The 72089-nt window shown below is 38.0% G+C and overlaps 1 protein-coding gene and 3 long non-coding RNA genes across 4 annotated transcripts in view; 3 read left to right on the plus strand and 1 right to left on the minus strand.

Annotated features, from left to right (window-relative positions):
• LOC142163234 (uncharacterized) overlaps window positions 1–2577 on the plus strand; it is a 2784-nt gene extending 207 nt beyond the window's left edge. The window contains exons 1-4 of the mRNA XM_075220499.1: window positions 1–389; window positions 756–1306; window positions 1398–2008; window positions 2449–2577. The exon at window positions 1–389 is cut by the window's left edge and continues 207 nt beyond it. Of these exons, the coding sequence (XP_075076600.1) occupies window positions 1–389; window positions 756–1306; window positions 1398–2008; window positions 2449–2577 (1680 nt within the window). The remainder of the gene's footprint in view (window positions 390–755; window positions 1307–1397; window positions 2009–2448) is intronic.
• A 16576-nt stretch (window positions 2578–19153) lies between these two features.
• LOC142162773 (uncharacterized) lies at window positions 19154–23685 on the minus strand. Its single transcript, XR_012694163.1, has 4 exons — window positions 23414–23685; window positions 23247–23318; window positions 22070–22120; window positions 19154–20982 (listed from the first exon to the last, which is right to left on the minus strand). It is a non-coding gene; the product is annotated as an uncharacterized LOC142162773 (long non-coding RNA).
• Window positions 23686–50006: 26321 nt separating this feature from the next.
• Window positions 50007–54899, plus strand: LOC142162774 (uncharacterized). The gene is made up of 2 exons (XR_012694164.1): window positions 50007–50652; window positions 54660–54899. It is a non-coding gene; the product is annotated as an uncharacterized LOC142162774 (long non-coding RNA).
• A 7726-nt stretch (window positions 54900–62625) lies between these two features.
• Window positions 62626–66966, plus strand: LOC142162775 (uncharacterized). The gene is made up of 2 exons (XR_012694165.1): window positions 62626–63684; window positions 66720–66966. It is a non-coding gene; the product is annotated as an uncharacterized LOC142162775 (long non-coding RNA).
• Window positions 66967–72089: the final 5123 nt, after the last annotated feature.

The raw sequence follows: 72089 nt of genomic DNA on the forward strand, positions 1-72089 counted from the left end.
GAAATACACAATGATATGGGTTACAGAGTGTATGTAAAATTGAAAAAAGAGAACAGAGAATTTGGGATGTATCCTCTGTGCATTACAACTATGGAAAAAGAGCTTATCTCTGGAGATGGTTTAAATCAAGGCGACATTGTGCAGATAGACGAAGCAGTTCAAATGTACGATTCTGATACAGATTATACACTAGCTATAGAACTTGCCAATTCAGGAGAAGCGATTGGAGTGTTCGAACTCCACAAGGATTGGATAATTTCAAAAACTAATCAAAAGGAGGTTATGGCTGGACAAGTGTATACGGATAAGGCTACATTGAAAGAGGTGATGAATAATTATGCTATAGCTCAAAGGTTTCAATTCCGTGTTGATCAATCTAATGCTGTCAGGTTTGATGTTTGTTTAACTTTGTTGTATTTAGTTGTAGTTGTGTGTTTCCTCCAGATGATGAACACCTTTGAAAATTTATATTTGTTTAGTGTTCTTAATAATATGTATTCAGGTGTATTTTACTATTGAAAAAATACAACAGTGGCTATGATTATTTTCATATTATGTCTATAATGTTACTAAGTGTTTGATTATTCATACGAATGTATTTAGTTGTATTTATTGTATTTAATCACATCTAACAATATTGGAATTCGTTAGTATACAAAATTACATATACACAGATATCAATTTGGTACTTTATGAATAGGAAGTATATATGTCAGATTCGTTAAGTTGTCTGATGTATGAACTTTTCTGTCCAGCTATGCATTAATATGTATTTCAGAAGATTGTGATTGGAGGTTTAAGGCTTCAAGCATTAACAAATCGGAATTATTCAAGGTGAAAGAATTCAATGACAACCATACATGTCCGTTGAAGGATAAAGTGTACGAGCAGCGGCAAGCTAGTAGCAGCCTTGTAAGTGGTATTATAAGGACAAAGCTTACAAACCATAAGAGGAAATACACTCCGAGGGACATTATTGATGACGTGAAATCAGATCTAGGTGTTGATGTTAGCTATATGTTGTCATGGAGGGCTAAAGAAAAGGCAATGAATTTTCTTAGAGGTGAACCGGCTGATTCATACAAAAAATTACCAGGATACTTATATACAATGGATAAGACATATCCAGGTTCTCACATAAGAATGGAAAAATCGTCAAAGAATGAATTCATGTACGTGTATATATCATTGTATGCATTTATAAGGGGGTTTGATCATTGTAGACCAATTATTGTAGTGAACGGAAGTCATCTAAAATCCTACTACACCGGGACATTTGTTTCTGCAAGCACGTTGGATGGGGCAGGTGAGTACCTCAATAATAATACGATTTGTTAATATTTAAAGCATTGGAAAACATGTATTTAAAAACAATTATATTCAATTGTATTAAACAGGTCATATATTGCCACTAGCATACGGTGTTATTGATTCAGAGAACGATGCTGCTTGGACGTGGTTCTTTGAGCAATTCAAGATAGCGTACGGTGTAAGGGAAAACATGTGCATTGTTTCGGATAGAAATGAGAGCATCATTAAATCTGTATCGAGAGTATATCCGGATTTACCGCATTGTGCTTGCATATGGCATCTATGGAATAACGTATACAAGAAATTCAAAAAGAGTCATGCCAAGTTGAGTGAGATATACTTCTCGATGGCAAAAGCATACACACAAACTGAATTTGATAGTCTGATGGAGAAGATTGAGAAGGTAGACATTAGGGTGAAAGAATACTTAGAGTTAGCTGGTTACGAAAAGTGGGCCAGGTTGTATGCACCTGTTAACAGGGGATGGACAATGACGTCAAATATCGCTGAGTCAATCAATGCAGCACTAGTTTCAGCAAGGGAATTGCCAATATATGACTTCCTCGAAGAAGTTAGGAAGATGTTTGGTCGTTGGAATTGTAGTAACCGTAAAGAAGCTACTCAGACATACAAGACGCTTGGGAAAAAATACCAGGAAATGCTGGAGTTGAATGAGACCATGTGTACCCGTATGACTGTAAGTTAATTTTTTATGGCATTGTTGTATACAACTGAATACATTTTTTTAGGCAGAACTACTGGTATGCATTTTTATGAATATTTGCTTGAACTAGTAAATAATATATAGATGAATACAGGTAAATACATGTTATTATTAAGACTGTATGCATGTGATAATGATTACAATGGAATTCAGGTGATTGATACAGTTTAAATTGATTGGAAATACCTGAAAACATCTGCTAAAAAAAGGTTGAATACAAATGCATACAAATGCAGACTGTAGAGTAATACAGTTGAATACAGTTGCATACAGTTGCTGGAATCAGCTGAATTTAACTGAAATTGAATGAAGTTGCAATTTTTGAAGTTGATAGTAACCATTTAACTCAGTAGTATATATTTGTTAATTCATGTAAATGTGTTCAAAACGTATATTTCTGTTTTTAAATGTAGGTGGTACCCTCAACTGAATACTTACATACTGTTAACGATGGTGGGAGGAATTACACAGTCTGTCTGCTCGAGAGAAAATGTGTTTGTGGGAGATTCCAAATTGATGAATTGCCATGCCCACATGCCTGAGCTGTATTGAAGAGCAAGTTTTTAATGCCCGAAGAATATTGCTCTAGCTATTACAAGCCAAGTACAATTGTAATGACATACGATGTGCCAGTGTACCCGCTACCGGACAAAAATGACTGGAATATACCAGAGCATGTTGCAGAGGAGGTTGTACTACCACCCAAATGGAAAAGACCTCCTGGAAGGCCAAAGAAGAAGCGCGACAAAAATTTAAGTGAATTGTTGTTGCCGAAAAATCAACATTCATGTAGCATATGTGGGCAGGGAGGACATAACAAGCGAACTTGTAGGAATGCTCCACGTAATAAATAGTTGTATTCTGACATGTATTGGTGACTCGACAATTTCTCAACACTTATTATGACATTATCAGCTATAATGAATTCTTTTTTCGAAGTAATATATTGTGGAATGACTTTCGTTAATATTTTATGAATTTATTTAGTTGAAGTATTTTTATATATATAAATATATATGATTTGGCTGTGAGAGTATCTTAGTATAGTTGAATACAACTATATCAATTCCTTAATACAGGTGAATACAACATGTTGAACATAGTTGAATATAGGTTAATAATACAGTTTAATTCAATTGACTTTGGAGGAATACAATATAATACAGTTGAATAAAGATCTGGACATCTGGTTGAAACAGTTGAATTTAACTGACATTGGATGAATATAGGTAATTCAATTGTTTAATACATTTGAATACAACATGTTCAATAATGTTGACTATAGGTTAATACTACAGTTCAATTAAATTGACTATAGCTGAATACATATGAAATCAGAGAAAAATACAGCTGTATAATAATACAACTAAATACAAGTTAATCAATACAACTTGTATTGTTTCTAGTCAATTCAAAGTTACATCTGAATGGATGCAGCTGAATATACTTGCATACCAACTGTAGACAACTGATAAATACACTTTAATACAACTGAATTGAACTGAATAATATAGATTAATACAATAAGCTAAACAGAATAATACAACTAAATATAACTGCTTAATACTGCAAGATAAAGCTGATCTTATGCAGCTGAATACAATTCAAAAATTGGCATTAACAAAAATCATTCAGCATACATAAAGTTTCAGAAATTTTAACTAACATGTGCGTTAGCTAAAACTTGTTCAAGCAAACTTAACCAAATTTCAGCATGTAAGTAAATAGCATCTACGACCAAAACCACTACAATCAGTATCATTGTTCAAGCTAATCTAAAAAAAAACCTAAAGCTATTCTAAAACTATCTGCATCTTTGCCTCCGACTCAGAGATTTGCCTTTCAATCTTTGAAGGTGCTTCACTCTCGCTTATTGCATCAGCATCTATCTTGCGCATAGCATAGTCCCATAACAGAGCACCATATCTTTGACGGAGAAGAGTGACATCAAATGGTGTTTTTTGTGTAATCTCTCCAATAGTGCTCAGAAACTCCGCGAATGCTGCAACATGCACTCCACAATCCCTAAACAATAATTGATTGAAATAGAATATAAATTAATTAATCCATATACTGTGTATAAAACATATAAGAATGCTGATTGGATACTTACATGCTGCCCGCTTTCTGTTGAGGCAGATTTGGAACGAAGATAACTTCAAAAGGTTCGTTATGATCCTTGTTTGTGTATGCGGGATAAGCATACCAGTCAATGCCTTGACTATCTCTGTAAAAGCCACTAAATGACAGATACAGAGGTAATAGCTTAGCTAGCTTTACAATCTCAGAGACTACGTATGCATCATGATCGGAAGACATGTACGAGTCGTACACTTTGATACATCTATCTTTGAAAGTCACAACAACGAACACCCAATGAAGTTTTTCCTTCAAGTTCACTAGTATCAAGACATTATCCACTGTATGCCAGGGTACATTAGCATGTAATTTGTAGCCCCTAATATACTCATATACAACGTCTTCTTGTTTTGCTACATTAGCATTACTATCTGTATCTTCATACCTGTCATATATTTCATCTATTCTTGTCTTGAATATACAATCAACAGTAGTAAACGTGAAGTCCCTATGCTGATTGTACTTGCCCATCTTTCGCAAATAGTAGAATATGACATCCATATGCTATAAACAAAAGAGGTTGGTAGATAGTGTGAGTTTATTTGCTTGAACTAAGAAATAATATATAAGAATACCTCAATACAGATGCTAAAAAAAGTTGAATACAACTGAATACAGAAAATAGAGGAATACACTGTAATACAGGTGAATACAATTGTATTCAGCTTATGGACTACAGTTGAATTCAACTGACATTGAATGAATACAACTAATTCAATTCCTTAATATAGGTGAATACAACATGTAGAATAGAGTTGAATATAGGTTAATAACACAGTTCAATTCAACTGACTTTGGTGGAATACACTGTAATACAGTTGAATACAGATCTGGACAACTGGTTGAAACAGTTGAATTTAACTGCCATTGGATGAATATAGGTAATTCAATTGTTCAATACAGTTGAATACAGAAAATAGAGGAATACACTGTAATACAGGTGAATACAACTGTATTCAGCTTATGGACTACAGTTGAATTCAACTGACATTGAATGAATACAACTAATTCAATTCCTTAATATAGGTGAATACAACATGTAGAATAGAGTTGAATATAGGTTAATAACACAGTTCAATTCAACTAACTTTGGTGGAATACACTGTAATACAGTTGAATACAGATCTGGACAGCTGGTTGAAACAGTTGAATTTAACTGCCATTGGATGAATACAGGTAATTCAATTGTTCAATACAGTTGAATACCACAGTATCAATAAAGTTAATTTAACTGTAATACAGGTGAATACAACTGTATTCAGCTTATGGACTACAATTGAATTCAACTGACATTGAATGAATACAACTAATTCAATTCCTTAATATAGGTGAATACAACATGTAGAATAGAGTTGAATATAGGTTAATAACACAGTTTAATTCAACTGACTTTGGTGGAATACACTGTAATACAGTTGAATACAGATCTGGACAGCTGGTTGAAACAGTTGAATTTAACTGCCATTGGATGAATACAGGTAATTCAATTGTTCAATACAGTTGAATACCACAGTATCAATAAAGTTAATTTAACTGTAATACAGGTGAATACAACTGTATTCAACTTATGGACTACAGTTGAATTCAACTGACATTGAATGAATACAACTAATTCAATTCCTTAATATAGGTGAATACAACATGTAGAATAGAGTTGAATATAGGTTAATAACACAGTTCAATTCAACTGACTTTGGTGGAATACACTGTAATACAGTTGAATACAGATCTGGACAGCTGGTTGAAACAGTTGAATTTAACTGCCATTGGATGAATGCAGGTAATTCAATTGTTCAATACAGTTAAATACAACGGTATCAATAAATTTAATTATATGTTAATAATACAGTTCAATTCAATTGACTATAGCTGAATACATAGGAAATAAGAGAAAAATACAGCTGAATAATACAACTAAATACAAGTTAATAAAACAACATGTTATTATTTAAAGATAAGATTATCATTTTTGGGAAAGACTCACATTGTCATCCCATAACTTCCCGTAAATGGATAGAAGGTAAAACCAGTTTTTGGAATCAACTTGATCAACTCCAAAATCCAATGGAATGTGAAGTATAGACTTGTTTTTCTTGTAATGGTCGTCGAGATTACCTCTACAAGTATGATATAAAACTCATTATGTACATACATTAAAAAAATGAAAACATAATACAATGAACGGGGGAAAACTCACTTCTGATCATGTCTTGCTAGAAGACCTTCACGAACCCACTTGTCATATTCTTGAATGAGTAACATAGGATGTGGACCCGTTATTGGATCTTCCTCAAACGGGTGTCTTTTTTCAAAGATGGGTGTCATCTTTACAGAGGAACATGCTGTAAATAGAACATGCTATAAATAATCACGATGAATGCTGATTATTACGTTTGTAAAATCACTTACCTCCTGAGTCGAAGTTAGACTGATAAGGCGAAGAGTTCCATCTACTTGGTCGCCTATTTCGTTGAGGTTGCACTGGTGTGGCTTCATCTTTTTTTGCACTTGCGTGAACAACTATTCTAGTTTCTGGAATTTGACTGGATAGAAACTTGTCGTCCAGTTCAAATTGAGAAACATAGAATTCTTTAGATACATCCTCTTGGTTTGTGGTAGATAGTATGATGGACGGAACCTCTGAAATAGTTTTCTGGTAGATGTATGTATCATTGTTAGCATGGTAACTTAATGTTAGAAAAAGATTAAATACATATAAGTAGCTAGTATACATTACAGAAAATGCAGATTAACCAAGCAGAATACATGTAAATACAATTGAAATAAAAATAAATACGACAGTTTAAAGTGATATTACAGATTAAGTGTAACACAGTTATGAATACATTTAAAAAAATATGCTCAATATGTTAAGATTTAAAAGTCAGAATACATATATATAGAGCTGAATAACAGTTAAATACATCAGTAAAATGGCTAGATTAAAACATATATGAATACAGCTAAATACATATGTTCAATATGATAACTGCTTTTATACCTCATTATTATCTCCGACATCTGTGTCAATGCCACCATCATGTCTCACTATGGGTTCAGTTTGCTGATTTTGTTGAAGTTGGTCTGAAATCATCTTGAAGTTATCATTGATCAATGTCCTTAGAGACTTGAACTCTCCAACAACCTTAACAGTACAAAATAGTTAGAAAAATACTAAAACACATAGCTATCAAACTTTATTGATTAATCGGTGGGTAAATACTCACGTATTCTTTGAATGATTTTAGGTCTTTCCTCAAAGAAGATGGGTCCTCATTTTGGCCTTCTGGGAGCTGATGGTCATGCACAACTTTATGTCCAATGTCAGAAAGACAAATAGGAGGGACTTTGGGCTGATATTCTGGTTCTTTTGTAGGAATCTTGGGTTATTCCTTGACCTTCTTATGTGGCGGTGATGAAGATGGACCAACACTTTCAACATGTTTCTTCTTAGATTGAAGATTGGGTGTAGGAGAAAAATCATCTGTATCCTGTCCCGATTTGTCTGAATGCGCAGGAGTAGGTATTTTCTCAATATCGGCGCACACTTGAGGAATCTGAAAAACAACAAGCTCTATATCTAGAGGAGTGATGTCCTTGAACACAATCTGTGAACAAAAATAAGTTATGACGTACAAAAAACATATTAATGCATAACTGTATAATGTTATATTCAGGTGTATTTAACTCTGTTGTATTCTGAATGTATTAAAATGTATTAATATGTATGCAAGTATTCATGTATATAAGCTTATGAATCCAATGAATACAACAGTAGGCTTCCCCTCTAACTGAATGCAAATGTATGCAAATTATAGATGTATTTGTGTTCAATTATCTTCAGAATATTGATAACATTTGTATATTACCGTGTTTCCGGTGTCTTTGAACATGCCGTTCATCAGATAAGAAAATGTTGGCTGATTTCCGGTGGTTCTCCAATTGAGTATTCTGGGGACCACGTCGCAGACTCGGACTGCAATTTTGGAATCAACAGAAGAACAGCACTCATAAAACCACACCTGCATAGCTAGGGGCATCCCAACTATCCTGTAATACTTCTTCAAAGCATCTATCTTCTTGCTAATCGAGTTTATCAACAGCTCAAATGCTTTAATACCCCAATGATATTCAGAATAGTTCCCACTCTCTACTAAGTCAAAATCTAGCCTCGGTATAGTTGCACTATTCTTCTCAGATGAAAATAGAAAGGTGTGGATGAAATACAACAAAGATATCTTCAAAGCATCCTCATCATTGTCGGGGCCCCATGCCTTGTCATTGAAGCATTGTCTTAAGTGTTTCTTCTTTACAATATTAGCACTTCCAAAATAAGTCGCAATAAGCCGGTTAGGAGGAGTTTCACTAAACTCAAAATCTTCATCTTTACCTACACATTTGAGGCCAGTCACAAGTGCAAACTCCCTTAATGTGAAATGTAATTCAGTACCATTGACGTATACTGCAAATACATTGTTTGGAGTGTCGCTTAACTGTCGAGCCATGAAGCATCTGAAGAGTTGATGTTGAACATCAAATCGCTTCATTTGAATAAATGAGCCAAAGCATGTATTGCCGAATTGTTGGAACTGATCGGGAGTGAGCTTATCTTTTAGCTGGGATACTATATTAGTGTTAGTGTAACTACTAATATGGGGAGCTAATTTTGGCTGGTGTTTCACAAACAAATCAATTCCCTGCAATGAACATTGAAAGATACATGTTAATACAGATGAATACATTGCAAAAATACATATTAAGATTTTTTGGAATACATGTAAGACATGATACAGTGACAAAGCCAAATGCATGTCAGACAACTACAAACACTTACAGAAGACTAGATACAGTGACAAGGCTAAATATATGCTAACATACTTTGTAACATACATATATAATACAAAATATTTCAGATGAATATAACTGAATACATATGAATGCATATGAATACATTTGAGGTCAAACTGGACAATTGAATTATCGCAAATATATATTAGCAAACGCTAAATACACATGAATACATATGAATACATGTAAGATTACATTAAAAATGAACTGTTGGAAACAACCAAATACATATGAATACATAAACATACTGTAGAAGAAACAGAATACACTATACAAAAAGGTACAAAAATACAAGAAGATAGATATGAATACAACAGAATACATGTAACAAATACCAATTACCTTTTGGTTTCTTGAATCTTTCATAGGTTTTTTCCTCTTTGAGCCAAGTTGATTTTTGGTTTCTTTTGAAGCTTCATCAACTTGAACTTCTTTCAACTTGTCCTTGTGTATTTTACTTCTTCTTTCATCAACTTTGGATGCTGATAAACCTGCAAAATCTTTCTCCGCTTGAGTCAGTTGCAACGAGAAAGAGGTCCCATCAAAATAGAGAATTTTGGTGGGTATACCTCTGGGTAGTCTGTTGAGTGGCGTTGCATCCGACATTAGAGAGAAAACTCAAAGAATCCTGGTGATTAACAATACAAATGGAAGATATATCAGAAAATTGTGTAAATTCGCTAAAAAAACTTATAGAAACAAACTAATGAAAAAGCAATTTCGAAGTAGTTGAATTACCTACGGGGAGAAAATTTCCAAAATACAACAGTGAAGCTTGCGAAGAAGAATAGCCTTTGGGGCGATAATGGCAGAAGAGGGTTTTGGAAGTGTATGGAACGTGTGTTTGTGGGAGAAGAGGGAAAAGTGTATTGAAGAAGAGAGAGAAAAGTTGATGAGAGGAGATATACGCAAATTAGGTGAGAGAAAATAAAAAAAATGAGATTAGAAAAATATTTTGTAGCATATATTAAGCCTTAATTTTAGGATGAAACTAAATTTAGATTTTTTGCTATAAACTAAAAAGGGTATTTATAGAATGTAATATTTTAAAAGGGTATTTATAGAATATAAATAGGGTACTAACCTATTCTATAGGTGGTAAAATTTCCATTAATCAACGTTAACGGGCCACGACTTTTAATAGGGAGGAAAGAATAAACATGGGCTGAATTGAGTATAAATCTACCAAGCCCAATAGGCTTAGTCAATAGATTAAGATAAATGTCTCATAATTTTAAAGATAAAATAGGTAACTCCTTCCAAAATTCCCATGACCTCACAACAATTTCAAAGTAGTTAAGGAAAATAATCATGAACATCCGTAGTTCACTTTAATTGAGTACAATCTTCTAAAATAAATCAACGTGTGCCATTCATAATTGAATCACCTAATTTATGGCCCTCCCATCAATATTATAACTTAGGTATTTAACAATCTTGAACATTCGTAGCTTGCTTTAGGCACGATTTAGTCTATTATTATTGTTATGTATACGTTCGCATAACATAATTATAATTTTTTCTTAAAAAAATAAATCGAGGTATGCATTCGCGCAACTTCGGCCTAACTTTCTTAATATTAATAAAGCGTGATTGATGTTGGACACGTACGCGTGACATGATTCTTGACGCACCAAATGAAATGTGTACACGTACGTGTGACTCCTTTTGAGATAATTTTAAAATTACGAATAATCAAACAACTAAAAGCGGTTAAAGGGATAAATGCACATAGGTCCTAAAATGAGTAATTAAACAATTTATTTAAGCCAAGTATAAACTGCTAAGAGACCGTGCTAGAACCACGGAACCCAAAAATGCCTAACACCTTCTCCTGGGTTAACAGAATTCCTTACTTAGAATTTCTGGTTCGCAGACTTTTAAATAAAGTCGATTTTCCTCGATTTGAGATTTTAAAATAAACCGTTGACTTGGGACACCAAATAAATTATTCCAAGTGGCGACTCAGAAATTAAATAAATAATCCCATATCGAATAATGTCACTTAAATTCGAAAAACTCCCTTATATACCCCTTCGGGCGGTAAAAAAAGAAGGTGTGACAGCTCTGGCGACTCTGTTGGGGACAAGAACCCAGAACTTCTGGTTCAGGGTTCAAGAATTCGAGCTTGTTAATGTGATTTTTATTTGGCTTTATTTATTGTTGATATTAGTGTATTTTGTGTACCTAATGTGCTAATTGTCGTTTATTTACCGCTTTGATATTACTTGAACTGTATTTAAATGTCTTCTTACGCCTCCCTCCTGAGTCTTCTAAAAAACGGTGCACACGTTCGCGTGGCCCACTTTTTATGTTAGAAGTTATACCAAATAGAACGAGGTTGGGCCAGCAACAAGGCCGGGCAGACTTTCGTGCTCCCGGTACGTTTTTCCCTCTTCGGCTCGAGTTTGTTCGCTCGGGTAAGCCAGGTCTAGAACACAATCCCAGGTTTAAACATAGAATAACGTAACCTCATGCCGGATCCCTAGTAGGAACGTTTATTTGCATCACGTGCATTTGACCTTGGGGACTCAACATAGGGGTTGGGTTTCGTCTAGGACAGGTGGACCCAAAACAACCAACCATCCTGATGCATCCTACGTGATATATGAATATTTCTTTATTTCGGCTTGCATGTTGACCGGCTAGGAAAAGAAAATCAAGAGAAAAACCAAGAGCGAGGTAGGATAGATAATTCACCCGGTTCTAAAAATCCCGATATTTGAAAATGTCTCGAAACTCTACCAAAATTTTTGAAAAAGAAAAAAAAGGAAAATGTATTTCAAGAAATAAAAGTGAGTCAATATCATATTTTTTATTATGTCAAAACTGACCGAACTACACGGATCTGATTCTCACCGGATGTGAGATACGTAGGCAAACCTCATTGGTTCCGACCCCAATTTTTAAAAAATCCAAAAATATTTTCCTTTAATCCCTTCTTTAGAAGTATTTCCTTTGAAAATTCAAAAAAAAGAAAAGATTTTTTTTTAACTCAAAAAAAAGAGTTTCCTTCTTTCCAAAGTCTTTCATATGTAAAAAAAAAAGATAAAAAAGAAAAATCAGTCAAAAACTAAAATATGAGATTCCTTCATTTTGAAGTATTTTTCCCAAAAAATTCAAAAAAAACAAATCAAAACACCAAAAAAAAAAAATCTTTCCCTTGTTTAAAAGTCTCTCTTTCAAACAAAAAAAATTTAAAATTAAAGTCCAAAAATATTTTCGTTTTTCTTTAGAAGTACTTTTGTAAATTTAAAAAAAACTCATAAATCCTAATTATATTTTCTTAAAATTCCCTCTTTCAAAAATTAAGAGGCAACATCCAAAAGTCAAAAATATTTTTTTTTTCTTTAGAAAAAGAGAAAACAAATGAAAATTCAAACAAAAATATTTTCCTTTTACTTTTGAAATTCCTAAAGTTCCAATCAAAAGAAAAGGAATTTTCAGAATTCTTTCTTTCAAAAATCAAAATTAAAAATCCAAAAAAAAATTCCTTTCTTCTTTTAAAGTATTTCTTTCAAAAATTCTAGAAAAAAGAAAAACAAAAAAAATTCAAAAAAATATATTTTTCTTTTTCTTAAAGTTTTCATGGTCTGAGTTTTATAAAAGTAAAAAAAAAGTTAGTTTATTTACTCCATTCTCGATCTCCCGAACTACGCTAGATCTGATTTATGCGGCATCATGATACGTTGGCAATCCCTATCAGATTCGATCATAGTTATAGAATAAATTGAGTGAAAAAATAAACTGAAAAAAAAGAGAGAAAAATTGAGTGAAAAGAAAAGAAAAGAGTAAAAGAAAAAGAAAAAAAAAGAGCGACAAGAAATAAAAAGTGACAAACAAAAAGAGAAAAAGAGAATGCCAAAAATAAAATAGCGGCAAAAACGAGATGAAAAATCAAGAGTGATTAAAAAGAGGCAGAAATGAAGAAAAGAAGTACATACTGAAAGGGTTAACTATGGCCGGGATGAAACATGCAATCGTTCAAACACATGGTAGAAACGTTTAACTGTATAGGTGCATTGCATCCAAACGTGCGATTTCCTATCTGTTAAGTGTCTCAAAACTAACAAGGTTGTTGGGTGTGCAAACTAGCCAGGTTTTGGTGGTTGGTTTTTTTTGGTAGTCTAGCCTCCACTCCTTCACAAGATTCAAAGGCACATATGACCTCCGCAATCAATCTACCAATCATCGGTCTTGAGGATAACCCGGCATCGGCTATTCTGCAGCTAGAATTAGCAGCTGCTGAAGAGAATAAGATGTTGCGTCTCCGCATATTGAAAATGTGGGATGCCTGGTCTAATGGTAGGGAACAGCCAAGTGCAATCACTAGGTTCCCTGAGTTGATCCCCAGGTCAGGTGAGGTTACCAATGCCCCTGTGCCCAACCCGCTCATCCCATGCGGGCACCCTCCAATGCTATCCAATGTTCCTGGCATGCCTTCTATGGTTCGCCCCCAGGTGCTAGTTTCCAAGGTACCTCCAATATTGTTCTCTACAACACCAATCTGTACCAGAGCACAACCAACTTTACCACGGGCGTATATTAAGCTTCCAATGTTCACCTTTCAGGGTCCACAAATTCAATCAGAAATAACATATGTGACCCCGTACTCTTTCACTCGACCTCCACAGTATGATCTCTCGGGGGAGCAAGAAAAGGTTGTTAAAAATCCTGATCAAGAGGAAATGGCTCAGAAGATGAAGAGCCTAGAACAAAGTCTGAAAAATATGCAAGGTCTAAGTGGCCAAATAAGTGTCTCATACTCTGACCTCTGTATGTTTTCCCATGTCCACTTGCCAGCTGGCTTCAAGATGCCAAAATTTGAAAAGTACGACGGGTATGGAGACTCGGTCGCTCACCTGAAATGATATTGTAACCAGTTGAGAGGCGCTGGTGGAAAAGAGGAGCTGCTAATGGCCTATTTTAGGAAAAGCCTCACCGGAATCGCTTCTGAGTGGTATACGGATCAAGAAATTACCCATTGGCACGTGTAGGATGATATGGCCCGAGATTTTGTCCGCCAGTTCTAGTATAATGTGGATATCGCTCCCGACAGAAACACTTTGTCCAATTTGAAAAAGAAAACTATGAAAAGCTTTCGCGAATATGTTGTCAAATGTCATTGCAGCCATTGCCGAGACAGAAGAAAAGCCAAAAATAGTCGCCAAGCATGAAAGTTCCCCATCAGACGGGAGTCCTAGTAGCCAGTCTTGCTGTCCTTTCTACGTCCGGATTATCTCAGGGTGTGATCCGGATGTTTCACTTTATTGTCTTACTTTCTGATCTAAACCCTTCTATCTTCAAAAAATCGAAAAAAAATCAAAATAAAAAAGAATCAAAAAAATCAAATCAAATTAATATTTCATTGTCCAGGAATGTCTCTTTTCTTAATCTTGTCATTTTTCTTATTCTCTTTTTAGTTTTGTTAAATGCAGATTTCAATAACATGACATGCTTGCGGACTTCATTTCCAGATCATAAAATGATGTCCAACTCCGAAATAATGAATCAAGTATTAGAATGCAATGAAAATAAGTTCAAGAAAAGAAAACAAAGACTCGGAGCAACTAAAGGAAAATTAGCTCCAGATTGGAAAGGTCCATATGTTGCAACAAGAGTACTGCTAGAAAGAGAGTGTTGTACTTGGGACACATCGAAAAAATGTCCCTGAAACAACTGTCAATGCAAATGAGGGTACTATATTGGATCCTCTATACATCATTAATGTTCTCCGGTTGGGATGAAGAAGACGTTCTTTCTTAGTATCCAAATATTCAACCCTTTGCAAACCTTTTGAGTCGGCTCCCATTCTTTGATTACCCTCTTTGGAACCTGGGAGTTATTATTGAAAATAATGAATGAAAAAAAAATGAAAAGAGAAGAAAAGAAAATTACAAAAAAAAAAAGAAAGAAAAAAGAAGAAAAAGGGGAAAGAGAAATGGAAATGAAAAAATGAATGAAAAAAAAGAAAGGAAAAAAAAGAAAGGAAAGAAAAGAAAAACAAAGAAAATCAAATAAAAATAAACAAAGTTCCCTGAACTACGTTCGACTTGATTCCGAAAGGATACGTAGGCAGCCTCTCGTTGGGGTTCAGTCACACTAAAATAAAAATCCAAATTCCCCCAAAGTGAAACTAGGGCAGATGTTATATTGGTTCGGCGATGATCCCGCCTGAGTGGTTTGTAATTTAGTCAAATCATCTTTTACACAAATCCTTTCAAGTCCTTTCGATCAATCGGAGAGAATGTTCAAGGATCAGAGAATACATCTACTTGGATCTGATGCAATCAAAATGAGAGAAATAAAATGAGAGAGTCTTATTGGTGAAAACCTACACGGGCACCGTGAGGCGACAGTAAGTAGAGAAATGGAAAATAAGAGAGTCTTGTTAGTGAAAACTCGCAAAGAGAACTATAAGGCGATGATGAGAAGAGAAATGAGAAAGGTCAGCTCGTGAAAACTCGCAAAGGGCACCCCTGGTCGAAAGAGGATCCTCACAGCCATCGGCATCGACAAGGTCCTAGCAAGGTTTCTCGATTTTGAGGCAAAAGTTATGATGAATTTCTGAGGGTCGAACGGTTTACACAGATCAGGCATCCAGTACAAAAGGCATGTCATGTTCATTGAAGTCCGCATGTACTCCAGATAAGTCTTTCTTTCCTTTCCCGAAAGGGACACTTCTTGTTTTAAACTCATTCTCCATTCCATTGTTTGTTTTCTTTGAATCCCTTTCGGTCTAACTCTGTTCCTAAACGAAGACAAAGAAAGGATGGTAAGACTGATTTACAGGGTTCTCATTTGATACAAGCTAATATGCAAAAAGGCACCCAGCCTCGTCAGGTGCATAAGTCGACCTCGACTGGCCATAGCGGCCGATGCTTCAAAATCAAAACTCTTGGAAGGAGAAAATCAAATTGAAGTGCCTATAAAGACAAATGAAGTTGAAAAGGTTGAGTCCCACGTGGCTAACCGTCTCGGCAAGGTTTGAAAAGCGAATATACCGCAAATGTTCTGAAATGACAGTTGGAAGAAAGAAACCAGAAATGAAAGGCATATGAAAGCGAAATAAAGTTGGAAAAGGTTAAGTCCCATGCGACTAACCGTTGCGACAAAGTTTGAGGAGCCAAAAGTTTTCCAATGCTTTGAAGTTAAAAGAAAGAAAGAGAGAGTCAGAAGTAAAAGGCCTACAAAGGCAAAATAAAGTCGAAAAGGTTGAGTTCCACGTGACCAACTGTCATGGCAAAGTCTGGAAAAGCTAGAGGTTCTCCGGTTCCAGAAATGAAATCGGTCCTCAGAGAACAAACAGTTGTAGTTGAAATCTTCATCAAAGAAGCTAGGCCGAGATCAAGTGACTGAAACGCTAAAGGCCACAAAACCAACCACCGTTTCAAACTAATAAATTGTTCTTTGTTTGAAAAACATGAAACAGGTGCAATCCAAAGCTACCTTGCAAGAAGCAGGTACAACCAAGAGGAAACTGCGCAAGGGCTAGAAACAGCTCTACGACAAGCAACAACTCCAGAAAGGGAAGTCTCCTCCAAAATTCTTTCCTGCATTCACTCATTCTCTGAAATAAAAAAAATGATGATGAAATGAAATGAAAAGAAAAAGAAGAAGAAAAAAATTCAAAATCATGGTAGCATTGGGTCTCCAATCCCTAGTTATGACTTTTCCAACATAGGGTCTCACTCCCTAACTGATGTCAGCATAACCTGGTAATCTTTCCAACATAGGATCTCACCCCCTAGTTGATCCCCGGCATAATCCGAGGACCTTTCCGGCATAACCCGATGACTTCCCCAACATAACCCGAGGACCTTTTCCGGCATAACCCGATGACTCTCCCGGCATAACCCGATGACTTTCCCAGCATAACCCGTGGACCTCCCCGGCATAACCCGAGGACCTTTTCCGGCATAACCCGATGACTTTTCCGACATAATCCGCGGACCTCCCCGGCATAACCCGATGACCTTTTCCGGCATAACCCGATGAATTTCCCGGCATAACCCGTGGACCTCCCCGGCATAACCGGAGGACCATTTCCGGCATAACCGGATGACTTTTCCGACATAACCCGTGAACCTCCCCAGCATAACTCGAGGACCTTCTCCGGCATAACCCGATGACTTCCCGGCATAATTCGTGGACCTCCCCGGCATAACTCGAGGACCTTTTCCGGCATAACCTGATGACTTTTCCGGCATAACCCGTGGACCTCCCCAGCATAACCCGAGGACCTTTTCCATTATACTGCGATGACTTTCCCGACATAACCCGTGGACCTCCCCGGCATAACCCGAGGACCTTTTTCAGCATAACCCGATGACTTTTCCGGCATAACGCGATGACCTTCCCCCGCATAACTCAAGGTCCTTTTCCGGCATAACCCGATTACTTTTCCCGGCATAACCTGAGGACTTTTTTCCGGTATAGCCCGATGACTTCCCCGGCATAACCCGAGGACCTTTTTCGGCATAACCCGATAAATTTTTCCAGCATAACCTGGTAATTTTTTCCAACATAGTGTCCCATTTCCTAGCTGATGCCAGTATAACCTGGTAATCTTTTCCAACATAGGGTCCCACTCCCTAACTTTGCCAGCATAACCTGGTAATCTTTTCTGCCACAGGGTCCCATTCCTTAGTTGATGCCAGCATAACCTAATAATCTTTCCAACTTAGGACCTCCGATCCCCATTTGATTTCAGTTTAGATATAGGGCTCCACTTCCTAATCTATTTTCTCCCAAGGATACACAATTCTGATTTTATTGCTTTCAATAAAGAAGTAGTTTAGATTTTTGTTACAATAACTCACGAAATTTTTGTAGTGAAAACTGGGGTAGAAAAATTTCGTTCGTTTGTTTGTTTTGGTGCCTGAACAAGTTTTTACCGTAAGGCACGAGGTTGAGATGACCAAAATAAGAAGTCTCGATTCAAATAAAAGAAAAGCAAAACAAGAAAAGAAGTGAACTCTAAGTGTAGAAGCCAAGAAAAGATGCGGACTGCTCAAGATATTATTGAAGTCACAAGCTTTGCATGTCCCACCTTGATCCGAAAAGATAGAGAAAAATGAACCAGCATTCGCAGCTAACGAGCATCAAGATTCAGGTGAGAGTCTGCATGAAGAACCAGCCAAGACTCAAGATCAAGTTTCAGAAGATTTATAGATAGGAATCTTGTAACTCGTAGCTGGTAGGCTTAGTTAGTCTTTTTAATTTTGAATTTGATATAATAACGGGACCGCGGACCGGAACCTCGACGGAACAACACCTCAATCGGCTCTCCGCCTCAGTATACTCCATCACTGTTCTTGCTTCAGAACTACACTGACCTGATTCCTTTATAGCCAAGAATATATAGGCAACCTCCGAAGCAAGGTTCAGTCAGACTTTTAAAAAAAATGCTTCCCATGGAGTTTCAAACGGACAAAAATTGCTCGTAATTACGAACTTTTTCTTTGCCCGAAAACTCTTCATGTTTCCGAGCAAAGAGGGGCAGCTGTGAGCACCTAATATTTTCCCTACATGAAAATAACTCCTAAAAAATAGACCAAAAATAATTTTAATTGATTTTTAGGGGTTTTTCTTTATTTAGTTGCATTCCATGCATTTTAATTATTTCAAAATCATAAAAAAATATCACGTTTTAATTTCATGCGATCTTAGGTTCAATTTGCATGTAGGAATTAATTTTATTAAGCAAAAAAACACAAAAATGGTCATATTTAGATTTTAGCATTTAAAATTAGCATTTTTTATTTGGTTTTAAGTTAATTAGTTGTTTGAATGTTAAAAATAAATAATTTTTTTTAATTTCTACAAAAATAAATTGATTTAGGATCTTATAATTTAATAAGAATTCAAAATCAAACAAAAGAAAAAGAAAAAAAAGAAAAAAAGAAAAATAGGAAGAATATATATTTTGGTCTTGCTTCTTTTAAAATTGGGCCAATTCCTAAAATGACCCAATTAATTTTTATGACCCAAACCCCTTCAAACCAATCCCCATTCTTAACCCTAGACCCATTCTCGTAAATACACACATTTAAGAGACAATAAAAATACCTAGGGACAATATCAGATTCACCTCCTCCTTTCCCAAAATGAACAACGACGCACCCCCATCCCCAATTCTCCGAAAAACAAAAACCTCGCCTCTTTACATATCAAGAGATCCCCCAAACCGAGACCTAGACTAAAAACAAAAATAGGCCGATTCCCAAAAAGAGAAAAGGGCAAACTACCAAATCCTTAAGATAACGCCTCCCCCATTCTAATATCTTCTTTTGTTCTCCAAAAATCAAAGAAAAAATACATACACACAGTCACAAAGAAGAGGCAGAGAACGAATCCTTCTCATCTTCCATGGTTGTCGTTCCAAAACTCCAAGAAACAAGCAGCAACCCTTTTCGCCAACCCCCAATTCAAAAATTCCAGCCACATAACTTTCAAAATACCATTATTTCAGTCCAAAACCCAGCTCAAAAATAGCCGAAAAACAACCTCAAATCAGCTGGAGTTCAGCTTCGTCGTTTTGGTTTAGTTCGAGTTTTCCGGCGAATTTCGAGCGCGATTTGGAGTCGAGGTTCGCGGTTACATTCGAGTTGCTCGCTGTTTCAAATTTTTATTGAAGTTGTGGTTTTCTTTTGTTGGTGTTATTGCCGTAAACCCTTTATTAATCGAAAATTTGTTGTTCTCAGGTTCGTGTCTGTTTCTTACTCTGTTTTTTTCTGGTAGCATTAAAAATATGATGTTGATGACTTAATTAATTTATGGCTCTTTTTAACAGCCAAAATGGCTAATGTTCTTGTTGTAGTATTTTTTTTTCTTCTCCTTTTGTTTTTATCGACTTTATCCAGTGAAATGTTAAAAATGATGTTAGTTTCTCTGGAAAAGTTCCATATTTGCTTACTAGCTGAAACTCTTACTTCAATTAACATTGTATTAGTATAAATTTGAGAGGATTCTAAAACACTAATTTATTAAGGTAGTAGTAGTAAACTAGTGTTTCTTGATTTTGCTGTTTGTCTTACTAATTGTTTGAATTAATGTTTTGTTGATTATTTGTTCTGTTTTTGGTGGAAAGTTCAATGTTTTTTTTTGGTTTGTTCCATTTTTGTGGTTATTTGGATTACAGTATGGGGTTAGAAGATTAACGTGGCTTGGTGAAAGGGAATTAATGAACGTTAACAGGCCATGACTTTTGATAGGGAGGAAAGAATAAACATGGGCTGGATTGAATATAAATCTGCCAGGCCCAATAAGCTTAGTCAATAGATTAAGATAAATGTCTCACAATTTTAAAGATAAAACTAGTATACGTACCCGCGCGATGTGCAGATTAGTTCAAAGGGAAAAAGAGCTGAGAGAGATAATAGAAAAAGAAGTATATATAGCATTAGCCACGGGAAAGAACAAAGTCCTCTCCATTGTTGCATCAATTAAAGGCGTATTATTTTTGCCTTTAAGAGTACATTTCGAACATTTATGCATAATCTTTTCTTCCATATTCTTGATAGTAATATATTGCATAGACGCTTCAAATCATATGTCAGTCGTCTAATATTCTTGACTTGCATAAAATTAACAGTATCATATCCTTGACTTGCATAAAACTAACAGTACCATAATGATTCTGAAAAATTACATGGGAAATTCACTCGTTTCTTTTTTGGTTCTTTTGCCTAATTGAAAGAAAAACTTCCTAGTTCTCTTCGAGATATCCAATTTAAAAAAGAATGAAAAGCTCTGAAGAACATGTAAGATTGATTTTTACCAATAGCCATGAGACCAAGAAGAAAAGAAAGAGAGCTTACTGAGCAAATATTATTCACTTTATATTAAGCAAGCTAGCTTTATTGTGGGGCCTCAAGGGTCTTCTCCAACAACCTATTTATGCCCATGCTCACCTAATTTGGCATGACCCTTCTTCTGCACTGAAAACTTCAATATATCTGGAGAACGAAAAAGACCTTATGGGTGTTTGATTTGGAATTAAAGAGGCATTAATTGATAGTATCCTATTGCTTTAATGTAAATTAAAGGAACATGTATCCTTCTGTAGAAGATTCTAAAACATTAGTCAAAATACTTATGAAATTATTCAACCTGTAATAGTTGAGGCAATATGATAGAAAGAAATGGCATAACCATAATTGTTACACTTTTGGCCCTAGGTATTGCCGCCAGAAGAAAGCAAAATAAGTAAATTATGTTAGTTTGAGAAAATTGGGAATACCAGAGAGGCTAAATCATCAGTTTCTCATGTTTTAAATTAACGCAATCCATATAGTATGACTTTAGTTCTTTTCTATCACATTATTATTTTATCATCATTATAAGTCGAGACGAATTATTATCTCATATAGGGCTATTTCTAAATAAACATGTATTTACAGATGAAGCTCTTTATGATTTTCATCACGAGTTGTAAGTAGGAAGGGATTGAATATTGTAATGATGATGATGATAGATAAATAACAAATGAAGTTAGAAAATTAGTAAATAAAGAATTTTTTAGATTCATTTATTTATAATTTATTCGTTTTGAATCATCTTATATTTTCATATTATTTGTAGCACGTCCTATATAATTACAATATTTGAGTATCATTCAAAAGTTATTTGATAATTGTATGAGTTGTTTATATAATTACAATTAAATATTACCACAATTAGCCACTACACAATGCATCTTATACAAAAGAAACATGTTTCAAACCTGATTGTGCCCTCTTAGAATAAAGAAACAGATAATAATTGACTAACTCATCCTTCTTACAAAAATAGCAGCAATTTATCACAAAACACAATCTTGTGATACAAATATTAATGCAGTTTATGAAGTTTTAATACATCATATATGCCTACTTACTACTGAATATAAATCCTTGTATTATAATTATCAAGTTATTTAGTGTATCCTTCGAAGAATCCGGGTTTGACCAGATCTAAAATTTTATTATCAAATATATCTATCCACATATATAAGTAAAATAAGTGTCATCTTAAAGAACAAATTAAAAGTGAGCATGTACTTACATCGCATTCCTTCTCTTTATCTTCGCCTTGAATAGTATTGAAGTCAGGATCCTAACAAATATAAAAAAATTATTGAGTTCGAAAAAGACTTGAAATAGTAGATTTAACAAAATCTGCAACTTAACTACATGTTTTTGCTATTGATTCCCATGAATATGCACATAGAAATTTAAAAAATACACGAAGATCAAATAAAAAAATTCAGATTTGAAAATAATAAAACGTAGAAGCAAACGTGATATATGGTGTGGTATATCACTGAGTAACATATTTGAGGATACATATGTTTGGTGCATAAATTCTTCAATCGAGTTTTGGTACTGATTATCCCATGAATACACACATGCAAATTAAAAGACACAGTTACCAAAACAAATTTTTAATACATTTTCATCTTATAGAACCTATTCAAGCGAGAAAGTAGCGTCTAAATTGTAACGATCTGGTTCTTCCAAAATATTGCATTTTTGAAATTTTTATAGCTTTGATTCAATTTTTGCAGAAATCGTATGGTTTCTTGAATTTTTTATAGCAGTGGAAAATTTGAATTTAAGAACACTATCAATCAGAGAAATAGAAGTTGGGCGGCAGTTTGTTTTTGTGAGTTTCATGTGCGTATGTTTCATGAGTTATGCATGGTTGAGCAACTGTCCATTATCCTTAGATTGGGTTTTGTAGAGAAAATTTAGGGAAAAGTGAGTTTAAAATATGTAACTTCTTTTGTTTTAATTTACAACAATTTTCTCTTTTTAAAGTGAAAGAGTACGTATATTTTAAAATTAGTTAATGTGTTGTAATTAAAGAAATATGAAATTTGAAGTAAATAAAGCTGAAATTTTGAATTAAATAAAGCTCTTTAAAAAAAGTTCGCTCTTCATGGTTCAGAGTTAAAGAGTAAAAAATATATTTTTAAAATGTGCACCTTTTAATTTTTTAATAATAGTGTAAATCAAAATTATTTATTAAAAGTTAAAGATTAAAAAATATATATTTAAAATCAGTTAATTTTTTTAAAAATAAAAGAATTCTTTTTTTTTTTAAAAAAGAAACCTGAAATTTGCACAAAGGAAGAAATAGAAGAAGATCCAAAAAAGTTGCTAGTATAAAATTTAACTGTATGAGAAGAATAATACCCAAATTAAATAAATAATGGGAAAAGAAGCAAAATAGAACTTACCTTATTACTGAATATAAAATCCCTTCGTCGATCACATTAGAAGAATCTCATAGATCTTCCTTATAAAAAATACTGCAAAAATACAAAACAAACAGAACTTACTTAGAAGTAAATTAATTAAACTTGAAATGCAGGACCTGCACTTTTTCAAATAAAAAAAAGAGCACCTTTTTCTGGATGAAATTGTGAACCGATGATTTCGAATCCATAACCATGGTTTAACAATGTTGTCGCCGATGAACTTTTAGCAATTCAAATTGTTACTTCATAATTGAACTCCGGAGCGCATTAATGTAGAATCACTACGGATACTTTGAGCGGGAGATGTGAAATTGCAGAAATTTCAAGCCCACACATTGAATAAAGTTCCTGATTAAGAAAAATAGGAAGAGAATCATTTATGAGGGAGATGGTGCGGATGAATAGTCCAGAATGCGGGTCTTGTTTCAGTTTTTTTTAATACCATTTTTATCTTTTCCGTTTTTATGAGAGAGAGAGTGTGTTTGAGTTAGTTTAGGATATTATTTCCCATGTTTGAGAACACGATCAATCGTGGCTTAATGAGGGGCTTTTATCCTCCGCTTTTAATTATAGATTAATTCGAAGACAATCTTTACCGGCGGTTTTAGAAGAATTTTGCAAAAAAAAATTTGAGTAAATAAGTTCTATCGAAAATACCTAATGTAATTAAGATTGTACTTCGTTAGTTTATTCCTAATATGTAGGAGTCTTGTCCGAATGTGACATGTGTCGTGCTTGTATTGTGACACTTGGCTTAATGAGGGGCTTTTATCCTCTGCTTTTAATTATAGATAGATAGGTAACTCCTTCCAAAATTCCCATGACCTCACAACAATGTCAAAGTAGTTAAGGAAAATAATCATGAGCATCCGTAGTTCGCTTTAGTTGAGTACAATCTTCTAAAATAAATCGAGGTGTGCCATTCATAATTGAACCACCTAATTTATGGCCCTCCCATCAATATTATAACTTAGGTATTAAATCATCTTGAACATTCGTAGCTTGCTTTAGGCTTGATATAGTCTATTATCGTGGTTATGTATACGTTCGCGTAACATAATTATGATTTTTCTAAAAAAAAAACGTTCGCACAACTTCGGCCAAATTTTATTAATATTAATAAAGCGTGGTTAATTGTGGACACGTACGCGTGACATGATTCTTGATGCGCCAAACGAAATGAGTACACGTACGCGCGACTCCTTTTGAGATAATTTCAAAATTACAAATAATCAAGCAACTAAAAGCGGTTAAAGGGATAAATGCACATAGGTCCTAAAATGAGTAATTAAACAATTTATTTAAGCCAAGTATAAATTGCTAAGCGACCGTGCTAGAACCACGGAGCTCGAGAATGCGTAACACCTTCTCTCGGGTTAACAGAATTCCTTACTTAGAATTTCTGGTTCGCAGACTTTTAAATAAAGTCGATTTTCCTCGATTTGGGATTTTAAAATAAATCGGTGACTTGGGACACCAAATAAATTATTCCAAGTGGCGACTCTGAAATTAAATAAATAATACCATATCGAATAATATCACTTAAATTAGAAAAACTCCCTTATATTCCCCCTTCGGGTGTAAAAAGGAGGTGTGACAATCCCTATAATGAACTAACACATGATCCTCGTACTGGCGTTCCTTCACTTCCGTTACTAATGAGGATGCTGTTGTATCCTGAATAGTAATTCCAATATCACCTGTGTCTAATAACCGAACTCCAAGACTAGCTAGCTGATAAATCTCATGGGCTTTTCCCCTCTTTTCTGACTGTAAATATGATAGACTACCCATCGATATACTGCTGAGGGCGTCGGCTACCATGTTCGCCTTCCCCGGATGGTATAAAATATCAACGTCGTAGTTTTTATGTAGCTCCAACCATCTTTTTTGACGTAAATTCAATTCCTTTTGCCTGAAGATATACTGGAGGCTCTTATGATCCGTATAGATATCAACATGAATGCCATACAAGTAGTGCCTCCACATCTTTAGTGCATGAATCACTGCGGATAACTCTAAATCGTGGGTCGGGTAATTATTCTCGTTCTTTCTTAGTTGTCTAGAAGCATAAGCTACAACCTTACCATGCTGCATCAGAACACAACCAAGCCCGATGCCTGAATCGTCACAATAGATAATGTAACCATCGGTCCCTTCTTGAAGCTTTAGAACCGGTGCTGAAGTTAACCTGTCCTTCAATGCATGGAAACTCTGTTCACTTGAAACTTTGCTCCATTCTAAGTCAACTTTGTCAAAGGTGCTGAAAGGGAAGAAAATCCCTCTACAAATCTCCTGCAATAGCCTGCCAAACCGAGAAAGCTACGAACCTCCATCGGTGTTGTGGGTCTAGGCCAGGTCTTTACTGCCTCAATCTTTTGTGTATCCACCCGGATGCCTTCGCCCGAAACGATATGCTCAAGGAAAGCTATGGAGTTCAACCAGAATTCACATTTAGAAAATTTTGCATAAAACTTCCCATTTTCTAGAACTCTGAGCACAGTACGCAGATGATCTGCATGCTCTGCCTCTGAATAAGAATACACCAATATATCGTCGATAAATATAATTAAAAACCAGATCTAAAAAGGGCCTCAACACATGGTTCATCAAATCCATGAATACTGCTGGGGCATTGGTCAAACAAAACGACATAACACGAAACTCAAAGTGCCCATATCTGGTCTTGAATGTTGTCTTCGGAATATCTTCCCTTACCTGATGGTACCCGAACCTCAAGTCTATTTTTGAAAAATACTTCGCACCTTGCAACTGATCAAATAAATCGTCAATCCTCGGGAGCGAGTACTTATTCTTGATTGTCACCTTATTCAGTTGTCTATAATCGATACACATCCGTAAGGAACCATCTTTCTTCCTCACAAATAACACAGGTGCCCCCCACAATAATGTACTAGGCCTGATAAAGCCTTTTTCAAGCAAGTTCTTTAGTTGTTCCTTTAACTCTTTCAGCTCTACAGGGGCCATTCTATAGGGAGGAATGGATATTGGATGAGTACCTGGTAGTAGGTCAATAGCAAACTCAATTTCTGGTTCTGCTGGAAGACCTGGAAACTCATCGGAAAAAATAATGGGAAATTCATTAACCACAGGGATGGACTGATAGTTGGTGACTCTACTTCCATATCATGAACCCGAACTAAGTGATAAATACAGCCCTTTCTAATCATCTTCCTTGCATTGAGATAGGAAATAAATCTTCCTCTCGGTGACGCTGTATTACCTTTCCACTCCAAAACAGGCTCCCCTGGAAATTGAAATCAGACTATCTTTGATCTACAATCGACGTTGGCATGACAAGAAGCCAATCAATCCATACCCATTATAACATCAAATTCTACCATATGTAACTCGATTAGGTCTGCTACGATAGATCGACTATGAACTACTATTATACAACCCCTATATACTCGCTTAGCTATCACTGAGTCCCCAACAAGTGTAGAAACCTCGAAAGGTTTAACCAATTCAAGTTTTATTCCAAACTTACTAGCAACCAACGGAGTAATGTATGATAAGGTGCAACCCGGGTCAATCAGTGCATATACATCATATGAGGAGTCTGATAATATACATGTAACAACATCAGGCGATGACTCCTGGTCCTATCGTCCTGCTAACAAATAAATGTGGTTCCGAGGACTGCTCGAGCTAAATGCTCCGCCTCTGACTCTACCACGACTCATTGGTGTTTTTGGATCTTGCTTAGGCGGGTGTACTAATGATGAAAAACCAGCTACAGATCCCGCTGACTGAGCTATGCTTGCATCACCTCTCGTCAGACAATCCCTCATAACGTGGCCAGGATAACCTCAAGTATAACAAACACCTAATCCCATACGGCACTGCCCGGTATGCTGCTTACCACATTGAGAACATCGTGGCAAGGGCGGCCTCATCTGACTTGACTCACCCAATACGGAGAACCCCAGGCCCTGAAATTCTCACCAGACCCTGAATATGTGGAACGATTAAATCTCTTACCGCCAAACTGATGGGCGCGCTAGCCGATGGCTAGGCTGGATACCTCGGGTACTGTTTCATCTGACCACCTCGAAACTCACTAGAAGGACCCGAAGACCTCGCTATCTTATTCTAGGCCCTATCATGCTCATGATCGGCCCTCATTTTCTGCTTATGCTCTTCTATACCCTGAGCGTATGCTTGAATATGAGAAATATCCATGTCTGGCTGAAGTGAGACCGACATACAATCGTTAAGCAAGTGAGGCTCTAATCCCATCATGAACCGGTGAACCCAATCCTCCATTTTAGATACAATAGTGGGAGCATACCTAGCTAATGAATCAAACTGAAGACTGTACTCCCGAACACTCATGTTACCCTGCCGAAGGGACAAGAACCTATCAACTCTGGCCTGTCTAAGCTCTGGTGGCAGATAATGACGAAAAAAAGCTTCTGTAAACTCCTACCATACTGTTGGAGGGGCATCCACCTCTGGACAATTTCCAAGACTCATACCAATTAACTGCAACATCTTGGAGTCAATAGGAAGCTAGCTCAACTGACTCAGTCATAGTGGCCTTCATTACCCTTAACGTCCTCTGCATCCTATCAATAAATACCTGAGGGTCCTTGTTTGGATCTGCCCCAGTGAATACCAGAGGGTCTAAATTAATGAAGTCACGAACCCTCGCACTGACCGACCTATCTGCATGACCAATATCTACTTCCTAACGCCGAGCATGTACGGCTACTAATCGGATTAATAGCTGAATAGCATCTCTCATCTCCTGACCTGGTGCATCTGGCTGAGGAGCTGGACGTACAGGGGCGGGCGTTGGAGCTAGTGCCCCTCACAGCTCTTTTGGAAAGGGCGGGGTATATGAAGTCTGAGATGGAATCTTACTATGAGACTCTCTCCGAGCCCTGGTAACTCATGGCGCTTGACTAGTAGTCTCACTAGCCACGAAATTTCCCTTCTGGGCGGCTGTAATCTACGGAGGCATCATTGAAAACATAACATATTGTTAGGAACATGAATTCTTATCTCGCACGATCTGAGATAAAAAGAGAGGATAACATCATATATGTCCTATAGCCTCCTGTTTATAAGTGTGGTGCACAACACACCCATAAACAAGAATCTACTAGACACAGTCTGTAGATAACCCTAGGACAGAACTGCTCTGATACCACTTTTGTCACGACCCAAGCTGATGGGATGCGACGAGTGCCCGAGTCCTACTTGTCAAACACCCTTAAGCATGCGACTAAGATATAAACATGCATAATATGTGCTGAATTACGAGAGTAAAATGCATGACGAAAACGTATCCAAAAGATATATATATACATATACGTGCGGATTACAGTGGGCGCTGACAAGGCCGCGATAGACAACTATATACCCAAAACTGAAAGCCGACAAAGCCACATACTATCCAACTGTACACGTTTGTCTACATACCTCCAATAGAAATACAATTGTAAGGATTGAGCCACGTCATACCCATATATATATATATATATATATCCAAAAATTAAAAGCAGCTCCGGATCAAGTGGAGCATGCCAACTCTTGCTGATCAAGGATCCTAAGAAGGGGGACCATCGACTTGCCTACCTGCACCTGCGGGCATGAACACAGGCCCCGAGAAATAGGGCGTCAGTACGAATAATGTACTGAGTATGTAAGGCATGGAAATACATATATAAGAGACATAGATGAAACATAGAATAAAGAAATCCATTTGTAAATTTGAAAAACTTTATAAATCCTGAAACATTTATAATGTCATGCATGTGCATAAAAATGTCGTGTCATGTATAGGTATAGGTGTACATAATATCATCAAGCCTCTGAGGGCATCCCATCATATCGTCTCGGCCACTGTGGGCAACATCATCAATATATACCAATTGATCAGGTGGTGGTGCGTATATAACGCCGAAACCTTTTCCCATATCCCATATAATTAAACATATATACGCTTATATAACGCCATATGGTCAGGGGTCAATGTACATGTATAAATGCATGCAATGCATAAGAAATACGTTAATAAGATTTTTTCGGAATGCCATAAAACTCATTATGCCTTTTGGATAAGCTTAATCAAATACATATTTTTCCGAGACCCATGAACAGACGATAGAATAATAAGACTTATGGGAAAATAAGAATATATACATCTCTAGAATTTCTACGAATAGAGTAATTTATGGAAGTTGTGCATTTGCTCATTTCTCCCGTATAATTTGGATCATGCCAAAGAAAGAAAGAAGGGATGACCTTAACATACATGGAGTAGGAAAAACTCTGTATAATATTCTTGGAGGAGATTGCACCGTACTCCTTTAGAACCGAAAAATGTTACGTTGCTACGATTCTAACAATTCTCGTTGGAATTGTGTTGTTGCAAGAATTTCATTAGAGTCTTCGTGAATTGAGCTTAGCTTCTGTTCTTGAAGCACTTTGAAATTAGAAAGAGTGATATCTGGTTCTTACTTAAGAATTAGGGATGTTCTTATTCTGATTTGTTTTTAAGATATGAGAAAGCTTTGAAATGGCTAAAGAAAGCTAACATTTTCAAGATGTGAGAAAGAGAGCTAACGTTTTTTTGGATTTTCCAAACTCTAATGTCTTTGAATTGTGTAATAATTCACAAGACATGTAGTGTCCCTTCCTTTTCTATTTAATTGCCACCTATCAAAATGACTAAGGAGTCATTTTCCTTAGGTTGTGGCCAACTGCCACGTTTTTGGAGGGGAGGGGTGGAAATTATTAATCTTTATCCACTTATTAGGTAATTAGGTAATGTCCCGTTACCGGTAATTAACCAATTACCCGCGTAATTGAGAATTATCTGAAAATACTACTCATTTTTAATATACTTTATACATCATACTATCACAGTCATATGGTACCTTGTATGGTACTAGTCCATAAATATCGGATATTATTGCTCGACCCGTGTTCTATCCAAAATCGGCAACCTTCAACGAAACTCGTTTTCTTTAATTCGTGTACCCTTATCCTTCATGACACTTACTTATCTCTTGTTATAAATAGGTTGAATACATTAACCTCAAGATAATCTCATCCTCGAGTCTACGTCAATTAATTAAATATGAATCTTTCACGTACGAAAACGCGAGATGTAACAAAAGTCCATTGCTAGGGTGTCAAGCTAGAACCTCTTTGACTTTTCAAAAGTTGATATATATAGGGTTTTAAATCATCTTTCTCTTAATTTATCAAAGAACATGACTAGAGAACTCCCAAACACTTACCCTTAAGCTCTCTACAAGGGTTCCAAAGAATATTAACATCCCGAGTACGAAATCAAGAAGCGATATCATTATAATGATCCCTACGACGTAAGTATCGCTATATCGCCTCTATTTTTCATTGTTGTTTGAGTTTTTGTCACACCCCGTGTTACAACCCATATCCACACGCATTAGTTCATGCCATAAGTTAGTCAACGTAAATCTAAGAAGGAATTATCTTTGAGATGATAAGAAGTTAATCCTATTGGTCTTAAGTGATACAATGGTGTATAAGGGTGATTAACAAGTATTCGAAGTTAAACGAATCAAGGATGTTGTAATTCGTATTTTCAGGTAAACCTAGCGGTGCTTAATATACCCAAGAGGTTGTGTTTTAAGGTACTTGAATCATATAATATCCGTATCATAAGTCTTGAAGTCAAACGAGTTATGAAACAAAAGTCGACAAAAGTTGTCACAACTTAGGTTCATAGTTTTACTTAAACTTTAGGTCGAAAGTTACTAAACTTTTCTCCTAATTTACTAGGAATTACGAGGTGATCTATACCTGCCAAATTGAAGATCTATGAGTCTAGTTTCCAATGCATTAAACCGTTTGTCAATACGATCTTGAAGTATAGAGATATTTGAATTTTCGCAAGACTGCACAGATTGGTAGGTGACAAGTTGGTGCATCACCTACTTGCCAAAATGAGAGGACTCAATTAAAAGCCCCAAAGTCGGCCAAGAGGTGACTTTTAAGGGATTATCAACTCATTTATTTCACCCATATTTTAGACCTTGAAAACCAAATTGAACCCCTGCAAATCCTCTCCAAAAATCCCACACAAACCCTAGGGTATTTCTAGTGTTACGATGTGATTCTAGTGCCGAAAAATCCGGACAGCTTGCTAGTTTCTCTTTCTCCTTCTTGTAGCTGCGTTGAGGAACTAGTTTTTGATTAAGAAGGACCAGGTTTCATGGGTTATATTCAGTACAAGGTAAGTTTATGCTCCTCGTTCCATTATCTATGCTTTTACGAGTTGTAACTCGATCGTAAAGACTAGACCTAGCGAGTTTCGAAAGAGTGGTATGTTGTTTGTTCTTGCATCATGGTTGGATGTTTGTGAACTTATTTTTAAGTTGAATTCATGGCTGGTTTATTGGATAAGAGGCTTAATTATGTACTTTTGGTTGTGTTTCTCAATTTGAAAGAAAAGACAAGTTGAAACATGTTTAAATAAATTGAAAAATGAATTTTGAGTTGCGGAACTTGTGGGGCTGTTTTGTGGGTTGTTTCGTGTTGCTATTGGGTTGTCTCTTTTTCTACTGTTTTTATTGAGATGAGAATAGAAAGGGTGTGTAGAAACACCACATAATGGTAGGGTGATTTGCTGGTCATTCATCGTAACATCTTCTGATTGTTTGACACTATTATTGTTGTCGTTTTGTGTATAAAGTTATAGGGGAATATTGGGTGTTTGGTGATTGTTTTGACTTGTGTGAAGTCATATATATAGGGGAGGTTCTGTCCATTTCATCATAAAATAGGTTGTGGTCGGTACATAATAGTTACGATGTTTAAATGTTAACGATAGTGTGATTGTAGACTAAGTAGTTGTGACATTTTCATAGCATGAGGTTGGGAAGTATATACAAGGTATGTGAGGCTATCCCTTTCCTTATTTTGCACGACTCCGATTGTACATAATGTAATAAATGAGCTTCCAAAGATACTCTACTCTTAGAAGCTAGCAGTACTTACATTGTTTCCCCTCTTATGGAACGATTGATATTGATGCTGCTTCTCTTATTCTTATGTTGTTGGTTCCTCCTGATTCTAATAAGGTTCGTGGTGAAGAGGTAGTCCTAATAATGTATACAGAAGATATCGACCTTACGTCACTCCGAAAGGTTTAAAATGTGATTCCATGAGTCGAGCATGTATTATATATATGTATCTATTTTACTCCACCGAGCCACGCTATAGTCGGCTGGGTACGACACCTATTATCAAACCACTGATCAGTTGGGTTTTACCGAGCTCCACGTGGTCGGGTACATTTTTACCGAGTCCTCTTTGAGGTCGGGTACGATATGATGATGATGATGCCCACAGAGGCGTATGTTTTAAAAGTTTATGTATATATATGTCTGTATCATGCATCATGTCAGTAGCCTCAGAGGTAACCAGATGTTACAGGTTGTATATTCTCTATCCTTAATTACATTACTGTTCATACTTATGCTTTCATGCCTTGCATACTCAGTATTTTAGTCGTACTGACGTCCTTTTTATTTGTGGATGCTGCATGTCATGCTACAAATCTTGATAGAAAGGTAGACACAGCCCCCCCACCACAGTAGGCTGCCTAGTTCAGCGGTTATTGGTGAGATCCCTCCTCCGGACTTGCCGTGGTCTTGGTATGCATTTCTGTTATAGATATTATGGGTATGTCGGGGCCCTGTTCCAGCAATGTTGCAGCACTTATGTTCCTTTAGAGGTTCATAGACAGGTGTCGATTCATGTATAGTTTGGCATGCCTTGTTGGTTGATTTTGGTTGTATAGCCTTTTATGGCAGCATGGTAGCTCATACCTTATATTTAGTTTCTTAATAGTTTTGTCATCCTATGTTACGTATGTTCTCGTCATTACCTTTCATTGTTAGTTGTTCTTGACCCATGTATACCATTTATATGGAACTCGTCGACCCTTAAAGATAGTAAGGAAGGTTAGATAAAATGTACGTTGGTGCTCGGCAAGTATGGCCCGGGTGCTAGTCATGACCCCCAGTTTGGGTCGTGACAAACTTGGTATCAGAGCCAGTCTGTCCTAGAAGTTGTCTATGAGCCGTGTCTAGTAGACTGTTGATTATGGATGTGTAGCGCGCCATATTTATAATCAGGAGGCTACATGACATCTAAGGTTGTTACCTTCTTCCTGAATCTAGATCGTGCGTAGAGTTGAGTCATAAGTGTTCGTCTCTAATATTCACCTTGTTTTCTTTCAGCGATGCGTTCGACTATGAAGCAAGCGATTAGTAGACGGCTTGATACAACTGTGGGAGAGGGTACCAGTCAGGTGCCCCAAGCCAGAGCAGGCCAAAGTGGGGCTTAGAGTGAGATGCCGTCGCATACCTCATCTACTCCGTCCCCTCCAAAGGATATTAAGAGGCACCCAGCACCACCAGTTCCTCCGTCTGGCACTACAAACTAGGATATGCGGAGTGTGGTGCAGTTGTTGACTAGCTTGGTAGCTGCTCAGGCTCAGAGGCAGAATACGGATGTTGCTGATAAACCAGTTAGTTTGAGAGTTTGTGATTTTATTAATCTAGACCCTCCAGTGTTTACCGAATCAGACCCCAAAGAGGACTCGCAAAATTTTATTGATCGGGTTCATCGTACACTACAGGTTATGCATGCTAGTGATACCGAGGCAGTAGAGTTAGCTTCTTATTGGTTACAAGATTTAGCGCTTTTCTGGTATGATAGTTGGGAGATATCCATGGGTCCGAACTCTCCTCCAACTGTGTGGAAGGAATTTTCTGAGGCTTTCCTTTGTCACTACTTGGCATTTGAGATACGACGAGCTAGAGCTGATAAGTTCATGGAACTTCGACAAGGTAATATGAGTGTACGAGAGTATAGTATGCAGTTTGATTCTTTAGCAAGGTATGCTCCCCATATGGTGGTCGAGATGAGAGATCAGGTGCATCTGTTCGTGAACGGGTTGGGACCACATCTGATAAATGAGTGCATGACACCCTCCTTGGTGGAAGGCATGGATATTTCTCGTATTCAAGCTTATGCCCAAACCCAAGAGGATCGTAAGAGCCAGCAAAGGGCAGATAGGGAGAAGGATAGAGGCCAACATAAGAGGGCGATATTTTCAGGGTATTCTGATGATTTTAGAGGCAGTGTCAGGCCCCAGTCTTCGAGGAGTTCGGCGCCACCTATAGCTAGTGCTCCTCCACAGTTTCAGAGGCCTCGATATGATGAATTTACCTATTCTGGTCCAGGTCAGAGTTCGCGGGCATCAGGGTCACAATATCATAGGGATACTAGTTAGACGAGACGCCCAACACCACGTTGTGATCAGTGCGGCAAAGACCACTTTGGAATGTGCCATCGAGGTTCTGACGCGTGCTATTCTTGCGGACAACCTGGCCGTATGATGCGGAATTGTCCTAATAGAGGAAGTGGTGGTATGGCTCAGCCGACTGGATCTATGTCTGGTTCTTTCTCATCAGTTCGACCTCCAGCATGGGCTTTTCAACAGTCTACAGGTCGTGGTAGAGGTAGAGGTGTAGTATAGAGTTCGAGTGGTGCTCAAAATCGAACCTATGATCTAGTAGGTCGACAACATCTCGAGTCTTTTTACTGTGAAAATGGTAACAACAATTAAATTTGTAAATGGGATTCTGAAAATACGTGATCTATTCCCGAGCTAGTTGTTAAAGCAGTTAATGCGAAGAACGTGAAGTATAATGATAAAATGCAAGCTAAGATGAGGTAGTAATGAAACCAAATGGGCCTGTTATCCGAGTGTAGAGATGGTCGATGGGACCTCGGGGTCGGCGTTGATATCGATCTCGAACTATCGGGGATAACTGGGGATGGGATAACAGTTAAAGGTTTAATTAAATAGGGCTCTTTCGACCAATATTAAGCTATATAATGAAGAACAAGTTAAGAAGCAATGAATACGGGGGCGGCCTCAAGCTAGTACCAAGTGGTAAGGAGAATGACCAAAGATAAATTACTTTGAACCAAGGGGAATAAGAAAATTAGAGAAGAGAGAGAGAGAGAGAGGATATTATTGCACTTGAGTAGGATCAATGGAGCTCTACCTTGAAAGGTGTTGGCGATCCCCCTTTTATAGAAAGGGGACGCCCAAACTTAGTACAAAATACTTAGTGTGACAAAAAAGAATGAGATGTGAGATCGCATGAGGGCTGGCGTCGAGCCGCTTGAATAGATTTGATCGACCCCGGGTGCATTCCTCGGGGAATTCCTGCGTTCGTCGGGGCCTCAACCGATGTTTATTCTTGGCAGGGCATCGACAGGTTTTGAGAAGCGACCGACCTGAGATCCCGTGCTTCCAGGGTCACTCTCCGAAGCATTACGTCGGGGGGGGGGGAATCGGTTCCCCGGTTTTCACCGCACACAGATAGTCTCCGCATTTCTTAGAGGGAAGTGATAAGAAACGATATAGACATATCATTTTCCAATCCCCTGTAGCGGTATTATGCCGAAGGTGTAGCCCTCATTTAGCAGGTATCAAGGTACTTCACCTTTTCGGTTCATCGGGATCACCCGAAATGTTATGACCCTTGGAGTCATATCGTTGCTATCGATTCAGCTTCTATGAACGTATTGAATGAGCCTGCCATTACATTTTTCGAGGGCGGTAATGACCTCGTCGGTTGCTTTGCCCTCTCTATAAATGGGGCTCCTTGTGGCTAGCTTTTCTACTCAAGACTTTCTTCGATACCTACCTCTCATTCTTTTTTTGCCATCTTAAAGTTCCACCATCTTGCCGTGTTTGAGGCCCTAGGCTTCAAGATTTTACGTTACATGCGCCTTGACTCCTTTATTGATCTCTTTTTGATTGGACGGAATTGTGCCGCCGTGATATTGCTGCTATTGCTGTTGTTGTTGCTATTGTTGCTGCAGTCGTTGTTAGCTCAGGGCGATGAGGCAGAGGGCCAATTCCTTCCGACCCTGGGGGTATTTTTTGGACTATGCACTGCTGCTCAAGAGGGGGCTCGAATTATACACCGTTGCTCACCCTCCTCCCACGGCTTAGCGCGTTACATCCCTTTTGGATTCCTGGGGGGTGTGGCGGCAGTTTCTGCTGGCTGTTGCCTCCCGGGCTGAGGCAACGTCTCAAGAAGTGGCTTGGTGGGTTTGATACTAGCGGGATCCATGACAGCCAGATTTTTCACCCAACCACTTCTTGTCTCCTTTCCTCACCTCTCTTCCTTTTGAAGATGTCATTCTAAGGAATCGAGATGAGGTCCCTGAGGGCCTCAGATTTGGAAGATATTGTCTTTGAGGTCATATGCCCAAGGGGATGATGACAGAGATGCCGCACAAAAAGTAGGCTAGACTCTTAGTCTTTTGCTGTATGCATATCTTTGGATTTCTTTTTTGCGTGATGATCCCCTCGCGGGCTTTTGTAATCATATGTAAGGACCCCTCGAGGGCCGTTGTTTATGGAGTTCTTATGAATATGAATATACTTTTTCTGACTTCTGCTTTCCTTACTTAGCTTTGTTTCTGTATGCTCCCATGCCCTTAGAGGCTCTTTGAATGCCTTCTTTTATTTGTTGACCGCCAATATTTGACTTGAGTGTGTGCGTTCATTCTGATCTCCTGCTGATCAACATGGTTCTCCTCCAACCCACCGTCATACTTTGAACCAATCTTGGATCGTTCTGATAGTTCCGGGCTATCGAGGCCCTCCGAATTGTTTGGAGATCATGCATCGAATTTTGGGGCCTTTGGGAACGTCATCCCGGATGAAGGTCATCTTTGGGTACCCGGGGGTCCCTATTGACCTTGATGTAGATAATCCTTTTAGAATGTATAGGATTGACTACTTCTGAGGAGTTTTCTTGTATTTGGGTGCTTCGTTGGACTTTCGTGGAGCTTTCGATTGATAAAATGGCTCAGCATAGGGTTCTTTATGTCCTGGCCCAAAATAAGACCAGTAACATCGAGCCGCCTGGCCCTTACCGTGAAGGCATGGGTGGTGTCTTTGGACTTCTTAGTGGCCTTTGAGAGGAGGCTTGATCGAGGGCCGACGGTTTTAGGGATGCCGGTGGCTTCTCGAATGCAGTCTCCGGGTAGAGATCTGCCTGCATTTGGATCATCTAGATCGATATCCGGGGACTATTCTATATGAATGTATGTTATGATGCAACTGTATTTGCTAGCTAGCTTCCTTTGGCAGAGGCCTTTGTGTGCTGATCTCGTGTTGGCGAAGGCGTTGCTGGCCTTTTGGGGCTTTATCTTACCGCGATAGAGGCTTCCGGGGTTGGCTATCATACTGGCGTCGAATACAATGCTGATGGCTGGTGCCCTTGGTTCTTTTTGAATTTGTCGCTGTTTTTCTCACATGCAATGTGAGACTGCTTTTGCCTCCTCTGGGGTCGTCGGAACCTGTGTTTAATGGCTGCTTTATTTGGGAAAGGCAGAGACTGAGCTCGGGCAAATTGTTCCTCTCAGGTGTTGGTGCCACACCTTCGAAACCCTCATCAGTTATGATGATGGCGAATCCAGCAACCATTCTTTCCTTTCTCTATTGTGGGCCTTGTTGGTGTCGGACGGTCCCTTGGGGGCACCAAGGGACTGTATAGTCCCAAGGGTGCTACTGATGCCCAAGCCAAGCTGCAGTGAGTCCTCGACTGAGAGAAGAGGATCGAGGAATATGTTCGTTGCAGGTCCCGAGGAGAGGTACTCGAGCAGGTTGGTGCAAGGGGTTCCATTTTCCCGAAGGAATTGGCTCGAGCCAGGGGAATAATCGTGGAGCTTGGTAACTTCTTGCTAAAGTTGCGGAGGGTTGTTTTTGACAAGCTGTATCCCTTTTAGCGCGAAGTGTAGATTTTGCCATTTATTGTCGCTTTGTTTCTGATATATGCAGAATATGCCTGTAGATGGAGAGTACGCCTTTTTTGCGCATGCAATATATAAGAAGAAATTTGAAGCTTTGTTTCTTTTGTACCTTTTTCTTTGTTATTACTTTCGACCAGGCGGGCTGGTTTTGCTGTTCGGTGGGATCCTCATAGGTCCGAAACTGATCAGGCAGATCGGGGGCTCTTAAGCATGATTTTTGACGTGAGCAGGTGTTGGGGCCTCCGTGCTTGGCCTGGCTGTTTAGGCTTGGTGTCCGAGTCGGACTCCGACTCGATCCTTCTTGTTCTTTGAATTTTTTTGTGCCCGTCGGGGTAGGTAGTATTGGTTTTGATATCTTGCCCTTGGCCATTCGCCGCTCCAACTATTTGTTGGGTCCAGTTTCCGAGTCTCATTGTGACTGGTGCTTCAATCGACCCTCAAGCTCTCTCCTGCCCGCATGGGCAAATGATGATGGCTCTTTGTGCTTTGGGTCAAAGTGACCTCACGGGTGCGTGGCCTAGAAATTTAATCGACTGACGACGGTATCTTTCGAGCCGTGCCCTTAGGCATCCTGTAATTCAACTATTTTGGATCCAGTCTCCGAGTTGCTTCACGATTTGAGCTGTAATCGACCCTTATGTTTCCCTGATTTCCTTGTCGGTGATAGTAGCATTTACGCCGTGCCCTTAGGCATATTGCAATTTTCGGATCCAGTCTCTGAGTCGCGTTGCGATTCGAGCTGTGATCGACCCTTAAATTTCCTTGAGTTTTTTGCTGGCGATAGTGGCACTTACGCTTTTTGGTCGTTGAGACCTTTTAGTATGTGGCCTGGAGGCTTGCATAGTTAACTATTTTGGATCTGGTCTCCGAATCGGGTTACGATTCGAGCTCATTTTAATCCTCAAGTTGTCAAGATTTTTTAGCTGGCGACAATGGCTCTTACGCTGTTTGGTCATAGAGACCTTTCAATATAAGGCCCGTAGGCTTGCTTAGCTGGTGACAATGGATCTTACGTTGTTTTTACCCGTGGGCTTTTTTGTAGGCTTTGTTTTCGCTCGTTAAGGTCTTTTAGAGTATTTTTGCCTGACCCGTCATCGGTTCCTAGAGGAACCTCAATTTCAAGTCGTTGTCGGCGATGTTTCGAGCACCTCGTAAGGTTCATAGCTCATAGGTCGAGTAGATCGACGCTCTTGCATTTTGGAGCCGACATTTTTGGAGCTTGTTTTTACCTGTTGAGGGAAGCCTGTTTTAACTGGTTCTTTCCGAAGTATATTCGGAGTAGTGGCCTGCGATTTTTTAGCGACAGTCAGGAGTCCCTGAGTCGCATTATTTCGGCTATATCAGCCATTTTGACTGTAGTCGTATGCGTTTGGCCGCAGCCATTTTTGATCCCTAGTGATAGTTTAGGCGTCTACATCGAGGGTATGCCCTTTAGGGATTCTTACAAATGTGATATATAGCCTAAACTTCGGGATTTTCCATGCCTGTTGAGGTCTTACAGTTTGTCATACCTGTTGAGGTCTTACAGTTTGTCATGCATGTTGAGGTCTTACGGTTTGTCATGCCTATTGAGGTCTTACAACTCGTAGAATAGTTCTGGTTATGCCGAGTCTGCCCGCTAGGTTCTTACAGTTTCGGATTTTCCAGTGCATGGTGATTGGTGACAGTTTCTGAGTTATCGAGTTTGCTTAAGTTTGAAGACCGCTTCTCGTGAACTCAGAGTTGCATTGTGGGGGCTTTGTAAGCCCGGGTTTCCGTCCTTGGGGTCGTTTGTGCACTGAACCGTTTAAGTCTCCGAGTGTCTCGGGACGTATTTGGCGGAGAGGTTTTTGTCGAGAGTATATTGCGACTTTCCCTTTTTGGAGAGTGAGATGTTGGAAGCTATTCTCCGATCCATTGGCGCAATACATGTGGTGTTGTTCTGAGTTGACCTATTTTTGGTCGAGTGCGGTTGCTTCGGTGATTTTCATGTTGCCTTACTCCGAGAAGGAGCCCTTCTCTTTTTTCATTGGAGAAAAAGGGTATTTTTTGATTGCCCGATATAATAATACATGCTTTCGCTTTGGCGGGATCTGATTACATTGACCGTTTGGCCCTATACATCGTCTCCCCGTAGGAACCTTTGCTTGGCGTTTCTCCACCTCCTTCGAATTGGGTGGCTTCCAGGGGGAATGCCCCTCGCTGCTTGAAAGTTGGCCGTAAGAGTAGCTTCGAGCAGTTCTGTGGAGTTTTTCCCATTTGATCAGCTTCGCAGCAATTGCCTCGTTAAAAACCTTGCCGATAAAAACCCTTCTTTTTGGGATAAAAAACTCGGTCGAAGGAAAAGAGTGAAACAAGTGCGCTTTTGGGGTGTCGAGGTCTCCTGATAGTGTTAATGTCCTGGTATCTTCGGTTGAGTGCCTGCATGAGGGTTAGTTCTTAATCCGAAATGAAACAAAAGGAATGGATGTACCTTAAAACGAGATAGGCTGGTGGTGCCTTGGGGTTGGCTTATTATGACCGCTCGAGGGCGGACACGCGATGCGATTTTCTATTTTGTTTTGTCAAACCCGATCGGGGTTGAGACCTGATTCACCCGTTAACTTTTCGGGAGCGGAGGTACGGGCGCTGGTAACACATCGTGTATTGCGAACATTTCCCTTGCCACGTGTTGTTCCCCATAGACGGTTTTTGTTCCCGTCCTTTGTCGGGAATTTTATCATCTGGTAGAGAGTGGATGGTACCGCTCTCATGCAATGTATCCACGGTCGCCCAAACAAGACGTTATACCTCATATCTCCCTCAATAACACGGAATTTGGTATCTTGGGTTGTGCCGGCCACGGTAATCGAAAGGATGATTTCTCCTTTCGTTGTTTCGCTCACCATATTGAACCCATTAAGGACCCGAGTGGCGGGCATGATCCGTTCAGCTAGTTCGAGCTGTTCTACTACCTTTGACCTGATAATATTGGCCGAGCTACCTGGATCCATGAGTACCCATTTTATCTGAAAAGAATTCACAAGAAAGGAGATTACCAAGACGTCATTGTGGGGTCGAGATAGAGCCTCCGTATCTTTTTCGCTGAATGTGAGGGCGTCTTCGGGGATATATCCCCAAGTCCATTTTTCCCTGGTGATGGATATTTTTGTTTTCCTCATCATGGGTTCCTGCGGGGCATCGGCGCCCCCCATGATCATGTGGATGACGTGTTGCGGCTCGTTTGCCTCCCTGTCCCGGAACTGATTTTTGCCCCGATCACTAAGGAATTCCTGAAGGTGCCCTTTGTTGAGTAGTTGGGCCACTTCTTCTTGCAGTTGATGGCAATCCTCGGTCCTGTGGCCGTGTGTGTTGTGGAACTCACATACTAAGTTGTAATTTCTCTGCAAAAGGTCCGACTGTATTGGTTTGGGCCACTTGGCATCCCTGATTTTGCCAAAAGCGAACACGATGTCTAATATGTCGATGCTGAAGTTGTATTCCGATAAGTGGGGCGCGTTCATTGGTGCCATCTTTCGATCGAACCTAGTTCTGTTGATGAGCCCTCGAGGGTCTTGTCCTCGATCTATCCTCCGATCGTTGAGGGGTAGGTTGTGCCTTGGGGCATTCCTTCTATCTTCAAGGTACGGTTGATACCTTTCTTTGCTTGGTTTTGTCTCTTTTGCTAGGAGTCTGTTTGGGTATACTGAGCCCGAAGGGGCTCCCAGTTGGTCATCCTCGGCCCTGATCTTTGACTGGTTCGATTGTGAACGTCCGACCAGGTCACGACCGGGTATTAGATTAGATTTTGTTTTAGCTGTTTTGAAGCCATCGAGCTTCATTTGTTTAGGCCTTGGGTGAAGCCCTGCACCGCCCAGTGGTCGGAGACTGGTGGCAGCTCCATCCGTTCCATCTGGAAGCGGGATACGAACTCCCGCAACATCTCGTTCTCTCTCTACATGATTTTGAAAACGTCAAATTTCCTCGTTGCTACCTTGATGGCTCCGTCATGTGCTTTTACGAAGGAGTCTGCTAGCATGGCGAACGAATCTATGGAGTTGGGAGCCAAGTTGTGGTACCACATCATGGCCCCCTTTGAAAGCGTTTCTCCGAATTTTTTCAGCAACACAGACTCGATCTCATCGTTTTTTATATCGTTGCCTTTTACTGCACAGGTGTAAGTAGTGACATGTTCGTTAGGGTCGGAGATGCCGTTGTACTTAGGGAGTTCTAGCATTTTGAACTTTTTTGGGATGGGCTTCGGGGCCGCTTCCTCGGGGAACGTCCTTTGAATGAACTTCTTTGAAACCAAAACTTTGAGGACTGGGGGTGCACCTAGGATCTGATCGACCCTAGAGTTGTAGGTCTCGACTTTTTTATCGTTGGTTGCAATCATTTTCTCACCTGATTCGATCCTTTTGGTGAGGTCCTCGAGCATTTTTACGATGGCGGGATCAACCATTGATCCGTTGTTGCTTAACCTTTCGAGTACTCGCTTGGCGGGAGAAGCCGTCTCTGGTGTTGCTGTGCTGGGGGTTCTTGGGTGGCTTTGTAGCTGAGCGATGGCCAATTGTTGTTCCTGTAACATCTCAAAAATAACATGAGGACTAACTTCCTGTTCTTCCCGGGCCGGGGTTTTTTGTGCTTCCTATTAGTCGATGTGTCGTACTCTCTTGTTGGTGTGAGAAGTTGCGTCGACTTGTTGTGCGTCCTGTGAATCTGCGTCCGCTAGTATCGGTCCAGGAGTGATATCAAGATTCCGTGGAGGTGCTCCTGTGGCCGGGATAGCCACGCCATATTCCCCGTGATTTTTGAGGTTGGCATTCTCAACTCCGTTTACCGAGCCGAACATTTTGGCCTGAAATCAAAGGATCTTGGACAAAAACAAGTGTGAAAGATAATATGCGTTTGTGTGACGAAACTAGCAAGAAAATAATCACTATTTGTTTTGCCCCACGATGGACGCCAAACTGTTTACCGTGAAAATGGTAACAACAATTAAATTTGTAAATGAGATTCTAAAAATACGTGATCTATTCCCGAGCTAGTCGTTAAAGCAGTTAATGCTAAGAACGTGAAGTATAATGATAAAATGCGAGCTAAGACGAGGCAGTAATCAAACCAAAGGGGTGTATTATCTGAGTGCAGAGATGGTCGATGGGACCTCGGGGTCGGCGTTGATATCAATCTCGAACTACCGGGGACAACCGGGGATGGGATAATAGTTAAAAGGGCTCTTTCGGCCAATATTAAGCTATAGAATGAAGAACAAGTTAAGAATCAATAAATATGGGGGCGGCCTCGGGCCAGTACCAAGTAGTAAGGAGAATGACCGAAGATAAATGACTTTGAACCAAGGGGAATAAGCAAATTAGAGAAGAGAGAAAGAGAGGATATTATTGCACTCGAGTAGGATCAATGGAGCTCTGCCTTGCAAGGTGTTGGCGACCCCCCTTTTATCGAAAGGGGACGCCCAAACTTAGTACAAAATACTTAGTATGACAAAAAAGAATGAGATGTGACAGCCCGTTAGTTTTACGTCGCATGAGGGCTGGCGTCGAGCCGCTTGAATAGATTTGATCGACCCCGGGTGCATTCCTCTGGGAATTCCTGCGTTCGTCGGGGCCTTGGTCAATGTTTATACTTGGCAGGGCATCGACAGGTTTCGAGGGAAGCGAGTAGAATGAAAGTAACGTTTTGGGCCTTGAAACTATGATTTACTATTTAAACTCCGTGGTAACCTTTGAGAAGAAATTTGCTCGGAGGCCTGTGGACAAGTCACTACTACAAAAAAGACCTTTAGCGGCAATTATTTAGCGGCAATAAGGCAATTGTTGCTAATAAATTCTTTAAGCTGAAAAATTAGCGGCACATGAGCATTAGCCAGTAAAAGATATCCTTTTACCGGCAATAAAAATACAATTGCAACTAAAAATTACTAATTTAATTTAATTTCTTATTATTTTAACGTTTCCCTCCCCACAAAAAGAAAAACATCGTTCCCTCCAAATTTTTTGGACGAGAATTATCGTTCCCTCTAATCAGAAACTTGTAGGAACTAGGAAAACATATTTCCTTTTAATAGAAACAGATACCGTCAATTGAATAGGAAAACCTAAATTGCTGTTGCGTCAATTTCTAGTACCTCGTCGTCATTTTTTTTCCAGGTAAGTTCTCTCATTCCTATGACCTTCTCTTCTTCCCCTGTTAATTTTTCTTCTTACCCTGTTAAATTGGTTGCTTGCAATCGTTTTGCAATACATTGTTGATTGACGCTGCTCGATTTTTATATGGATTGAACGATAGGAAAACCTAGATTGCTGCTGCGTCAATTTCCAGTACCTCGTCGTCGATTCTTTTCCAGGTAAGTTCTCTCATTCCTGTGACCTTCTCTTCTTTCCCTATTAATTTCTCTTCTTTCCGTGTTAAATTGGTCGATTGCAATCGTTTTGCAATACATCGTTGATTGATGCTGCTCGATTTTATATGAATTGAACGATTTACAGTGGATTGATGCTGCTCGATTGTTTATTTGGATTGATTTACAATGGGTTGATGGTTGATGCTGCTCGACTGATTATATGGATTGTTTTACAGTGGATCCTTTTGCTAGATTGTTTATATTGATTTATTTATAATTGATTGATGATGCTTGATTGTTTACATTGGCATTGCCTTTTCGAACAAACTCTCGTTTAATCACTTTAATAGTGTTTGAAGACAGTGATTCATCCCAATTCTGAAACGACAACCTTAAATATAGCAATAAGCAGAGTGTTTAATGAAAGAAAACAAACATCTATGACGGAGTATTATAAGTGTAAAGCACAAGACGAAATGTTTGGACATGATCGCTTCCTATCCGTTTCCTTTTCTGGTTGCATTTTAGGCTACATTTCGGTCTTCAGGAAGCAATTGTAGAAAGCAAAATAGTTAAGAGGCTTTGGTCTTTTATATTACAGTTAGGTGCATAATGGTATTTTGTATTCGAAATGCTGACTAGAAATTAATCCAAACTGGAACTTTGTCACTGTTAAGCAACTTGTCTTGTAGTATTTTTGTTTCTTTTCTGTCATCATGGTTAGGAATGACGACTTATTCGAATTCATATAATGACAAATTAACATAAAATATCTTACAAGCAGTAAATTTATGGTTCTCGATAGTTCACCTTCTTCTGGATCCTCTTCAACTTGCTGACTCCACAGTTTCCCTCCACTTAATTGTAATCTTTCATTAACATTGGACTCCTTCAATGCTGCATCTATATCGGTAGCCTAAGAAGGGATTTCTTGACAGGACTGATTGGTTGTAACAGGATTGCCTGCAAAAGCACTATTAACCCATGCTGTTGTGGACTCCTTTTGTACACCCTCAACTATTGCACTCTCATTTCCAGTAATGTTTCCAGCTTTTCCTTTCCTTGATGTACTCCTAACCCCAGTATATTTAGGGGTAAAAACAGTTGCCTTAGGATTTAATCTCCCACCTGCATTGAGATTAGTAGTAGGACTACTAGGTTCAACACTTCCTTCTACTATAACCAATTGGTTATTGTTTTCCTCATCATCATCCTGAACCTCTAACATTGCAAACTTGTTAGAGGATTGGATTTGCTGATTATTAACTACACCTGCAAGGGCCATCTCCTTCCTTGTATTAACATCATTTTGCTGCAATTACCCAATAGCTATGACTATTTCATTCCTTGTGTGACCTTGATATTGCTGGACTTTCCCAGAAATTGGCACAATCTCCCTTCCAGAAATCTCAGTAGCTCGATGAACACCTTCAGTAGTTTGAACCTGTTACACACTGTTAGAAACCACTGGAACAATTTCCTTACTAGTTTGACCTTGTACTAGATTTTTCTGTGCACCATTCTTCACACGATTGTCCCTTACCTTTTTCCATTATTCTCCAACATTGCCAAATTTAATGGCTTATTATTTTTGATCGTTCTTTTAGTCTCAGCTAAAAGTTCCTAGTTTTAGGCGCCACGTTTTGGTTCAAAGTCTCATTCTGTTTGACTATTTGAAGGTAACGATATGCATTTTGTTAGCTCGGAGCTCGATATGCGAGTGGATCTTTTAGTAATAATATGACCTTAAATACTATGAATGAACTACAACAATTAGGATACTTATCTATGACCGCATGCTCATTCCATTGCCATCTAAAATAAAATGAAGACAAGTAAGGCTTAGACCTATAGAAAGAATGGGAATTGGCATATTCATCTCTTGTATATCCATGTTAGTCTCTGGTATCGTGGAGCATGTTCGACGAAGAAGAGCGATAAGCTAAGGGCTGTTGAACAATAACTTAGTAATAATTTGTGAAAGTATAGCTTTTTATGTTTTTGCTAAGTCGTTTGTAATATCTGGCTGCTGAGATTGATAGTCGATTGATTGAATTGTTTCCTCCTCTGTTCTGGTATTATTTGTGAATTGATTCCTCTATATGTTTTCTAAGTCCACTTTTCACCATCTAAAAGCTCATTAGCTAATAGGACTCTCAACCACAGTAATTCATTCGTTTGTTAAGAAATAACTTGGGTTGTTAGCAATATATAGAATCCTTCGACAGTCAGTACCCATTAATTTCTTGTTAGTTATAGTCAGAATGTCCAGCCTTATAAATTTGTATAATTTATAAGTTTAATAATTCCATTCTTAAAAATTTTATGAACCAATATTGTGAAAATCGGCAAGTTGTCTTTGGCTAGATTTCTTTCTCATTTACATGTTTATTCTATGATGACTATGATCTATTTATAAATAGCAAAATATTCCATATCGATTGATCCCCTTATGTAGTAGCCCCATATCACTGTAATCATCGTCTTATTGTTAAAAAAGTTCACACCCTTTTAGGCTTTGCATAATCTGTTGAATTTTTCAAGTTTATTTACTCTATCTCTTTCTTGTCATGTTTAGTTTAAGTAGTCTTTAGCTAAAACTTTAGATGAATAATTTCATCGCAATTATATTAGGCTTTGTATACTTTTAATATATAAACTAACTTATATTCCATTTAGCTTTAGAAATAGTTAAATTGGCGCTCAATAAACAAAATAGCTAAAAACAAATTGGTAAAATGGAGTATATATCTGGATATTCAACAAATATGAGTAGTAAATTTTGAAAATTTTAAAATATATGATATATGGTTCTTCTATAAAATATAACTTTAATAATTCTATTCTTAAAAGATTTATGAATCAATTGTTAAAATAGTCTAACTGTTAATAGTTTAATTGTTAAAATGATAGTTTTAATAGATTTATGTTTGATAGTTTCAATTGTTAAAATGATATCTTTGAGCTATGGAATTACCTACTAATAGGATGGTTATTTTATTTTGAACTACCTTTTTGATTAATTTCTCCTTTTTACTAACAAATATGTAGCTCTTGCAGTAATTACAGAAATGAAAGGAATATTCTTGAACGTCATGGACAATCTTAGAAATAAAAGATGGATGTATTGTGATAGAGTTAGTACTGAATATTTGAATGGAGTAGAGGATTTTTTAAATCATGCATTTTCTGGAAAACAACCTGGAGAAAAAATTGCATGTCCTTATACGGAGTGTGTGATTATCCATCAAGTAAATCGGGCTACAACATATGATCATCTTATGGTTAATGGTATTATACAGTCATATGATACTTGGTTTTGTCATGGGGAGTCTCTAACGGGATCAAACAATGCTAGAGAAAATAACTGCAACCAGTCAACTCTAAGGGGCGACGATATGCGAGGAATGATACATGATGCATTTGGAGGTGTTACACAGTTTATGGATACTGAGATTAATGGAAGTGGTGGCATGGAGAAAAACGTACAAGAGAATGCTGCTCATCCATCTGGAAATCAATCTCATCCAGAGGTGGATAAATTTGAACGACTCATGAAGGAGGTAAATGAAGAATTATATCCTGGATGTAAGAGGTTTAGAAAATTGTCCTTTTAATATTTCAATGACAGAGACGTACGCAAGCAAATAGAAATAATAGGGCCAAGCAAACGATGCCTCACACGGGAGGATCAAAAAGTATTGCCACCTTGATGAATGAGCAGGTGAACCTGTAAAAACTACAAACTATAATATTTTAAGCTTTTTTTGTTATGCATATATGATATCATTTTTATTGTATTAGGCTGTAAACAGGATAGAGCCTACACGAGCAGAAAGTTTCCTATTAACTCATAAAAAACGTAAGGATGGTAGGCCACTGGATGATGATTCTGTCAAGACAATCGTATGATTTATTCTTTTTTTTTTTGGTTTGATGACTACGTCAAACAATGTGTATTTTTACTATTAATGAATTCCAAAATGGATTTATTGTGTATTCTATGGTCAGGAAATGATAAATGAAAGGATGAGCAATAGTGAGAGATCTACTGAGCAACCTCCTCGTAGCATTGCTTGGGAAGGCGATGTGTATTCCCAGGTGTTGGGAAATGAAAAAAGTGGGTATGTTCGTGGTTTAGGACTTGGTCCAACTCCTTCTATTCTGTGGGTTAGTAGGTCTTCCTTAGGAAATATTACTGCAGATGATTCTTCTAATGAGGTTATACAAAGGTTACAACAACAGATAATCCAGTTAAAGGAGAAACAAAATGAAGAAATGAATATTATGAAACAAAATCAGGAGAATATGCAATCAGAATTACTCCAAATGAGACAATTAATGCACAAATATGCTCCTAATGCATCTATGCCTCAAAGTAGCAATGGCACCTTAGGTGAACATGTAACTCCATTTCATAAACTTTAGATATTTTAAATGAAATTATAATCGTATATAAGTATTGTTATCTAACATGTTAATATTTATTAGATCCCCGATGCCAATAGTGGATATGAACGAGTACCACAAATATCAAGAATGCATAGTGCTGTTGAAAATGCTCAACCTTCCCATGGTACTACTCATCTTTGTCCTTCATCACTATTGTTTGAGTTTTACTCCTTCGATTTTTATTAATTTGTTGTTGTATTTGGGCTTATAATTCATGTCACATGCATTTTGTACGTAGAACAATGGAGGAGTCAATTCCCTAACTAATTCTATTACTCATCAGACTGTTTCATGCTTCAATAGGTAGTTGTTGAGTTCAGGCTATTTAATTCTTCAGCAGATATTTCTTAATTTGCACCACTACAATATCTTAGTAAAGTGTGGATTGTTTTGAGTTCGGCAATTAATCTCCAAGTGTTTGAACTATGTTTGGCTACCACCTGTGCACCAGTCTTGTACCAACGTTCTTGAACCAGTTTGGAACTACTTTTTCAACTTTCTACTAGAGGCATTTTGCTCTAGTAATTGTGAGTTTGTTTTATACTTTTAGTTAGGGAAAGGGAGTTGTAGAGTATGACTTCTGTTGTAAATTTTCTTCTTTTTCCTCCTTCCTAATTTGATTACTTTACAGATCCTATGAGTGACATGATTGTAGACATATGATTTTTGACCATCCCCAAGATTTTTCATATTTTAGCACGTAAATATTTAATTTAGGCCTAATATAGCTATTTCAACTAATTTTTACTCTTTTACTTTATATTATTACAAGAAAAATAAAAATTACAAAAATTGTTCCATTAATGTTTTGTTAGTCATTTTTAACCTTGAAAAATACAATAAAATAGTTTGTTTTAATGGTCAGTCTTATTTTAATAATTATTTTATTTAAGTAGGACTAATTAATAAATAAGGTCGTATTTTAGTCCCGTTCGCAGAGAAAGTATAAAACTTGGGCTCGAGCAACCCATTTTTAGGTCTAATTTTGGACCTACCCCATAACTCCCAAGCCCATAATTTCTAGGCCCATGCCCCTAACCTAATCCCTACCCTTACATATAGTATCTAACACCTAAAATAAATGAGACCAAAAAAAACGCCTAAAAACACAGAAGAAAGGGAGATCCGCTGCTTTTGGCAAAATTTTGGGATTCCCCATCTGAATTCCTCATCTCCCCATTGAATCCATCGATTAGCAAGAAACCAACCAAAAACTCGAATCTTCTTGATTTATCAAACAACAAAAACGAGATCAGCGGCATATGACAAAAGGACCTGAAGAACCTAATTCCAAAAATTTCCTAAGTGAAAGAGGGCAACACTTCGACAAAGGAATGAGCAGTCCAAACTCCATGGAATTTCTCTCATTTTGAGAGATAAAAGAACTCCACCAACTTTAATTCCTTAAGCAGCCGTAAACCCCCAATTATAGCTCAAACTTTAACCCTGAAACTCACCAAAAAATCAGTCAAAAATGCAGCTGAAGCCTTGTCGGAAACAGCTCATCGAAATAACTCCTCACTTTAGCTCCGAAAAACAATTTCTTCTACCAAAAAACGCAACCATGGAGCCTGGGAGTTGAGGCAGGCGAGGTTTGTCGAGGTTTTATCAATGTGTTCCGGCTCAAGAGGTTGTCCTGTTCGCGATTCCGGTTTCAGTTCCTTGCGAAACAAATGCTTGATTTGCTCTGTAATCTGAGCTCGAGATCTTGTGAATCGGAAATTGCGGCTATTTGAGGTTTTCTTCGTGTTCTTTGTTTCTTTGATGATTATGACTGCCATATGATTGTTCTGTTATTTTGTGTTGTTTTAAAACTTTCCCTTAATTTGATTTGTCTATGCTTAGTTTGAATATGATACTTTAACTGGAACAGAAACTATTTCATTTCATTTATTGTGTAAAGTTTCTTACATCTTATAAAGATATAGATTCTGCTGCGCATTTAGTGGTAAATTGACTTACTGCAATTTTTGTTTTAGTCACAAAGGACATCGTTTTTGTTTGAGTGTTTTGTTTTTCTCCTTCTTACGTGAGATGCTTAATTTCTTGTGATTGGAATATTGTTTTGATATAGAATGGAAAGATATTAGTTGGTTTGATTCTTAGTTTGAATAAGTTATGATTTATTATTGATTTGAGATTATTATAGATGAAACTGTTTCAATAAAGTGGTTTAGGAAATATGATCTTTATATAGGCACGCTAATGAACCATCGTGATTATGGGTACGGTTCCCGTGATATAGGTACGATGCCTAATTCCAAAATTTGGGGGTGCACTTCATGTGACCTGATTATAACAACTTCGAATAATAAAGCCCTTTAGAATAATTTGAGGCGTGCCATGCCAAATAAAATCTCAAAACGCATGGTCCTCACTTAATTAGTTTTAATCCTTTAGAAATCGAGGTGTGCCATTTAGTTGAATTTTCCATGGCCCTCACAAACTTAAAAGTGCGTAGTTGCTTTAGGCGCGTAATTTAGATTAATTTCCTTAAACTCGGGTGTGCATTCATGTGACCCAAATCCAAATCTCAACAACGTTAAATAAAATGTGTTGCGGACCGTGGGTGCATTTCATGTGGCGTGGTTCAAGACGTGTTTTAGATAACGTTGAATCTTCCTTAAAAATACTTAAAAGCAGTTTAATAAGTTAAAATATACCATAGGCTAAAACATGTATTAAAATCAGATAATAGGCCAATTTCAATACTTTAAGAGACCGTGCTAGAACCACGGAATCTGGGGGTGCCTAACACCTTCCCCCGGGTTAACAGAATTCCTTATTCAGAATTTTTGGTTCGCAGACTTCAAAAGGAAAGTCGGATTTTCCTCGATTTGAGATTCTAAAATAAGCCGGTGACTTGGGACACCAGACAACAAACCATCCCAAGTGGCGACTTTGAATTTTAAATAAATAATCTCGTTTCGATTGTCACTTCAATTGAAAAAACTCCCTTATACTCCCTTTTGGGGGTGAGAAAAAGGAGGTGTGACAGCTCTGACGACTATGCTGGGGAAAGTAACCCAGAATCTTCGGTTCAGGGGTCAAGAATTTGAGCTTAGGATAATTGTTATATTTGGCTTTATTTATTATCTGATTTTTTATATGTTTAGAGCCTAATGTGATAAATGATGTTTTTACCGCTTTGATATTGGTAAACTGTATATAAATTGTTTCGAAACCCTCCCGATCTCTGAGTTTTCTAAATCATCTGGGAAGCGTGCACTTCGTGTGACTTTTTTTCTGTTAGAGTCATATCCCAATTATAGAACGAGGTTCGGACAAGTTCCAAAGCCGATGAAACTTCTGTATTCCCGGTACGCTGCCCCCTCGGCTCGAGCTGTCCGCTCGGGTAAGCCAGGTCTAGAACAAATAAACCCAGGTTTTTAAACCTAGAATAACTCAGCCTCATGCCGGATCCCTAGTAGAAACGTTTGTTTGCATCATGTGCACTTGACTTAGGGGACTCAACACAGGGGTTGGGTCCGTCTAGGACAGGTGTACCCCACAATAATAGACCATCTTGATGCATCATATGTGCTACATGTTGTATTTCTTCAAGGGTAAAAAGGTTATTTGGCGGACCAATGATAGTTGAGGGCAAATGAAAAAAAGGAAAAAAAAAGAGAGGTTGAAGTGTGAAGATAAAGCGAGTAGGGCTTAATTATGTTTTCTGTCACATTTTTGTTAAGGAAAAAAAAGAGCTTGAAAAAAAAAAAAAAGATTTTGCACTTTTTTATCATTTTCCGAAAAATCAAAAAATCAAAAAAAAAAGAGAAAAGAAAATCCAAAAGATTTTACATGTTTCATCATTTTTCGAAAAAAAGACAAAAAATGTGTTTTCTATAAATTAGTTGTTTTTTTTATTCTCGCCCGTATCCAGTCTGTCCAAACTACGCATACCCGATTCTTGTCTTTCGGGGCATGATACGTAGGCAACCCACATAGGGTCCGGTCTTCCTAGTAAATCTTAGGTTCTTGGCTTTGCAGTGTCTTAGCCAAATTTTGCACTTCTAGCCACCTTTTGGCTAAATAAGTCATTTTGCAAAAATAGCCTCAATCATGTCTTGCATGTGTCCAGTAGCGAGTGTTAGTGTCTCACATAGCGTCGGTTTAAAGTTTTCTTTTACAGGTGTGGATCTACCTTACCGGAGTTTGAGCATGACAAACACCCGGAGACCATTCAGTCAGGATCATTCAGGAGTTGCTTAAGGGGATTTTTCTTTTTGTGTTTTGAGTCTGTTTTTCTTTTTATGTTTTCTTTTACCTTCTAGTTTTGTACAGTAATGTCGAGCCTTTTGTTATTATATTTACTATTTTCGTATTGAAAAAAGTCTGTTATAAATCAAAGAACCAAGAAGAAATTTTGTGTTTTCACATTCCTGTTATAAGTTTCTTTAGAATACTAATTCTAGAAATGAAAAAAAAATTCCTTTGAGTTGGTTTTTCCTTTAGGCAATTAATATCCAAATAAAAATTACTTTTATGTTTTCTTTAGTATATTAAGACTAAAAATTCAAAAAAAAGAGAGAATTTCCTTTTAGTACCTCTTTAAAAGTTTTCTTTACGATATTAATTCCAAAAATCCAAAAGGAGGTGTGACAGCTCTGACGACTATGCTGGGGAAAGTAACCCAGAATCTTCGGTTCAGGGGTCAAGAATTTGAGCTTAGGATAATTGTTATATTTGGCTTTATTTATTATCTGATTTTTTATATGTTTAGAGCCTAATGTGATAAATGATGTTTTTACCGCTTTGATATTGGTAAACTGTATATAAATTGTTTCGAAACCCTCCCGATCTCTGAGTTTTCTAAATCATCTGGGAAGCGTGCACTTCGTGTGACTTTTTTTCTGTTAGAGTCATATCCCAATTATAGAACGAGGTTCGGACAAGTTCCAAAGCCGATGAAACTTCTGTATTCCCGGTACGCTGCCCCCTCGGCTCGAGCTGTCCGCTCGGGTAAGCCAGGTCTAGAACAAATAAACCCAGGTTTTTAAACCTAGAATAACTCAGCCTCATGCCGGATCCCTAGTAGAAACGTTTGTTTGCATCATGTGCACTTGACTTAGGGGACTCAACACAGGGGTTGGGTCCGTCTAGGACAGGTGTACCCCACAATAATAGACCATCTTGATGCATCATATGTGCTACATGTTGTATTTCTTCAAGGGTAAAAAGGTTATTTGGCGGACCAATGATAGTTGAGGGCAAATGAAAAAAAAGGAAAAAAAAAAGAGGTTGAAGTGTGAAGATAAAGCGAGTAGGGCTTAATTATGTTTTCTGTCACATTTTTGTTAAGGAAAAAAAAGAGCTTGAAAAAAAAAAAAAGATTTTGCACTTTTTTATCATTTTCCGAAAAATCAAAAAATCAAAAAAAAAAGAGAAAAGAAAATCCAAAAGATTTTACATGTTTCATCATTTTTCGAAAAAAAGACAAAAAATGTGTTTTCTATAAATTAGTTGTTTTTTTTATTCTCGCCCGTATCCAGTCTGTCCAAACTACGCATACCTGATTCTCGTCTTTCGGGGCGTGATACGTAGGCAACCCACATAGGGTCCGGTCTTCCTAGTAAATCTTAGGTTCTTGGCTTTGCAGTGTCTTAGCCAAATTTTGCACTTCTAGCCACCTTTTGGCTAAATAAGTCATTTTGCAAAAATAGCCTCAATCATGTCTTGCATGTGTCCAGTAGCGAGTGTTAGTGTCTCACATAGCGTCGGTTTAAAGTTTTCTTTTACAGGTGTGGATCTACCTACCGGAGTTTGAGCATGACAAACACCCGGAGACCATTCAGTCAGGATCATTCAGGAGTTGCTTAAGGGGATTTTTCTTTTTGTGTTTTGAGTCTGTTTTTCTTTTTATGTTTTCTTTTACCTTCTAGTTTTGTACAGTAATGTCGAGCCTTTTGTTATTATATTTACTATTTTCGTATTGAAAAAAGTCTGTTATAAATCAAAGAACCAAGAAGAAATTTTGTGTTTTCACATTCCTGTTATAAGTTTCTTTAGAATACTAATTCTAGAAATGAAAAAAAAATTCCTTTGAGTTGGTTTTTCCTTTAGGCAATTAATATCCAAATAAAAATTACTTTTATGTTTTCTTTAGTATATTAAGACTAAAAATTCAAAAAAAAGAGAGAATTTCCTTTTAGTACCTCTTTAAAAGTTTTCTTTACGATATTAATTCCAAAAATCCAAAAGGATTTTCTTTTGAGGTAAATATTTGGGAAATTAATGAAAAATGAATGAAAAAAAAATTCTTTTTATTTTACATAGAAGAAATCACATACCTTATCTTCTGTTTATCTTTAAAAATTTCTCCTTTAGGTAATTAAAAAATTGAAATCCAAAAACAGTTTTTGTTTTATCTTTTTCATTTCTCATTTTGAAATCTTTCTTCAAGGATATCAAATGAAAATTCAAAATATTTTTTTTGGTTTATTGTTTAGATTTCCTTCCTGAAAAAAAAGAATAAAAAAATATTTTTCTCTTGTAGGGTTTTTTCCTTAATAATTTCCCATAGAGTGTTTGTTGAGCTTGAGTTTAGAATAAGTTATAGAATATTGAGTCTAGAAAATTCGAAAAAGGGGGAAGTTTAATTCTTTTATTTCTTTTTTCTCATCAGAGTAGTCATTGAGGTAAGAAAAAGAAAAAGAAAACGTTAATTTGTTTACTTTATTCCCGATCTTTTCGAACTATGCAAAGATCTGATTCATGCGGCGTCATGATACGTAGGCAACCTACATAGGGTTCGATCGAATCATTTTTTTATTATTAAAAGAAAAAAGGAAAAAGGAAAAAAAAGAAAAAAAGAGGTGAAATTATGGAGCGTGAGAAATGAGAGGAAAGAAAAAAGTGATAATTAGAAAAAAAAGAGGAAGGAAAATGAACAAGCAAGTGCTAGAAAAGCAAAGAAAAGAGAAGCTTCAAATGGACAAATTGGGATGATGCCAAGTGACCTTGTGACCCTCAAAGTCATTATTGAACCATTAATTGTTGCTAGGTGCATTGCACGAAATATGATATTTTTAGCTGTTAAATGCCCTAACACTAATATGATGACTTCATTTTGTTACTCTTTGTTCTCCTGATTATAGCAGAAGGGTGGTTGGTTTGTGGTTCTTAAGGTAACTCGTCCATACAACACAAGGTCAAAGGGCAAGGTTGCCATGGCTAGCAAAAACTTGGGCACAAGAGTTGTTGACCCATCAATGGAGTTTGTGGAGTCGGAGTCTGAATTGAAAGAGGAGGTCCAAAGGGTAAAACATCAGATGACAGAAATGTATCAGACTTGGATCAGGGGGCATCCTCCACCTTCATTCCCCACTAAATACACTGAAAACCCTGCAACTATCCCACCACTATCACAAATCCAAATTCCCACTGCTGCTGATATCTCCCCACAACCTTTTCACACTTTACCCGCCAAAACCACCTTATATCCCGCTCCTTTGGCCACTCATGCTCTTGTAGCTCCTCCACCAACTATTTTTCCTTGGTCCTCTAACGTGACTGTGTTCAAAGTCCCCGATGCCCAACACTGTGCTCCATAACCAACTTTCAAAGTCTCGGATCCATATTCTCACATTCCTCTTTTTGAGCCTCCCGGTGAAACTGAAAAGCCTGCTAAGACAGTGGAGCAAGATGAGATATCCAGGAAGGTAAAAATATTAGAGCAGTCTTTAAGAAACATGCAAGGGATAGGGAGCCAGATGAGCGTGGCTTACAATGACTTGTGCTTGTTTCCTGACGTCCAACTACCTGATGGGATTAAGATGCCAAAGTTTGATTTATATGACGGACATGGAGATCCGTGGCCCATTTGAGAGGCTACTGCAGTAAGATGAGAGGTGCCGGTGGGAAAGACAAATTATTGATGGCGTATTTCAATCAAAGTCTGAGTGGGGCCGCTCTAGAGTGGTACACCCGCCAAGATGCTAGCAGGTGGTACACGTGGGATGATATGGCTCAGGCCTTTGCCAGACACTTTCAGTACAATACAGAAATTGTCCTGGATCGTATGTCCCTCACCAAGATCGAAAAGAAGTCTAATGAAAGATTTAGGGAATATGGGCTCAGATGGAGAGAGCAAGCTGCTAGAGTCAATCCCCCAATGGAAGAAAAAGAGATGGTCGAGTACTTTCTCCAAGCTCAAGAGCCAACTTACTTTGGACATTTGATCACGGCTGTGGGTAGGCCTTTTAATGATGTGGTAAAAATGGGAGAAATGGTAGAAGATAGGTTGAAGTCGAGCAAGATCATGAGTTATTCTGCTTTAAAAGCAACAACACAAGCAATTGAGAACGACACATGAAACTTGCTGGGTCAGAAGGAACGCGATGATGTTGCCATGGTTGTTTCAGAGTCACGACATGGACCAAAGGGCCCGCCTCACCAATATACCCAGCCTCAACTCCAATCCTAAACCTATCCCCGAGCTCCACATAATCCACCTCAGTATTATCCTCCGAACAATGTCCGCTCATCTATCCAACCACCAGGCTACTCCCTATGGCGAGCACCAGCATTGCATAATGTATTCTTGCCTTCACAATATTTTTGAGCACCCAACAACCCCAAGAAACAGGGGAAGGGAAGAGAACAAAGACAAAGAAATAGTTTCACGCCAATTAGGGAGTCCTACACAAGCTTGTTTGAAAAGTTAAAGCATTCTGGCCTGATTGATCCACTCCTCGGCTATACTCCAGACCCATATGCAAAATGCTTTGATCCTACTGTACGATGCATGTACCACTCTAATGTCCAAGGGCATAGCATTGAATATTGTCGTTATTTGAAAAAGGAAATAGAAAGAATGATTCAAGAAGGGGTAATTGTGATCAATGACAATGACAGGGAGCATGCGAATCCTCTTGGGAACTTGCTGACTGAAGTTAATAATATTGAAGTTGTTAATTGTTTTGGCAATGTTGATGTGGAACCCAGTGGCTAAGATGTCGTGTTTGGTAATTGGAAAGACGCTCCATCTCTTGGCTAGCTGGAGAGGAGCCTTGATGGTTTATTTTGTTGTCATTTCTGTTGTCCGGGTTATTTTCAGGGTTGTAACCCAGATATTGTCTTGTAATTCAAACCCTTCTATCCTTTTATTTTGCCTAGTTTGTTTTTTTTGTAGTAACTCGTTTAGTGTTGTCTAGGTTTGTTCCAGGGTTGTAACCCCAGTTTATTTTACTTGTTTTGTTGTTCAAACTCTTTCACCATCTGTCTAATGTAATTTTCTGTTTTCTATTATTTCTAGTCATTTTTTTGTTTAGTTCTCTTTTCTTTTACAGTTCTCTTCTTGCTCGCTCTAGTGACATGACATGCACACATAATTCTAGGCCTAGTCTTAAAAGTTAGTTTACTCATGAAACAATGAAGCAATTTTGAAGATGACTGGGCATTTAAAGGAAATAAGCACATAATTTTGAGATCATTTGAAGCCCGAACTGTGTGAAACTGGGGCAGATAATTTGGGAAGTTAATAGGGTAACAAGAATTCGTCAAAAGAAGAGTGCATCCCGGACGATTTGAAGCAAGCAACTTTGAGTTCAAGTGCATCTCAAGTTACAAGATAAAGTCAAGAAAGTTGTCTCCGAATTGATGGAGGATATCCATTGTGAAAAGGGAATCACTCAATGAGGGTTCTGCACTTGACAAGGCGCTAGAGAAAAGTGGAAGGCATATCAGTAATACCAATGCCGAAGCTGCAAAAGAAATATTGTGCATGATCTTCAATTTTCATTTCAAGTTGCATATGTTGCACTTGGCATTTTCAGGGATTGGGAGACCCTCTTTCAGTTACCCAAACACTTATACCATTTGATACCCTCTTGAGCATGTACTAGTTTCTTTGACCTCCCCTCTTTTGGAATCAAGTTATAGTCATAAAAAAAGGTTTATGTCCCAATAGGTTTGTTTGAAAAGGTTCATACCAAAAGAAAAATTCAAAAAGAAAAGAAAAGAAAAATAAAGATAAAAAAGGAAAAGAAAGAAAAGAAAGAAAAGAAAAAAAAAAGAGAAAAAAAAATTCAACAACAAAAGTAGTCCTGTGAACTACGTTTGACCTGATTCTTGTCACCACAAGATACTTAGGTAGCCTCACGGTTCGATCATACCAAATAAAATATTTCATACCCCTGTTTTAGAAATTGGGGCAATAGTTTTTAAAATAGATTCCAAAAGTTGTAAATAAATTAACCTCATTGTCTTAGTTATTTTGAGCCTTTATGATATCTTTTCTTTCTAATCCTGTCCAAAAGTCACATTACAGTCCAAAAAAGACCTCCCAGATAATCTTTGAGAGTGCTGAGTTAGCCATGCCAGGAGCATATGATGTGTTTACCATGGTTAATGCCTTGTCATTTGCAGAATCGGAGGAAATAAGAAGAAAAGAACAAAAGGAGAGTCTTATTGGTGAAAACCTTCACAGGCACCATAAGGCGACAGTGAGTCGAGAGAAATAACTAAATGAGAGAGGCTTGATAGTGAAAACCCTTCGGGCACTACAAGTCGAATAAGGATCAGGAATCAGATTGGATAATCAGAGCATTGAAGCCCAGTTTCACGGCGAAAAGGCACAACAAGAGTTGAACATCAGATTTGCTTGACAGATTAGGCCACTTACTCCAAAGGTGCATGTCATGGTCATTAGAGTTGGTATCCACATCTGATAAGTTTCTACTTTGTAGTTTTCTTGTTAGGAATCGTCTCGTTCCATTGTCCTTTACTCTATTCCTTTTGTCTTGTTTACTTCCTCTTCCTGAGTCTATTTGGTTAGAACAAGTGAGAAATGACTTCAAAATTTGCCACCATCTTTCCAATTGCACAAAACGGGATCTGACTAGCATATCAAAGTGGCATAAATCAGGAAAAAAGCAGCAAGCGCACTGAGTTGGTAACAACCAACGTGCTTTGAGATTCATGTGAAATACAAAGGATCGGTATATATCAATTCATGAACAATGCAACAGATAGAGGGTGTTGGGTTGGAACGGATCAAAGGTATTTTCTGTGATAAAATTAACAAAAGAAAGTGGTTAACCAGTGACAAACAAGGTCATCCAAGCAGAAATCAAAGTTATCATGGCAAGTGATGAAGCAATAAACCTCAAGGCCACGACCAGTGGTTTAAGTCAAGAAGGAACAACATACGCACTGAGTGGGTGGCAATTGACGTGCTTTAGGATTCATGTGAGACACAAAGGTTTGGTAGATATCAGTTCATGAGCAATGCAACAGATAGAAGGTATTGGGTCTGAACGGAGAAGAGGTATTTTTCGTGATACGGGTGACAAAGAAAGTGGTTAGTCAATAAACAAGCAAGGTCTTCGAGTGGAAATCAAAGTTGTCGTGGGAAGTGAAGGAGCAATCGCCTTCAAAGTCAAGGCCATAAACCAACCACCATATTTTTAAAACTGACAAGATTTTTCTTGATTTGAAACAGGGCCAGAAAATTTCGTTTGTTTCGAAGAAACCCTCCGTAAGGAAAAGTAAGCACCAGACAGGTTTGACCGTAAATTCTCAGGACCCTCCTGGATAATGGGACCTAGTTTAAAATTCAAAATATTCTTGAGTAACAAGATCTAGCATAAGTATACCCCGAAAGGAATATGTGTTGGCTTTTAAATTTTTCATTCTTAGGATAGGATTCAATTCGAAATTTCTAGGACCCTCCTGAATAATGAGACTTAGCTTTAAGACCTCTATTAGATAACAATATTTAGCGTAAGTTCTGCTGTAGGAAAGTATAGTTTAGCCTTAAAGTTGTCACTCATTAAAATAAGACTTGATTATGATTTTCAGGACCCTCTTGGATAATGGGATGTAGTTTTAAAACTTTTTTAGGTAACAAGATTTAGCAGAAGTCATACCTTTAGGAAGAATAATTCAGCTTTAAAACTGTCATTTATCTAAGAGTTTTCAGGACCCTCTTGGATAATGGGATCTAGCTTTCAAATTCTTAGAGATATTTGGTAACATGATTCAATTAACACTCACAGATGCGCCCAGCTACCAAACTGGGGCAGAAAATTCTCTTTGTTTTGTATATTTTGTTGAAATCAGGCACCCACCTGGAGAGCAAGGGAGAACAACACGAGTTTTAAGGATAGAAAGCAGTTCAAGTTCAACAATCAGGCGCCCACCTGGAAAGCACGGGAATATAGTTCAATGTTTGGGCAATCAGGCGCCCACCTGGAGAGCACGGGAATAAAGTTCAAGTTTTGGCAATCAGGTGCCCACCTGGAGATCACGGGAATACAGTTCAAGTTTTGGCAATCAGGCGCGTACGAGAATACAAATCATGTCTTGGCAATCAGGGGCCCACTTGGAGAGCACGGGAATACAGTTCAAGTTCAGTAATCAGGCGCCCACCTGGAGAGCACAACAATACAGTTCAAGTTCAGCAATCAGGCGCCCACCTAGAGAGCACGGGAATATAGTTCAATGTTTTGGCAATCAGGAGCCCACCTAGAGAGCACCAGAATACAGTTCAAGTTCGGTAATCAGGCGCCCACCTGGAAAGCACGGGAATACAGTTCAAGTTTTGGCAATCAGGCATCCACCTGGAGAGCACGGGAATACAGTTCAAGTTTCGGCAATCAGGCGCCCACCTGGAGAGCACGAGAATACAATTCAAGTTTGGTAATCAGGTGCCCACCTGGAGAGCAAGGGAATACAGTTCAAGTTTCGGCAATCAGGTGCCCACCTGGAGAGCAAGGGAACACAGTTCAAGTTTTGGCAATCAGGCGCCCACCTGGAGAGCAAGGGAATACAGTTGAAATTCAGTAATCAGGCGCCCACCTGGAGAGCACGGGAATACAGTTCAAGTTCAGCAATCAGGCGCCCACCTAGAGAGCACGGGAATATAGTTCAATGTTTTGGCAATCAGGCGCCCACCTAGAGAGCACAGGAATAAAGTTCAAGTTCAGCAATCAGGCGCCCACCTGGAAAGCACGGGAATACAGTTCAAGTTTTGGCAATCAGGCGCCCACCTGGAGAGCACACGAATACAGTAAAAGTTTTGGCAATCAGGCGCCCACCTGGAGAGCACGGGAATACAGTTCAAGTTTGGTAATCAGGAGCCTACCTGGAGAGCAAGGGAATACAGTTCAAGTTTCGACAATCAAGTTAGTCACAATAAGGAAAAAGAGAGAATGGCAAGAAGTTAATCCAAATGCAGAAGTTGATGAAAGATGTGGGCTGCTCAAGACATGGCCGAAGTCACAAGCACTACATGCCAGTTTTGATCCGAAAAGCTGAAGAAGAACGAGCTAGCACCTGCAACTAGCAAGCGTCAAGGTTCAAATCCAAAGTCTGCATGAAGAACCAAGATCAAGACTTATAGATATGAATCTTGTAACTCGTAGTTGATAGGCTTAGCTAGTCTTTTTCATGTTTTGATTTTTGATGTAACATCAGGACCGCGGACTGGAACCTCGGCGGAACAGCACCTCGACCGGCTCTTCACCTCGGTATACTCCATCGCCTCACTCACCTCTGAACTACATGTGGCCTGATTCCTTTATAGCCAAGGATATGTAGGCAGCTCAGATACCAGGGCTCGGTCACATTCCCCTTTTCTCTTAGTTTTAGTTTCTCCAAATAAGGGTCGGGTCAAAAAACCTGTCTAGTCGTTCTTTGTCTAAAAACTCTTCGCGTTTCCAGTCAAAGAGGGGCAGTTGTAGACATGTGATTTTTGACCCTCCCCAAGATTTTTCATATTTTAGCACGTAAATATTTAATTTCGGCCTAATATAGCTATTTCAACTAATTTTTACTCTTTTACTTTATTTTATTACAAGAAAAATGAAAATTACAAAAATTGTTCCATTAATGTTTTGTTAGTCATTTTTAACCAAGAAAAATACAAAAAAATAGTTTGTTTTAATGGTCAGTCTTATTTTAACAGTTATTTTATTTAAGTAGGACTAATTAATAAATAAGGTTGTATTTTAGTCCCGTTCGCAGAGAAAGTATAAAACTTGGGCTCGAGTAACCCATTTTTAGGTCTAATTGTGGACCTAGCCCATAATTCCCAAGCCCATAATTTCTAGGCCCATGCCCCTAACTTAATCCCTACCCTTATATACAGTATCTAACACCTAAAATAAAGGGGACCAAAAACAACGCCTAAACACACAGAAGAAAGGGAGATCCGCCGCTTTTGGCAAAATTTTGGGATTCCCCATCTGAATTCCTCATCTCCCCATTGAATCCATCGATCAGCAAGAAACCAACCAAAAACTCGAATCTTCTTGATTTATCAAACAACAAAAAAGAGATCAGCGGCATATGACAAAAGGACCTGAAGAACCTAATTCCAAAAATTTCCAAAGTGAAAGAGGGCAGCACTTCGACAAAGGAATGAGCAGTCCAAACTCCATGAAATTTCTCTCATTTTGAGAGATAAAATAACTCCACCAACTTTAATTCCTTAAGCAGCCATAAACCCCCCATTATAGCTCAAACTTTAACCCTGAAACTCACCAAAAAATCAGTCAAAAACGCAGCTGAAGCCTTGTCCGAAACAGCTCATCGAAATAGCTCCTCACTTTAGCTCCGAAACACCATTTCTAATACCAAAAACGCAACCATGGACCCTGGGAGTTGAGGCAGGCGAGGTTTGTCGAGGTTTTATCAATGGGTTCCGGCTCAAGAGGTTGTCCTGTTCGCGGTTCCGGTTTCAGTTCCTTGCGAAACAAATGCTTGATTTGCTCTGTAATCTGAGCTCGAGATCTTGTGAATCGGAAATTGCGGCTATTTGAGGTTTTCTTCGTGTTCTTTGTTTCTTTGATGATTATGACTGCCATATGATTGTTCTGTTATTTTGTGTTGTTTTAAAACTTTCCCTTAATTTGATTTGTCTATGCTTAGTTTGAATATGATACATTAATTGGAACAGAAACTGTTTCATTTCATTTATTGTGTAAAGTTTCTTACATCTTATAAAGATATAGATTCTGCTGCGCATTTAGCGGTAAATTGACTTACTGCAATTTTTGTTTTAGTCACAAAGGACATCACTTTTGTTTGAGTGTTTTGTTTTTCTCCTTCTTACGTGAGATGCTTAATTTCTTGTGATTGGAATATTGTTTTGATATAGAATGGAAAGATATTAGTTGGTTTGATTCTTAGTTTGAATAAGTTATGATTTATTATTGATTTGGGATTATTGTAGATGAAACTGTTTCAATAAAGTGGTTTAGGAAATATGACCTTTATATAGGCACGCTAATGAACCATCGTGATTATGGGTACGGTTTCCGTGACATAGGTACGATGCCTAATTCCAAAATTCGGGGGTGCACTTCATGTGACCCGGTTATAACAACTTCGAATAATAATGCCCTTTAGAATAATTTGAGGCGTGCCATGCCAAATAAAATCTCAAAACGCATGACCCTCACTTAATTAGTTTTAATCCTTTAGAAATCGAGGTGTGCCATTTAGTTGAATTTTCCATGGCCCTCGCAAACTTGAAAGTGCGTAGTTGCTTTAGGAGCGTAATTTAGATTAATTTCCTTAAACTCGGGTGTGCATTTCATGTGACCCTAATCCAAATCTCAACAACGTTAAATAAAATGTGTCGCGGACCGCGGGTGCATTTCATGTGTGTGGTTCAAGACGTGTTTTAGATAACGTTGAATCTTCCTTAAAAATACTTAAAAGCGACTTAATAAGTTAAAATATACCATAGGCTAAAACATGTATTAAAATCAGATAATCGGCCAATTTTAATAGTTTAAGCGACCGTGCTAGAACCACGGAATCCGGGGGTATCTAACACCTTCCCCCGGGTTAACAGAATTCCTTATTCAAAATTTCTGTTTTGCAGACTTCAAAAGAAAAGTCGAATTTTCCTCGATTTGGGATTCTAAAATAAACCGGTGATTTGGGACACCAGACAACAAACCATCCCAAGTGGCGACTCTGAATTTTAAATAAATAATCCCGTTTCGATTGTCACTTAAATTGGGAAAACTCCCCTATACTTCCTTCTCGGGGGTGAGAAAAAGGAGGTGTGACAATGATAACATGCTAGATTAAAGCATTTTCGTGTATTATCCCTTGGAACAAGAACAATATAATGGTCATTCTGATTTATTGACTCAATAGGCCATAGCTTATTCTGTAGATTTAGATTGACAAAACACGTGGGTGAAGAGTTTACTAAAAAGATATACACGTGGGTAAAAAGTTTGACAATTTGATTTCGTTCTTATTTGTTTAGTTGTTTGCTACCATATAACGAGCAATGAACACTTAAGAGTACAAATTAGATGAGCTATTAGACAGTACATGTAAGTTATGCAATTACCCCTTTCGATGAACAACTTCCTCTCATGTTCAATAGAAATAGCACAAGTTTTTCAACTTCCAGGGCCACATTCGCAGGATCTTCTTTGGTGAATCAGTCTTGTTTAATTTCCACCCCAAAAGCTACCAGCTACTCTATTTCTAGCTTTGCTCCTATGACTCTTCAAAAAGTTGATATGTCATTCTTAAAAATGATAGTGAGTTATCTAACGTGTTTGCCGTATGTTGTGGAAGTTGCCCGGGGTTGTTGGTAATTTATTGGGAAAATAGGTTGGGGCAAAGAGCCATTTGGTTGACATATCTAGAAAAAAAATTTGCTTTAGCATGTCAGATAATGTCATATAAAAGGAAGCCTATGAATTACTACTATACCTCAGCCCATAAGTGCAAGCTTTACTTCATTAGAAAAAGAAAATTCCAAAAGAAGTCCATAAGTAGAAAATTCATATTTCAGAAGTGTAATTTATACAATGAGACATCAGGAAGAAAACAAACTAAATAGATTCTGGTGATGAAACATGATAGCCTTTTAGATATTAGAACTGAAAGAAGAGTACTGTTTCCTTAGAATGGCAAGGAAGAGATACTAGCTCTTCTAAAACTGACACTACACAACTGAACGGTTTAAAAGTGCTCGGACACTGCACAACTGGTTTGCTCATATGAATTAATATCACAAAGTGTCAGCTAGATAGGGCCTCTGTTTGCTGAATTCAATTTTTGTTTCTATTGGAAGTTTCTGCCCAGTTTTTGCAGCTTCTGAACAGTCTAATGTTCAGCTATTTGTGATCAAGATTTGAGCAGTATTTGACAGCAATTTTCCACAGCTTGAAGCTGAAATTTCTGCACATTTTGGGCTGACCAAAACTGTAAAGGAATTTTGGCTTCCTACTTGCTTTGACAATAAAACTTTCTGCACTTTTGTGGCTACTCTGGGAAGTTAATAACTATAACTCTGTTCTATTCTGCATTGTTTAAAGTTTCTAGCAAACTGGTTTGTTGAGCTACAGTTTGGGACTGATTGATTTGGTTCTTGTATAGTTGCTTCAGTTGCATGACTTAGCTGAATGGTTTAAGAGTGCTCGGACACTACACAATTGGTTTGATCATATGATTTCCAAATTTTCCCAAATGTTCTTAGGTTCTTCTCCTTCTGAATCTGAGTATCTCAGTGGAGTGATGAGATATCTGGCAATGAACATTTAGCTTTCGAGTTAAGATCTTCCTTTCATGTGGTGCTCCACTTGTCGTGTAAATGCCCTCATCCCGAATTCTCAATCTGTGATCTTCTTTTAGCAATTCTAATCCTTAGATAAGGAGTTTGACTTGTCGAGGTTTAGTAGCTCCTTCCAGCACTAGGAATCTGTGAGAAAGAATGAAATTCATTTGTGCACTGGTAGCTATAAAATCTACACTGTTAGCTATAACACTAGTATCTTATTTCAGCACTTCATGTATATACTTTATCCTTTTTATAATTTCAGGTCATACAGTCTGATGTTCGATAATTTAGCAGTTGGAAGATTTCAAAATGATGAAAAGTTTCGGAAATCATTTGAAGACCATCATTCTAGATTATTACAATGATGACATTGCTGTTTAGTCCAAATAATATATTTTTATGTTTTAAGTTATTGTGATATTAATATTTTTGATTACTACTTTCTTTTGTTTGTTAAGATTTTATGAGATATATTATGTTTTTTTGATTAATATTAATATATTTTATTATTTGGGTCATATTCTATACAAATGTAGTAACTATATATTATTAATTGTGGTCAAATTATTGGTATTATCGCTTATGACTTTTAAAGCTATTGATTATTAGCGGCAATTTAGTTAAACATATTAGCTATTAAAATGGACTCTAAAGGGCAAACTAAGATGTTTAACAATGGATAGTATTGCCTTTTTAATTGCAACAGAATAATTGCGTTAAAGATGCGAACTTTTAGCGACAATCATTTTGAATTTAGCGGCTATAAAAATGGATGGTAAAAAAGTATAATTAGCCGTTTTGATTGGATTTAGTAGCTATTATAATTGCCACAAACAATTGTCATTAGAGATGCAAATTTTTAGCGGCAATTATTTTGAAGTTAGCGGCTATAAGAATGGATGGTAAAGAAGTATAATTAGCCGTTTGGATTGGATCTAGTAGCTACTATAATTGCCGCAAACAATTGCCGTTAGAGATGCGAACCTTTAGCGGCAATTAGTTTGAATTTAGCGGCTATAAAAATAGATGCTAAAGATGTATAGTTGGCCGTTTTGGATTGGATTTAGTAGCCATTATAATTGCCGCAAACAATTGCCATTAAAGATAATAATTTTTAGCGGAAATAAACCATACCCTTTACCAGCTTTTGCGAGAAAAGCCGCTAAAGGCTTTGCCGAACCCAACATCAGTGGAAAAACCCTAATGGCTGGTAAAAGATTTAGCGGCTATTGTTATTGCCGCTAAAGCCGTTTTGTATTGCCGCTAAAGGTCTTTTTTGTAGTAGTGACATGTATGTTATCTATGCTTTCTTACGATGTATATGTGCTGATTGACCCGGGATCTACATTATCATATGTTACACCCTTTGTGGCTAATAAGTTTGGCGTTGAACCTGAATTGATAAGTAAACCACTTGCGATATCTACTCCGATAGGAGATTCTGTGATTGCTAGAAGGGTATATAGAGGTTGCAAAGTGATGATTTGTAGTCGTCAAACCTCAACAAATTTATTTGAGTTAGAAATGGTTGATTTTGATGTGATAATGGGAATGGACTAGTTAGCCTCGTGCTATGCAAATAATGACTATCGTGCGAAGATGGTTAGGTTTCAGTTTCCTGGTGAACCCGTCATTGAATGGAAGGGGAACATTGTTACGCCGAAAGGTAAGTTTTTTTCCTATCTTAAAGCAAGGAAGATTATCTTAAAAGTTACATTTATCATCTCGTTCGTATTAGGGATGCAGAGGCGAAACTGCCTACTATACAAGCAATCCCTGTGGTCAATGAATTTCCAGATGTTTTCCCAGATGAACTCCCAAGCCTTCCTCTTGAAAGGGAGATTGAGTTTAGCATTGATGTGTTGCCTGACACTCAACCCATATCTATTCCTCTATACAGGATGGCCCCGGCAGAGTTGCGAGAGTTGAAGGCATAGTTGAAGGACTTGCTGTATAAGGGCTTCATTAGGCCTAGCACTTCACCTTGGGGTGCGCCAATTTTGTTCGTGCGGAAGAAAGACGGGTCGTTAAGGATGGGTATCAATTATCGACAGTTGAATAAGTTTACTATAAAGAACAAGTATCCAGTTCCAAGAATTGACAATCTTTTTGACCAACTCTAGGGTGCCAAGTATTTCTCCAAGATTGACTTACGTTTAGGGTATCATCAAGTGAGGGTGAAGGAGAAGGATATTCCAAACACAGCCTTCCAGACAAGATATGGGCACTTTGAGGTCTTGGTGATGTCGTTCGGGCTAACAAATGCCCCAACAGCTTTTATGGATCTTATGAATAGTGTATTCAGGCCCTATCTTGATGTGTTCGTAATTGTATTCATTGATGACATTCTGGTGTATTCTCACTCCGAGGTGGAACATGCGGGCCACTTGTGGATAGTATTACAGATGCTTCAGGATCGTAAGTTATATGTTAAGCTCTCTAAATATGAATTATGACTGAACTCAGTAGCATTCCTTGGCCATGTGATATTTGATGAGGGTATTAGTGTTGACACTCAGAAGATTGATGCAGTGAAGAATTGGACAAGACCTACAACACCATCAGAAGTCCGTAGCTTCCTGGGGCTACCAGGATATTATAGGCGATTTGTAGAAGGTTTTTCCTCTATATCAGCGCCTTTGACTAAGTTAACACAGAAAGCTACCAAGTTCCAGTGGTCTGACGCTCGTGAACGTAGTTTTCAGGAGCTAAAGAATCGATTGACGTCTGCGCCAGTGCATACTTTCCTTGAAGGACCAGAAGGTTATGTAGTATATTGTGATACCTCAGGTATAGGTTTGGGGTGAGTATTGATGCAGCGTGGGAAGGTGATTGCTTATGCATCAAGACAATTGAAGAAGCATGAAAAGAATTATCCAACCCATATTGGGAATTGCAGCAGTAATACATGCTTTGAAGATGTGGCGACACTACTTATACAATGTCCATGTTGACATCTACATAGATCACAAGAGTTTACAATACATCTTCAAGTAGAAGGAGTTGAATTTGAGACAGTGTAGGTGGCTTGAATTACTGAAAGACTACGACATCAAGATATTGTACTATCTCGGTAAAGCCAATGTTATGGCAGACGCTCTTAGCCGTAAGTCAATGGGAAGCTTAGTACACGTTGAGGCAGGTAAAAAAGGGTTGACTAAAGAGCTTCACAATCTAGCCAATATGAGAATCAGATTGTTAGACCCTGATGATGGAGGTGTTACTTTATAGAATACAGCAGAATCATCTTTGGTACCCGAGGTAAAAGCACGACAATATGAAGATCCTACCTTAGAAAGATTGAGAGAAGGCATTCAGCAGGGTAAGATTATAGCTTTCGAGATCAGAGAAGATGGGGCATTGAGATACCAGGGCCGATTATGTGTACCGAATGTGGCAGGGTTGCAAAAGAAGATTATGATTGAGATTCATCAATCCCGATATTCCATATATCCTGGCTCAACAAAGATGTATCATGACATTAAGGAGTAGTATTGGTGGGATAACATGAAGAAGTCTATTGCAGAATTTGTAGCCCAATGTCCTAATTGTCAACAAGTAAAGATCGAGCATCAAAAACCCGGTGGATTGATTCAGAACATAGAGATTCCGACCTGGAAATGGGATGTGATTAATATGGACTTCATTATTGGATTACCTCGTTCTTATCATAAGTTTACCTCCATCTGGGTGATAATTGGACTTACAAAATCTGCCCATTTTCTGCCAGTTAAGACAACTTACACGGCTGAAGATTATGCGAAGTTGTATATCAAGGAGTTTGTTAGGCTTCATGGTGTGCCGGTATCTATTATATCACACCGATGAGCTCAATTTATGGCTAACTTTTGGAGGTCTTTTTAGAAGGGTTTAGGCACACAAGTGAATCTCAGCACTGCATTCCATCCGCAGACTAACGAACAGGCTGAACGTACCATTCAGACACTTGAAGATATGCTACGAGCATGTGTTTTAGATTTCAAGGGGAATTGGGATAACCATCTACCACTCATAGAATTTGTAGCTACCATTCCAGTATTAAAATGGCTCTGTATGAAGCACTGTATGGGAGAGGATGTACATCACCAGTTGGATGGTTTGAAGTCAGGGAAACAGAATTATATGGGCCAGATTTAATTCACCAAGCCATTGAGAAGGTGAAAGTGATACAAGAACGACTGAGGACGGCACAAAGCAGACAAAAGTCTTATTCCGATGTACGACTTCGTGATCTAGAGTTTGAGGTTGGTGATTGGGTTTTCCTGAGGATCTCGCCGATGAAGGGTGTTATGCATTTTGGGAAGAAGGGTAAGCTAAGTCCGCGGCATATCGATCCATATAAAATTCTTCGACGAATTGGACAGGTTGCTTATGAGTTAGAATTGCCATCCGAATTGGAATTTGTCCATCTGGTATTCCATGTATCTATGTTGAGGAAATGTATTGGAGACCCTTCTCGAGTCATCCCTATTAAAGATGTACAAGTTACAGAGAATCTATCAAATGAAGAACTGCTAGTGGCTATATTAGATCGATATGTCCGCAAGCTGAGAATAAAGATGTAGCTTCAGTCAACGTATTGTAGAGAAACAAGAATATGGAAGAAATGACATGGGAAGCAGAAGAGGAGATGAAGTCTAAATACCCTTACATGTTCCATAATGAAGATAACGAGGATGCTAGGGGAACGCAAGACGCATTAGAAGGTGAAAACAACTCTATGAGGTAAGCAATAGCTTGAGAATACTCTTCCTTAATACAAAATGGTGATATGCAGATAATGTATATGTCCATAATGCTTTGCATACTCTTATAAGGCCATATGTTGAGTTAACTGCTTGCAAGTTCGTCCTTTATTTATGGGAGAAACTCGGCCGGAAATTTCCGTCGGAATCCACGATGATCTAAACTCCCCATGAACCCTTACATTCGAGGACGAATGTTCCTAAGGGGGGAGGGTGTTACAACCCATATCCACACGCATTAGTTCATGCCATAAGTTAGTCAACGTAATTCCAAGAATGAATTATCTTTGAGATGATAAGAAGTTAATCCTATTGGTATTAAGTGATACAAGGGTGTATAAGGGTGATTAACAAGTATTAGAAGTTAAATGAATCAAGGATGTTGTAACTCGTATTTTCGGGTAAACCTAGTGGTGCTTAATATACCCAGGAGGTTGTGTTTTAAGGTACTTGAATCATATAATTTCCGTATCATAAGTCTTGAAGTCAAATGAGTTTTGAAACAAAAGTCGACAAAAGCTGTCGGATCTTAGGTTCATAGTTTTACTTAAACTTTAGGTCGAATGTTACTAAGCTTTTCTCCCAATTTACTAGGAATTATTGGGTGACAGATCCACCAAATTAAATATCTATGAGTCTAGTTTCCAACATATTAAATCGTTTGTCAATACAATCTCGGAGTATAGAGATATTCATATTTTCGCGAGCTTGTGCAGATTGGTAGGTGACAAGTAGGTGCATCACCTACTTGCCAAAATGAGAGGACAAAATTAAAAGCCCCAAAGTCGGCAAAAATGGGACTTTTAAGGGATTATAAACTCATTTATTTCACCCATATTTCAGACCTTGAAAACCAAATTGAACCCTTGCAACTCCTCCCCAAAAAT

This window comes from Nicotiana tabacum, chromosome 8 (genome assembly GCF_000715075.1).
Source record: "Nicotiana tabacum cultivar K326 chromosome 8, ASM71507v2, whole genome shotgun sequence".
Classification (NCBI taxonomy): domain Eukaryota; kingdom Viridiplantae; phylum Streptophyta; class Magnoliopsida; order Solanales; family Solanaceae; genus Nicotiana; species Nicotiana tabacum.